The sequence below is a fragment of the Eleutherodactylus coqui genome, chromosome 1 (assembly GCF_035609145.1).
Source record: "Eleutherodactylus coqui strain aEleCoq1 chromosome 1, aEleCoq1.hap1, whole genome shotgun sequence".
In the NCBI taxonomy this organism is placed as follows: domain Eukaryota; kingdom Metazoa; phylum Chordata; class Amphibia; order Anura; family Eleutherodactylidae; genus Eleutherodactylus; species Eleutherodactylus coqui.
Window position 1 is genome coordinate 226171592 of NC_089837.1, and position 72089 is coordinate 226243680.

Here is a 72089-nt window from a genome sequence, read left to right on the forward strand (position 1 = left end):
CTGTGCTTTCCTATACAATTGGAAAAATGGTATGCCAATGCATATCTGCCACACAAAGGCAAAAAGACACACTTTGGGCCTCTGTCTTGTGAATGAGTTACTATGGAAATGCTAACGAAAAAGCCAGGAGCTTTGCCTGAACCTTATGTTAAGCTAGGCACCATAGACAGATTGTGTTATTAGCCAAACATGTAAAAAAAATGCAATCCTCTGATGGATGCCTTGATGAACACTATCCATTACTATCTGTCACATATAGATTCCAATGTTAGAAAAAATACATGTACATTAATGGACATTTTTTATTGGATTGCACAAATTGGCAGTGAATTGGTATTATCATAAATTGTATAACTTAATTAAATTTAATCTAAGCTACCCTATGTCGACATTTGCACTTATGAGTCCACAGTGCACTCAAGCAGCAAAAAAAGCAAGTAGGATGCTTTGCTGCATAGCTACAGGTATTACCAGTAGAAAGAGGGAGATTATGATCCCACTGTAAAGAGCTCTGGTGAGACCATATCTGGAGTACTGTGTTGATTTCTGCAGACCTCATCTTCAAAAAGACATAGATAGAACAGAATAAGTCCGAAGATGGGCTATACAAATGTTGGAAGGTCTCAAGAACAAACTTATCAGGAAAGACTTAACCCTCGTGTGATACAAATTTTAAAGTGCAAGGGTGCAGTGAACAAAGCTTGGGTCAAATAGACCCCATGGTATGATACAAGGGTTTTTAAAGAAGTTAATTTGTAGCCTGGAGGATAGAAGGGAGATGGGGTGCGTGATCGAGTCTTATACATCTGCACATGATCTATAAGTCATTTAAACAGAGAGGCTGGACAGACTTCTGTCTGTGATGATTTAGTGATTCTGCACTGAGCAGGGGGTTGGACCTGATGACCCTGGAGCTCCCTTCCAACTCTACCATTCTATGATTCTGTGATCGAAACCTTTATATATGTTAAAGGTATAAATAAGGTTCAAGAAGGAAGTGTTTTTATTAGGAAGCAAAACACTAGACCAAGGGGCAAAATCTGAGGTTAGTTGGGGGAAGATCAGACACAATGTCAGGAAATATTTTTTTTACTGAAATGGTAGTAGATGCTTGAAACCAACTTTCTGCACATGTGGCTGAAAAATTCACAGTAAGCTGCCTGGGATAAGCATAGATTTATTTTAAGAGAGAAATAAACAGAAAATAATGTAAGATTAGATGAACTATGTGCACTTTTTCTGAGGACAATTTTCTATGTTTCAATTTATTTCCATTGTAACAGAAGTGCTGGATCTAGAACATAGCTAACATGAATAGTGTCCAATGGACCCTATTGTCTATATTGAGATCTGCCAGGCTTCCATGATGCTGTCCAGCATTTTACCAAATGCTGCACTATATTATGTATCAGATCTGTGATTGAGATCCAAATGCAGCCTCTGACACAGATGTGAAGAGAGCTTTAAAGCAAACCCGTCACATTGAAAATGCAGAACCAGAACGAAGCTCATAACATGAGTACAACCCCAGAACCAAGCTTATAATATAAATATAGCACCAGAATAAAGCTCAGTATGTAAACACAGCACTTGAACCAAGCTCAGTAAAATATAGGCAAGAACTAACCTTAGTACATAAATACAGTACCAGAACAAAGCAGTACAGTTGTGCACTGTATCATGTTATAGCAAATCTCCCATCTTTCTGCCACTTTCCCCCAAATTAAAGGTTTTTAGTACAAATACAGTATTAGGACTTAGTCACACGGGCGCATCCAGGCGCATTCCTGCAGGATAAGACGGCCACACTGCAGGTGCGGAGAAAGAACACATGACCCGCTCCCTTGCCGGTCATGTGTTCTTTCTTCCGGCGCTGCGGAGAGACGTCTGCACCTGCAGTGTGGCCGTCTTCTTCATGCAGGAAGACAGGCGCATCGACGCCTGGATGCGCCCGTGTGACTAAGCCCTTAGAAACAAGCTTAATGCAGCAGAACTAAGCTCATAACAAACTGTAAGCCAAGAGATCAATTGTAAAGTTAGTTAGCCCCTGCCATTTAAGTTTGTACTGCATCAAACTACACCTGTGAGTGTGAATCCCCACCCATCATCAGTCTGCAGACCATACAAATGACTATAGTGCTGATAAAATACAGTCAGTGGCAGAATAAACAATAACATTCTATGATTCACATGTGATGTTTCCTCTAATTGGAATTGCTGCCATTTATTTTCTTCTCCATCTGGCCCAGTCCATCCTGTTGACTTCTCCTGGCAATGGCTTGTCTCTGCAGAGTTTGTAGCCGAGATGTCTTCGGCTCCTCATTTTTGCAGGAAATCCTTTACATCCAAAGTACTCAACTCACAAACCAGGAACATCAGTTCTCCAAACTCCTGCTGCCCATACCAGGGGAGTAGAGTAAGTAGCAGTAGAGGATAGATCTGCATTATGGAGACTGGGGAAGAAGTAAGATGGGACTTGCACAGCAATGTCATAACCAATCAACATATTACACACAGATAGATTTATCCACCAGCATACATAAGGTAGGAACTGTCTCTGCCAACCTTGTTTTAGCCTGGATCGAATTTATATTGAGAGTGGCAGCTGTTTTTGTGGCTAGGTTATCTGCAGCAATACAGAAGAGCCTAATTCAGCTCTATAGATGCAAGTAACATTTAGAGGCAAGGAGGAGAAACTGTGTGTGGACAATGGGTGAGTGAACTTTTGCAGTTGAGATGATTGATATCCAGCATTCCTCAGAATGTTTTGCTACGTTGTTTTAACCCCTTAGTGACAAAGCTCAATTTTGGAAATCTGACATGTGTCACTTTAGCATAGAATAACTCCATAAAGGCTTTGCATATCCAAGTGATTCCGGCATTGTTTTTTCGCCACATATTGTACTTCATTTAGGTCATAAAAATAGACCAATAGAATTTGTTTCTATATATGAAAAGCGCCAAAATTCATTTCTGAATGAAAAAAACCTTTTTTTTGTACAGCGCACGTGAATGAAGACTTTCACCCCCCAAAACATATACCCTTGTTTGTCCTGTGTTCAGAAACATACCTGTTATAGCCCTAATGTTATGTCCGTATGCACAACGGGGTACAAACCAAATTAGCAGCCAGTGGCTTTCAGAACAGACATTTTGCTTGAAGATGATTTAGGCCCCATTGCACACTTGTAGAGCCCCTAAGCCTCCAAAACGACAGAGAACCCCCACAAATGACCCCATTTTGAAAACAAGATCCCTTAACAAATTAATCTAGGGTTGTACTGCATATTTTGACCCTACAGTTTTTGAATGAATCTAAGCCAAGCAGAATAAAAAAATTACGATTTTCATTTTTTTGTCAATTATCTGATTTCAAATACTGATTTTTTTTTTTTTTATAAATCACACATATGAATGAAGACTTTCACCCCAAAATGAATACGCCTGTTTGTCTTGCGTTTAGAAACATACCCATTATAGCTCCAACCTTATGTCCATATGCACAACCGGGCCCAAACCGAAAGGAACATTAAACTTCAACTGTTTTTAACTTTTACTCTTTTAACTATTTTAACTGTTTTTAACTATTACATAACCGGGGACCGCTAACCGCAGCCCTCAATCACTGCTCCAGGCTCTCGGCTACCTTTATTAGCCAGGAGCAAGAAGATTTTAAATTTCCTGGGTCCTCCCCAGCTTCTGTGCTTACGTCCGCCATTTTGGCAACTGGCGCAGTTCCGCAGATAAAGATACCCTCAGGGGACATCGCCAGAGGCCTTAAGTAAGTAATTTCACCTTACCTAACGGATCAGATCTATGACGGGAGGAGAAATTTTAACTTTTTAAAACTTTTTTACGTGATCGCCGTTATTCATTGGATAGTAGAGATCATGTGACCAGGGACTGCGTACCGCAGCCCCCGTGAAATGTCCAGGCTCTTGACTATGTTTGGTAGGAGCAGGGAGATTTTAAATTACCCTGGCAATCCGTGGCGCTTGCACATGCGTCCACCATCTTGGCGACGGGCGTGTACGCTGAAGCTGGGGAAAGGTCCGCAGATAAAGATCCCATTGTGGGACATCGCCGGAGTCCTTAGGTAAGTAATTTCACCTCCACTTACTGATTGGATCCGTGACAGGAGGTGACATTTTAAGTTTTTTTACTTTTACATGATCACTGTTATCCATTGGATAGCGGCAATCACGTGACCAGGACGCGGCCCTCCATGAAATCTCCAGGCCTTAAGCTACGTTTGGTAGCCAGGAGCAGCGAGATTTTAAATTACCCACTCAATCCACGGCTTTTGCACATGCGTCCGCCATTTTGGCAATGGGCATTTACACAGTAATTGGGGTAAAGCCTACGGATAAATCCAGGGGCTTTAGGTACGTAATTCCATCTCTCCTCATTAATATAATTTATGAGGGAAGATGAAACTTATTTTACACTTTTCTTTAACTTTACTTGATTGCTGTTATTCATTGGATAACAGCGATCATGTGACCGGGAACCGCATACAGCAGCTCCCGGTGATATCTCTTGCTCTCGGCTACACAAGGTATCCGATCCATGAGGGGAACTGAATCTCTAACTTTATTTAATTCTTTAAACACTTTTATGCGATTGCCGTTATCCAGGGTTGCTCCCCGCGGCCCCCCATGACAGCATGGAGCTGTCATGTCCACAGGCCCTGTGGATTTAATCCTGTGTTTTTACGGCCCTGAGGATTAAAGGTCACTTAGCCAGGACTTATTTCCCAACTTTCAAATAAAAAAGGAACAAGGCAATTTTTTCCCATTAGCCCATGCCCCTTGCATCCTTTTACAATAATATTGCCCATCAGTGACCCCCTCTCAGTAAGTGTGCCTCTTAATGACTAATTCACAATATTGATGTTTCTGAAACCTCCTGTACGTGTAGTGCCTCCCCTCCCCAGATTCCTCACCCACCTTCCTGGCCAGGCTGAGCACGACCTTGCTCCCCATGCCTGCATTATGCTTTTGCTTTGCCCAATCTTACTTACGGCAGTGTCTAGTATCAGAAGCTGAGGTGGGATTGTGTGCTGAACTGGGGGCCACCTCTCCATCCTACTTTAACAGCCGAGGACTCTCAGAGGGTATGTGTCCACTGACATCATCATGGGCACACAAACACTGTAGACTTCAGGGGTTACAACAGAGTTGCTTGTGTTATCTATGGGCAGATTTGAGGCAGTGATGACTTTTGGGTGTAATAACTCTCCTGTCTGAGGACAAGGTAAAGCCCCATTTACACTAATAGATGATCCCTCAAAAGTAGAAGGATACAGCTGTTTTGCATAAAAAAACAGCTGTATTCTTCTCTGCTCTGACTGCCAGTGTCCCCTCTGTGAATTCACAGCAGGACACAGGCATAGAGAATCTTGTCAGCACAGCCGGCTGATAACAGCCTGCTCCGCTGATAACATCTGATCACTCGATTCTAGCAAGCTAGAATTCAACAATCAACGACTCGTGCACGAAAACTGCACGATGTCCCTGCATTTAGACAGAACGAGAATCGCTCAAAAGAAGGCTTTGAGCGATTTTTGAGCGATTCTGGTTGTGTCTAAAAGGGCCTTAAGAAAATATGGCTAGGGCCTTAATAAAAGTGGATGTAGGTATAGCTGCAGATGAGACAAATTTAGCTTGATTGTGATATGGCGCAGACAATTATCTTACCTTAACCCATTTTACGCTATTGTTCTCTTATCGTAACACAACAAAACCCATTGTAAAGTAATCCAAAGTATAAATAAGCCTCCCTGATAGCACAGCACAGTATAATATCACATGGAGTTAAGAGTCAAGCTAAAGAGTAACCCATCTGTATAGGAATGTGAGGAGTATTACTAAATCTATCTGCATTTGTATATAAATACGTATGTCTTATGAACATCTTCAAAATCCCTTTTCTATGTGTTTAAAATGTCAAAATAATACTTTCACTCATAATATTATTCTTGCAAAAATGCCCCGTTCTCCAGATATTTTTCTATGGTGCAGAGGCGGCTTTTACTCCCATTTTTCTCTTCATCTGGGGTCTGGGATCTCAGAAGCACATGCATACTAGCTTCCGGGCCGGGTACCACTAAGACTGTGCTTTGCTATTTCATTCAATAGAAGGCCTTCCTGATAAACAACAAGGACTTGTTCACTCTGCCCAAAAGCCCAGATTGTAGACACTCTGTTGAGGTGATATTTTGTGTTGCATTTTGGTATTTGTCATTGTTGGAGAGACATTTTCTGCTGCCCTGTAGTTGGGGAAGGGTAGGTGAGGCATCTGCCCCAGGCTCAACGCATAGACAGGGTACAGACCAGACAGGTAGGGATGGTGGTGTAGCATTCCAGAGTGCAGCAGAATGCGAGGAGAAAAGTGTGAGAGCATTCTGCTGGGATCTGTTATTCAACAGGTTCTCCCAGCAGCTCAGCTTCACGGGTGGGGTTGATTGGGCTGGCTGAGTGTGGATTTCCCTAGCCAGCCAATCCCCCAGGTCTGCTGCTCATATATACCAGCTCTGCGCTGTGGTTGCTGGTCTTTCCTCTTTTTCTTCAGTATGTTCAGTATGAACACTGTTATGTTCCTGTGTGTCTGGGCAGCTTTCGGTGTGTTCAGTATGAACAGTGTCATGTCCCCACGTGTCTGTGCATGTGGCCAGACATGTGGTGTGAGCAGGCATGTTCAGTGTGTGTTTTGATCAGTGTCATGTTCCTGCGTGTCTGTTCAAGTTTCTGTACATGTGGTGTGAACTGTGTCTTGCTGTGTATCCTTTATCATCTAGGATGAGGTAGGTCCCTAGGTTCCAGCATAGGGTAGTCCCTGTTGGGACAATCGCCCCGCATGCAGGCAGATTTTCCTGGGGTTGGTTGTCTCGTTAGAGTTGGGACCACAAGACGAGGACCCATGAAGTGGACTCGCGAGCTTAAGTATCTTGGCCAAAATACGAACGAATACCTCATACAGTTATTCCATCTGGCTATGTGTGCAGGTATGCAGGTGAGTGTTTTGTGCGCTTGACTGTCTTTGATTTATGACTGTCCGCAAGTATGTAGTCTGTCTCTCTTTCCTGCGGTTCTGTCTGAGTTCGTCTGTCAGCGAGTATGAAATCCACATCTGAATTTGACTGTCGGCAAGTATTAAAGTCTGCCCATGAAGTCCGTTTCACAGTTCCGATGTTCCGTCTGGGTTCGTCTGTCAGTGAGTGTGAAGAGCTCCTGCTGTCTGAGTTCTGTCTGAATTCTCGAGTTTGGACGTTTGAAAGACATAACAGAATGAATGCAAGGGCATGACTTACAGAAGAAGCTACTACACTTCTAGGTTGTCTGATCTTCAGTGGAAGTGAGCAGGCAGATAGTTGTAACTCACTGACACGTCCTCCAGTCCCATAAAACGGAGCCAGTCTAGTGTTTCTCAGCAGGCGGAGAGGGTAACCATGCTTGGCAGCAGTATTATATATTCCCCTCCCATGGGCTATCAGGGCTGAGATGACTCCTGTGCTGCTAGGTCACCCTTTATATTGGGGCTGATTTACAGCTTAGGGCAGCAACTTCAGCAAGGTCAAGTAGAGAGGAGGGGGTGATGACCTTGTGACTATGTGTTCAATCTCTCCCTAGAATATGTATGTGGGTGTATATAAGGTCATAAGGTGTGCATGTGTGTATATATATATATATATATATATATATATATTGTTTATGTGTGTTCCTATGGTATATGTGCGTGTATTATGAGGGAATTAGCTGTAGATTGCTAGTGATTATAGTGATTATATACCACAGGTCACATCTTCAATGTAAACAGCTTGGACATGGATCTTTAAATTTAAAGGAAGGGATGTTTACAGACATCAGCCACTTTAGATACTAACGCAAAATAAAATCTTCTTTTCTGGCTCTAAATGTACATACATTGGCCCTAACTGCTGACTGGTGGACTACTCCCTCCCAACCTAGTCACATAAGCAACACGTTCAGTTATAGTCAGGTACTCATGCAAGTTTTCACAGCATGGCCATTCTTACAGCTTTGGCTACTATGTCTGCAGGCATTCCTCTGCCCTTTTAACACCCACCCACTGGAGCTGGCTATTAATTATCTAGCAGGTAAGCCTGCCCCCTGCTGCTTCACAGAGTGACAGGTGTCAGGGAAAAATATACCTCCCATCCACTACAACTCCTGTCATCCTGTCACAGTATGTACATAATATACTGTACATGTGCAATGTATGTGTTTTGAAGGATATGCACTGACAAACACATACTTCCTACAATCAGATGGGGGAAAAAAAAACATTTTTAAGTCCCGTTGCGTTTAGGCTATCAGGTAAATCAGAGGAATGTATACCTCCAATTAATGCCACTGTATGTTACAGTGCTCTGTCTGCCATACACAGTTTAAAAAAAGTATATTGCACAAAATATTGTTTGGTTTTTACTGTGCTGGCCCACTATATAGCAAAATGCAGTCTGCTGCACTTTGCTGTACAGTAGAAAAAGTTACACAAGTATGACATATGGGGGCCCATTTATATAACCGTGTTTTTGCCCATGGCGAACAATCACAACACAACTTTAATTTTTTTCAAAAGTAAAATACAAATTGAAAGCTTTGCAATGATGGGTTGCCATGGACGACAAAGACAGTTTTTCTATTAGACAATTTTATAAGTATCCCCATGGTTTAGAGAATACTGGTTAAGTGCATACTGGGCGGGACAGTTGCAGAAGTAACCATCCGATGCCCAACACGTATCGTACATGTATCCCATTAAGTAGAACAGAACCCATAGAAAATACTCTGAGCAGTGAATAGTAACCTTTGCAACTATCCCACCCAATGTGTGGTTATGGATCTTCACAGTTAATGTTAGATTGCTGTTCTCTGGAAGGAGGGGCGCAGCAAGCAGCTAAGCTTGTGATGGAAGGAGGGGGCGCAAAGCCAAATCCTTGTCCTGGGTGCAGGAAAACCTAGCTACACCTCTGGATACAGCTATTGGCTAGTAGTATGTGCACTGCAGAATAGATAGATCATGTGGTCTTATTCTGCCTTCAATCTTCTATGTTTCTACTGGGAATTCCACAATTCCAGTTTCACCATCAGCTATACTGCCCAGTCATCTGCTTAAAAAAATACTTGCTCTGCCTTTTATCAACAGCAGAGGGAGTATTTCTTTACGCCTATAACAACGCAGTCCATATAGTCACTACCTCCCCCCTCCCCCGCCATAGCAGCCACAGATCTCTACATTGCTTTTCACTGGCTAAAAATGTATGAGTTTCTAATTGGAGATGTACCGTAAATCTGCAATTCTCAATGGACATTTTTTGCACAAGAATCAATATTACACATGTTATGACTGTATTAATAGAAACTGCTAACTTTCATTTGGGGACCAGATAAACAGATTAGAAAATGAAATCAAAATGTAATACTCAGAACTCCTCAATTCTTCAAAATCAAGTACAGTTGACCCGAAGCACTGTGACCATGTCACTGCATCTGGTCAATTGGGAACAGGCACACTGTGAAGGGGAAAAGCTGTCTGCAGCACAGAACAGCTTCTCCTTACACACCATCAGGGGACAGAGCAGTAGAGGCAGGAGGCAAGTAAAAACAGTGCTGAGGACAGGTCAGGGGGACACAGACCAAGTTTGTTTGAAAATCCCTAAAATACAATACAAGCGGCCTTCATAAATAAAGTGTGATATGAGAACAGCTGCGCCTGCTGTAGAGAAAACAGTGCAAGCACAGCTGGAGTGCCCTCTTCAGCTATGCAGTTAGCTAGCGGAAGACAGATTTCTTAGAATTATTTTTCTACAACAAATGTAGAAAATAGACTAATAAAACATAATGCAAAAATGCTTATAAATGCATGTTTTGTACATTTTTTGTTTACTTTAGGCTAGTTTCATACAAGTGTTTTATCGCAACATTTTTTCCGCAATAAAAGGCCAGACGAAAATCATGACCATCTGAAGCATTGGATTCCACTGCATTTGTTCAGATGGGTGATTTCCCGGTGCGTAAAATCGGCCAGCCAGAAAAGATAGCGCCTACGGAGCTCATTCCAGCCAGACATAAAAGCGTCTGACTTGTCCTTCTTTTTGCTGGAATACGCCGGTCGTCCCCATAGACTACAAAGGGGGCCTATGAGGGCCGTCAGGAAATGGAAGGGGGAGGGAGTTTAGCAGCTGCTCACATTGCTAAAGTCCTTTCCCCTCCCCTTGCCGGCAGCTCCCATATGCTGGAGAGGGAGGGGGAGGGAGTTTAGCACGACTAGCTCTGCTAAGCTCTCGCCCCATCCATTGACCGGCAGCTGGCAAGAGGGGGAAGGAAGAAGGAGGTAGTTTAGCAGAGCTAAATCGTTCATGCAATTTTCGACCGTGACGTGGGCGGCCGAAAATCGCAGTGCCCGTGTGAAAAAGCCTTGAAGTGCAGTTTAGCTCCTTTTACACAGGCTGACAGTCTTTTCAACGTCTGCACGATTGCTGACGACACAGCTTAGGTCTTTATAGCATGTGCAGTGCTTTCAAACTGAAAGGCTTGCAATGCCGCTCACTGGCTTCTCGTCTGCTACTCGCTCCTCACTCAGTGCTTCCTATGTGAAGCGCTATGCAGGGAGCTTTCAGACAGCACAACAAGCCAGCGAGTGCTAATGAGGCTGTTTAAGCTGATAGAAAAGTCAGCTTAAACAACCACCAACAACAAGTGAGTGATAGTTTTGCTTTCACATGTAACTATTATCGCTCACTTCGGCACTTTATTTATAATTAGCATATTGCATATCTGGCATAGTATAGATATGTTTAAAATTATCTCTCTCTCATATCTGTATCTATCTATCTATCTCATATCTATCTATTTATCTCACATCTATCTATCTATCTCATATCTATCTATCTATCTATCTATCTATCAATCTCTCATATTTATCTAACCCATATCTATCTATCTATTTCACATCTATCTATCTATCTCTCTCTCTATCTAACCCATATCTATCTATCCATCTATCTATCTATCTATCTATCTATCTATCTCACATCTATCTCACATCTATCTCTCTCATATCTATCTATCTCATATCTATCTAACCCATATCTATCTATCTATCTATCTATCTATCTATCTATCTATCTATCTATCTATCTATCTATCTATCTATCTATCTATCTATCTCATATCTATCTATCTATCTATCTATCTCATATCTATCTATCTACCTATCTCATATCTATCTATCTAGCTATCTATCTATCTACCTATCTCATATCTATCTATCTCTCTCATATCTATCTCACATCTATCTCTCTCATATCTATCTATTTATCTCATATCTATCTATCCCATATCTATCTCATTATCTATCTATCTATCTATCTATCTATCTATCTATCTATCTATCTATCTATCTATCTATCTCATATCTATCTACCTATCTCATATCTATCTATCTATCTCATATCTATCTAACCCATATCTATCTATCTACCTATCTCATATCTATCTATCTATCTATCTATCTATCTATCTATCTATCTATCTATCTATCTCTTATATTTCTAACTCTATATATGTAGTATACTCAATATTTGATGGTTTATTATTAATAAAGTCTGCATATTACATAAAATAATACAGCACTTTCTGTTTCTTTGGGTAAACAGAGATATAGTGTATATATGTTTGACTATTTGAATGTATAGGTGGGAACATACGTTTTTTATTGATAGAATATAATTTTATATCAATATATAGCTCTGTGTAAATATTCAACAATGACAGAAAACAACTGTGTTAGTATTCCTAGCATTGTTTTGTGTCATAACTTTATTTGTATTTGTGTCTCGTCTTATATTCCTGCTGAAACTGTACACATGCATAATGACCTGACTATTTTGGGAGGGGTATAAGGCTGCTCCTGCAGTGGTCAGTTTGCTTTGAGTCTGACTGTCAGGGGGTTTTGTGTTTCCTTGACTCTGGATAGTCCATGGCTGAGATGTCCCAGGGTGGCATCACAATGAATATGAATAGGGCCTCTTGCTTAATGGGACAGTCAAAGCGTACCGCCCTGAATAATGGCACGTCATCCTAGCAAGACCATTATAGATAGGAGGGCTTCTTTTGTCTGTCTCCTCTGAAGTAGCTCTATAAATGCTCCTGTTTTCAGTCTGTGTGCAGTGTTTTCACAGCTCGCATTGGCTACCTGGAGGCTAGAGGAGAGCACAACAATTAAGGGAGAAAGTCCCTGCCTTTCCCTCATTTTATCCTCATTGCTTGCAGAGAAGAGAGGACTTAAAAGACTTTTGCTCTCACACGTCTTCTAAAAAGTTTTATCAAGGCCTAAGAAAACTTATACTAAGTACGGCATTTAAGAAAATGAATTCTGATTCCAGCTCAATGTCCAGCAGAGCCTCATCTCCAGATATAGATGAAATGTATCTCAGAGACCACCACCATCATTCTCATCATCAGGACAACAGAATGAACTCTGTATCCTCTACCCAGAATGACATCCTGCAGAAGATGTCAGATGAAGTACTTGCAAGACACGGTTCTAAAGCTGAAGGGGAAAGCAGCAAATATAAAATTAAGAAGCAAGTATCAGAACACGATTTGCAGAAGCTGAGACTGAAAATCAATGGCAGAGAGCGCAAAAGGATGCATGACCTGAACCTTGCAATGGACGGACTAAGGGAAGTCATGCCCTATGCTCATGGACCATCAGTGAGAAAACTTTCCAAAATTGCTACTCTTCTGCTTGCAAGAAACTACATTTTGATGCTCACAAGTTCACTGGATGAAATGAAGCGGCTAGTGGGTGAGATCTACGGGGGCCATCATTCTGCATTTCACTGTGGGACTGTGGGACATTCTGCCACTCACCCAATTCACCCACCTAATGGCATCCATCAGGTGCATCCCATCCTGGGCAGTGCAATATCCTCTAATAACACATCCTTACTTACTGGATCATTACCAGGAATTGGTAGTATTAGACCTCCACATTCACTGCTGAAAAGTACATCGACCCCTCCACTCCCACTTGGCAGCAGTTTTCCACATTGGGCAGGCCTCCCTTGTCCTTGTACTATCTGTCAGATGCCACCACCACCTCAGCTGTCTACGCTATCAGGCAGTCTGAACAGAATCACAGCAGAAGGGAAAGATTTACTAAAATAATCATTCCAATCACAGCAGACAGATAGATTGATGAACTGCATATACTTATGTAAATGTACAATATATTTGTGGTATATTGGGTATTCGGGAAGACTCAGACATGAAATCCTGTTTGCATGCATGCTGCTTTAATTTTCTATACCTTTTGTACTGTCTTCATGAGAAACATTTCAGCAAGGTAAAGTTTAGATGGATACAATGTTTTATATGTAAATGTTTATATTCAGAGATTAGGATTATACTCTTATAACCAACTACTCACTATATCTGTTAAAATTTGTACCATAGCTATATATGTCATTTTTACGAGAGAATTGAAAAGAGCCATGCATGTTGGGAGTGAGTCTTATGGGAACATTTACCTGGCTACCAAAATTATTTCCTTGTAACAAGGATTTTCTTAATGTGACTGTTCACACGTATAGAGACCTGCTTGATGTATTTATCATTGCAGTGACAAGGTAAAAAAAAACATACAAAAATGAAAAATGAACATTCCTATCAATTTCGTATTGTATACAATTTTGAATTGTAATGTTGCATTTTTGTTCATTTTTCTGTTTATTGCTCATGTAAATCTGATGCATTTTATGTAATCTATTTTGTTAGGCCTCAGAGTGTGTTTTTTTAATTTTTTTATATAATCTCAAAATGTATGGATATATTTATTATGAATCTGATGTGTTTCAAATAAAACATTATTTGCACTAGATCTTTGTGACTTTATTCTTCTTCTTAAGTCAAACAAAATTAAAGTAATAACATTTTAATACTTTTTAATATTTTAATAGATTTTATAATCTATGCTTAATATTTTTTTTTGCTACAAGTTGTTAAAATAATACTGAAGAACCCATGTCATATCTCATATATATATATGTGTGTGTGTGTGTGTAACTTCAGTAGTGAGTAATTTTCTCTTGATCCTGCGCACAGCTGTAAAATTATTGTACTTTAGCAACACTATACACAGTAAAACAGTTGAAAAGCTATGATTGAAAAGATCTAAAAATTTTTAGAAACAGAGATTTAATGAACTCATTATTCTCACAATAAAGTGTCACCTCGCATTTGCCGAAGCTGCCTGTGATAAGTGTATATAAATGTTTAAATCAGACAGTACAGCTGGAGACAGATGGATGCACAGAAGAAATGTTTTGATCACACTAAAAAAGAGGTTAATCAAAAGATAATGATGCTTATCTTCTAACAGTAAATAATGAGATAAAAATACTTATAAAAAAAGTTAGGAAATTCATGTGTGCAAAAAACGCACAACACAAGAAGCAAATACTAATAAAAACTTTACAATGAATGAAATCCGTAAGGAGATTTTTAAAAAAAAATTAGATACATTTCTTTGTGGGATTCAGCATCAAGAACAAATCTGAGCAACAGATTTTAAACTTCTATGTATTTATCTATCTATCTCATATCTATCTATCTATCTATCTATCTATCTCATATCTATCTATCTATCTATATCTATTTATTTATCTATCGATCTATATCTATCTATCTCCTATCTATCTATCTATCTATCTATCTATCTATCTATCTATCTATCTATCTATCTCATATCTATCTATCTATCTCATATCTATCTATCTATCTCATATCTATCTATCTATCTCATATCTATCTATCTATCTATCTATCTATCTATCTATCTATCTATCTCATATCTATCTATCTATCTATCTCATATCTATCTATCTATCTCATATCTATCTATCTATCTCATATCTATCTATCTATCTATCTATCTATCTATCTATCTATCTATCTATCTATCTATCTATCTATCAGAATCTACCTGACATGCAGGCGTCCTTCTATGCATGTTATGCAACCTATAAGAAATAGCAAATACAGTTTTACAATGCAACAAAGATTTTTACAAACAATACCTCCCATACATAATCCACACTGTAATATGTTGTACAACTATTGCTTGCAGTTCTCAGGGCTCTAGCACTAACATGAATAGTAGTTCAAAGTAATACATACTATGAAATTTCAATTTTTGTTTATTTATTTTTTTGTGGCCAAAAGTTTTCAAATTGGAGTTGACGTCTTATTTGTGACCAACATGTGGAAAATGTATAAACGTGCATTTTCTATTCCGAAAAACGTTTGGCCAGTCTACACCAGGTCATACTATGTGATACATCACATACATCCTTTCAAATGTCACAATTCTTTCAGTTGAACTTTTAATTAAATCAGTTGATATTACTATTGAAGGGAAAATACAATATTGTGAGGAACCCTTTGATTTTACAGATACTACACACTACAGTCCTCCAAAGCAGAGAGCTGAGCCAACGCCGCAAGAGTAGTGTAGTATCACGTGTGGGATAGTCGAATTATGTAATACTGTACATGGCGGGTCCAGGCCTGCCATGGCAAAAGATGCTCATTGTTAGCGAATCTTTGATCTGTTTGAAGTCCTGATTTTAGACAATACAAGAGGGTCCTGATTAAGGCACCCCCTCATTTATCTATCTATCTATCTATCTATCTATCTATCTATCTATCTATCTATCTATCTGTGTGTATGTATATATATATATATATATATATATAATTTTTATATATATATATATATATATATATATATATATATATATATATATATACACACACACAAAAGTTGGATAGATAGATAGATAGATAGATATAGATGGGTAAGGGGTGCCCTAACCAGGAATCTTTTTGTATTGTCTAAAATTATATATAGTGATTGGTTTGTTTCACTGGACACCTTCCAGCCATAATACAAATTATACCATTTAGGTCAATTCATGATATGTACATGCACATTTAATATGTACATTTGTTTCATACCACAATCGTTAATATCTACGGCATGCTATGTAACTTTGGAGAATATATTCTTACTTTCTTGTGCTTGACTCTCTTCCATTCTTGGCAAGGAAAATTAATAGAAAGTGAATTTTACGTATAGCATGTGGATAGGTAAATGTAATCTAAATCTTGCTGCTATTGATCAGAATCCTCTTGTTGTCAGACACTTAATTTTTTACTACTTTATTGGGATTTCTCAGCAAGAAGGAACAATTCCAACAGTTTCCAAACATTTGTGAAGATATTAATGATTAAGACTTTGTGGAAATTATAAATTACAATCTTAACATGAATCAAGTTAAATTATTTATACGCTTTATGCAAAATGAAATCTAGAGTACATTAGTGTTCATGTAAAAAAAGAAACTTTACGTACTTTTCTTAAACTTTAACCCAACTATATGCAAATTTTGATTGGCACTCCACATGGAATCCAGTACCATCACACTATCTGGTAATCACTGGCATGTAACAGTGATAGAAGAAGGCTTTATACCACAAATCTATAGGTCTGGTAGCCTCCAGATACATGAACATATGTATGTGTGATCTATATTTGCAGCTCTTTATAAAAGCTGTATTTTTTAAAAGTTTGTGCTTTAAGCTTAATAGCCATTAACAAACACTAAAATTCAATAATTTCTTAACTCTTAATACTTTATTAGTTCTTCATTTATAGAATACATTGTATCACTCTGAATCATGCAGTGATAAAGCAGCCAAATAATGTCCCACGTCCTCCTACAGTAAGGAATCTAACCCTCTCTGACTGCTCTGTCTCCCGGTATTGTACCGTGGGCTGCAGCTTGCACATTCCACAAACTATTTTCAGGCGATCAGGCGTGATGAACATATAAAGTCTGTGATAGGAAGAAGATTACCTCTTCAAAATCCTAGTCCTACCAAAGATTTCTTTGAAATGTGTTGTTTCTGAGCAAACTGACAAAGCATGTTTATTTAAAGTGGGAAATGGAAAGAATTGGAATTAGAAAGTATGAAGAATCAATTGTTGCTGCTTAACTCAGCCAATACATTATAGCTGCTGCTTGTGTTAAACTTCTTCTACATTTTTGTTTAATTAATTTTAATACTTCAAGCAAACAGTTTATCTTCTGAGATCGATTATTTATAAATAAACACACATACTGTACTCACATAATACAAGTATTTCGCCATACTGTACATTAGAATATTCCCAAACGTCAGTAATACTTTACATACATTTTTTTAACCAATTACTAAAATATTTTGAGTTGCCTGGAAAAGAGCATTATACTGAAAATAATACATCTATTATATAAGTGTTCCTTTAAGGTCTAATGCAATTGAATGTTTTTGACATAATTAGGTATTAAAAGTTACATTACAAGCATATAACTGAAACGATGGCTATGAATGTATCAGAAACTATTATACTACAGGCCTTGTCTGTACTGTCTCTAATATGTGTCGGCATACTGTGAGCAATAGCGTACTGGGATATCATTTCCCCTCCTTTACACACAATCACTTTAAGATTTTTTATTTGCTCATAATTTTATATTAACAGACAAAATATAAGATGTATATTCATATTTTGCATTGGGTGTCAAGTTCCACACACAGTTACAATTTTTTTACTTTTGTAATTGGTTATTGAAATTCCATGCATATAAATTAGTGCATGTTTAGTTCTTCTAAACGGTGATAGTTGTAAGCTGTATATCTGCTTGATTTAAAAAAAAAAACAAACTATAAATGTGTTATAAATAATATATATAAAGATTATTGCATAGATATTTTATAGGAATGTATATACTGTATGCATAATAGGCTGTTTTTAGAAGGAAGTGGTGAAGGTCAGCTCATACAGTTGTCAGTGTGTTGTTAGTCTGTCACTCACAGGGTTTTGTGTTTCCCTGACCAAGATGTCCCAGGGTGGCATCACAATGAATATGAATAGGGCTTCTTGCTTAATGGGACAGTCAAACGCACCGCCCTGAATAATGGCACGTCATCCTAGCAAGACCATTATAGATAGGAGGGTTTCTTTTGTGTATCTCCTGTGAAGAAGCTCTATAAATGCTTTAGTCCACAATCTGTGTGCAGTGCATTCACAGCTCGGATTGGGTACCTGGAGGAAAGAGGAGCTTGCAAGTGCTAAGGGAGAAAGTCTCTTTCTCTTTCTTCTCTCTCTATCTATAGCTTAGAGAAAACAAATAACTTTTACCCACACCTGAGTAACTGTTCTACACGTAAAATATCTGTAAAATGAATTCTGATTCCAGCTCAATGTCAAGCAGAGCCTCATCTCCAGAAATGGATGAGATATATCTCAGAGGCCACCAGCACCATCACCATCATCATCACCAAGATAACAGAATGAACTCTGTATCCTCTACCCAGAATGACATCCTGCAGAAGATGTCAGATGAAGTACTCGCAAGGCATATTTCTAAAGCTGAAGCAGAAAGCAGCAAATATAAAATTAAGAAGCAACTGTCAGAGAACGATTTGCAGAAACTGAGGCTGAAAATCAATGGCAGAGAGCGCAAAAGGATGCATGACCTGAACCTTGCAATGGATGGACTGAGGGAAGTCATGCCCTATGCTCATGGACCATCAGTGAGAAAACTTTCCAAAATTGCTACTCTTCTGCTTGCAAGAAACTACATCTTGATGCTCACAAGTTCACTGGATGAAATGAAGCGGCTAGTGGGTGAGATCTACGGGGGCCATCATTCTGCATTTCACTGTGGGACTGTGGGACATTCTGCCACTCACCCAATTCACCCACCTAATGGCATCCATCAGGTGCATCCCATCCTGGGCAGTGCAATATCCTCTAATAACACATCCTTACTTACTGGATCATTACCAGGAATTGGCAGTATTAGACCTCCACATTCACTGCTGAAAAGTACATCGACCCCTCCACTCCCACTTGGCAGCAGTTTTCCACATTGGGCAGGCCTCCCTTGTCCTTGTACTATCTGTCAGATGCCACCACCACCTCAGCTGTCTACGCTATCAGGCAGTCTGAACAGGATCGCAGCAGAAACTAAGGACTTACTAAAATAATAATATTCATTATATATGTAACATAAGAGACTTCAGAGTTGAATGTTGCTTTTCATCTATTGGTATTAATTGCATATATATAAATATCTATTTGTGGAGATGCAGGAAAAAGCAGACAAATATCCTGTTTGCATGCATGCTTCTTTTATTTTTCTATGCCATTGTTTTAGTTTCCCCATCATCTCTTTTAATTTGTAAAGATTAAGTAGGTCAACAAAGTAAAAATTAGGTGGACTCTTGTGATATGTTATATGTAATTTTGTTGTCATAATGTGAATATATGCAGGGAAATAACTGGTTAACTAAGTTGCTATTGCAAGTTATCTAGCAAATCTGTGGAAGACCGTCCAATACCTGTCTATGTCATTTGCACCAGAAAACTAGAAAGAACCATGCATGCTAGGAGTGAGTTGTCTTGTGGAAACATTTGCCTGACAACCATACAATTTTCCTTGTAACAAGGATATTATTTGTGAATTCTTTGAAATCTGATATTTTTGGTGTCAATGTGATTGTACATTATAGAAGAAAATAAGGGTTTCTTCCCAGGTCTAGATCCAATTCTATACTGGTGTCCAGTTTAAAACTAGCACTATGGACCTCTCAAACTTTTCATTTGTGCAAAGACCTGGTCTATATATTAAATTGTGCCAGTTTTATGAAAAGATTACCATTCAGAATCATTTTATTTGCATATGTTACATTTTGTTTTTTTTCTGTTATTGTCTCTTTGGTTTCTGAGCATTTGCTTGAAATTATTTTGTTAGGCCTCAAAAAGAGCACGTGTCTTTATTTTTTTATATTCTTGATAAGTACAAATCTATTTATTATGAACTTGCTCTCTTTCAAATAAAAAAAAATATTTGAACATAACTTGTCTTTATTTCTTGCTCTAAATTGAGGTAAACCCTTACATTAAATTGTGAACATACAATAAAAAAAAACGTTTCACAGATCCGATAGGTAACGGGTATTCATTTTAGTGATTTCCTGCTATATGCTATGCCACAAGGTAATCTAGTAATTAACTCAATATCTTTCCCCTAGAGTGGTAATTAATTGCTGGATGATGATTATGTTCACAGTAAAAGATTAGAGTGCACCAATTAAATCGTTCCCCTGCAATATAATGCAATTTTGTGAAGCTCTGTTTTCCAATTAGAATATATGCATTTTAACTTATTAGCCATCCTAAATCTAATCATCAATTTCAAATACATATAAAGATGTTGAAAAAATACTATATTACAAGTATACTCCTGAGAACTTAAAATGTCTTGTACTCCTCATTTCTTACACTTATCTGAATGACAGAAATAATATTGTAATAGAATAAGAAATACTTGTCTAGTCATCTTGAGTGAAGTTTGATGAAAGTTTATGGACTGACTGACTTCACACATTCATGCTGAATCATATTTGCTGTACACTGCTTCACATAATGGGGATATATGTTCTGAAACATTATAGCTGTGGACATATTTGATGAACTCAACACCAATGGTGGTAAATATAGTGGATTCGTGATCGCTTCAGACCACTAAACTATCCTTAAAATGTCAGGTATCTGCATACAGAAAACTCTTGGAATATCACTGACTTGTGCACCACCTGCTGTAGTACAGATCTTTCTCATCATCACATATTACAAAGGTTTATCCACATCAGCATTTTATGATCTGTCATCAATTTAAGGAGCACAGCCTGAATATCCATTTCTCTTTGGGAGCATAATGACCAGCGATTGAAAACAGGGTGATCTCACCTAAACTGCCAGAAGGCACAAAGTAATCTTAGCTCTTTCCCACCATTAGAAGGAGTCCTCTACACTTGTGTAAATGAGCAGAGACGTTCTCCATTTTATAGGAAGCAGAGGGCTGGCTACTTTCTGTTAATGTTATAACTGACACATTGATAGATGGTGTGAAAAATCACTGAAATTAAACTTGTACTCCAGGGAGTGGTTCACACAGGTTCACTTATAATTGACCTAAAGTAATCAGCAATTTGATGTCTAAGTTTTGTTCAAAATCATTGTGAAAAACATTCTGAAGTCATAGAAAGAAATCTAAAGTCGACTGACGTGTGTGAACTGTTTTTACAGTGTAAGCAATCAAATACACTACACAGTGTGGTGTAACTTAACATCAATATGCAATCTTACAACAAATACATTATGGAACGTATTGTATATGCATGTTTTCTGAAGGTAATCGGGATGTCATTACGATAAAAAAATAAACCGGTAATGTCATTATTTAAAATAGTGTTTTATTATTTACTTGATTATTTGCATGAGTTTTTATCTTTTCATTCAATACAATTGAAGTTATACAGTATCATGCACAATTGTTCAAAAAAAAACTTAGAAAGTAAAGCTAACTTTCTTAAAGTTAGGAAGGAACTGGTGAACTTGAATTCCTTGTGTTCAAACAACCTTTTATGTCTGATGATAGAACATAATCATTCATCAGGTCTTTAGGAGAACACAGAAATTAATAGTAAGAAATGTTACTACAAAACTGATTCTTCTACATGGAAGAAAAATCTATTTTTAATCAAAAATAAATAAAGGCATGATGTACGCTTCTGCATTTAACAAATAATATTTGGTTACCCTTATTTGAAATATAATTTTATTAGTGTTATTAGTTCACATGAAATCAATAGTTTTTCGAAGAAACCACATATTTTAAGACTAATCTAACATATTCCTTGCTGCAAAAATTTTATTATATATATATATATATATGTATTTTTATATATTTACTATATATATATATGTATGTATTATATATATTTTTATATATATATTTAGTTTTGCGTGTGTGAATATATATGAATATATATATGTATATATTCATATATATATATATATATATATATATATATATTTAACAAGCTTAATTATTTCATTAAGAAGTATTTTAAAATTACAGAACAGTAAATACAATTTACACAATTATATAAGGTTTTTCTTCCTTGAATAGATATAATACATTTTTTACAAACATGTTTTAATAAGGTCTCAACATCTATATTTTTTTAAATCACATCATCTTGTATGAACGAATAAATTGTATAAGAGAATTCCGATCTGTCTTATTTGGCTGAGAAGTTAATTATACATTATCCTTATACATTTCGCACGCACAAAGTAGAGCACTAAACTATCTACCATTGACAGCCATTTATGTAACAATTCACCCGACCATCACAACATTATTGTATACATGATTTAAGCAAATAAAAGAAGGTACTGAATACTTAAAGAATTAGTGCTCACATACTATATTGTTGGTAATTGAATTTGTCGGAAGCATATACCTGAGTCATTAACTATTTTTCTCTAATATTTACAGAGCATTTAGCATTTGAAAAGTAAAAGCATTGACAGCCCTCAGCAATCATGTTTGTTCACCGCATACCACTCCAGCCAAACTATCACTTGGTTCTACGTACATGAGAAAGTGTTACATTGATGACAAATTTTTAACTTATTCTATGAAGCAATTTTTTTGGCCATTTATTTAATGAATTCTTAAGAATACTATGTGAGAACTTACTATTATAATGCATAAAGATTTTTTTCCCTTTTAATTTGCACTTTAATGTTAGAACATAAGGAAATAAATGAGCGTATGAACTGAAAAGTCCATCAAAAGTTTTTCATGCTAAGACAAATATTGTTATCTTCCTTGCATAATAATGTCACACATTTTGCACCAAGATTAGAGCGTTACCATTGTTGTGATATTTCCATTGCTCAGTAATTCAGCAGACACAAGCAATAGGAGACTTTATTGTGCCAACTTCATATACAAACACCTTGCTCTTCAATGATCCAACAGTTTTACGAAGAGATAATTAGTTTGCCTCATTGACTATTACTTATAGCTGCTTATATCTTTACCAAGGAGGGCTATATATATATATATATATATATATATATATATATATATATAATTTATTTTTTGGCCAGTATGTGTGACATATACTTTAAAACAACAGCCGATCACTGTGACACGGGAATGATTATTTGGCATATGTCTTACAGACTTTTACAACTGGATACCGTTTTTTATAGTACTGGATAGTAACGACATATTACCGTTATTTTTCTTCTGTTTATACAATATACAGCTACTCAATGATCAGTCTTGTTTAAATATACAGCATCATTTTGCACAGTAGATGATTCAATCTATTCAAAAGAAAAAAAAGTATATTAAACATGATTTATACAGTATAATACATCAAAAGTCTAAAAAGTACGGTAAACATACGTTTATGTGTACATAATATATATATATATATATATATATATATATATATATATATATATATATATATATATATATATGTGGAATTTAACCTGCCATCAATCTCTACCAGAAAAAGGACAGATCTCCTTAACTGTGGTATAGCCCCTATCAAATTTACCTGAAAAACTGGGAAGGCCCTGTTCACAAAGTGCAGTTTTGATGCAGTTTGGTATGTTTTTATCAGCCCCAAACTGCCATGTGTTCTAAAAAAAAGAGAGTATTTGCACAAAAGCTAAAAAAAAATGTCAAAAGCAAAAAGAGAAAACATAATTTGCCATAACTGAAGAGGAATACAATTTTTAAAAAGTCTGAAAAATAGAACATTTGCAATAGGCACACATAAGAAATATTGTCTGATTGGATACCGGATACAGTTTTTTTTTCTATTAAAAAAATCCCAAGAAAGAATGTCACTAAATCTCAATGAATGAACTTGACTTAATTGTCAAATTAGTTGTTAAGGAGATGGGGAAAGCTAGATAACAAACCCATCTGACAGCTAGTATGATTGTCACTTTTGGGAAACATAAATGCTCAATCTCTGCTCTGAGGGATTATATACCAAAGTAAATTGAAATCTGAACAACTATTAAAGGAATATTTTGAGTGAAGTCTCAGGAATGGGACTTCTTGGATGTTTCCCTTTTCTGCTTATCCAGGAATGGGACTGTAACAGTCTCACCTACTTTCTTAGCTAAAGAGAGGCTGTTAAAATGAAAAAGCTATAAATGGTGTAAAGCACGGTCAATCTCAACATATAATTTAAATGTGCTGCTAAATTACCATACAGTTATGGGATTATGTATGTGTACATGATTACCCTTTACAGTTTTCATGTTCTGAATCTTTTCAATCCCCAAAATGGCACTGAGAGTTTAAACGATACAGCAAACTACTGAACTACATCAGGTACTACCCAAAGGACTTCAATCAACACCATCATTGTGCATGGTTAAGATCAGAAAAGCATTTGCAAAGCAGTTGCATACATTGTGATGAAGTGCCACCTTTTTTTCAATAAGAAACTGGCATCATTGCATTAATATATATGTTTCTGTTGCTTTTACCAACTTAAAGGGGTTATTTGGGGACTGAAAACTTTTTCACCTGCTCACCACGCTGAAAAAATAATAAAAGAAGTAATACTCACTCATTTACTTTCCTATTTCCAGTGCCTGGTCTTCACTTCCAGAGGAGCAATGATGTCCCGACACAGGTAAAGGTAAGTGCTGTAGTAAATCAGTGGCCAAAGTGACCCAGGGATTGGCTGCAGTGATCACATGTTCCTTCTCTTCCTGAAAGGGCTGTGTCTGATTGGTGGAGCGTTCAACCAATCACTGGCAGCGCTCAGTCATTCATTGAATGATAGCTGAGTGCTGCCTGTGATTGGTCACAGTGCTCAGCCATTTATTGTACAGTGGCGGAGAGGTGATGTATTTTTTTTTACAGCAGCTAGGGCTGATTTTCAAAAATCACTGCGGGGTTCCATTGAAAGCAATAGGATGGCATCGTGGTCCTTTTCCACAACTGTGGCAGGGGATTTCTTCATCCATGAATCATGAATTCATGAATGGGTGTGAGTGAGACCTGCCTCTGATTGGCTCAGCGCTGAGCCAATCAGGGGGCAGGTCTGACTCACACCCCCTTCACACCCACTGCAGGCCGGCCGCGCTGAACTCCGGCTGCCGGGACAAGGTGAGTATATATATATTTTTTATTTTAACACATTTCTGGATGAATTACAGTGAAGGGCTTATATATTTAAGCCCTTCCCGACAATTAATCCCACACTCGCCCGCAGCGCATTGCTTTCAATGGAGCCGGCTGTATTGCCGGCTCCATTGAATGCAATGCGCTGGACAACTCCAGCCCGTTTCTAATGAAGCGCGGCTAGGTGCAGATTTTCGGGCGATTTTCGGGCCCCGGTCACACGATTTGCGGATGCGCATCCGTCATGCGATCCGCAAATCGCACGAAAAACCGCCGTCTGACTAAGGCCTGACAGTATCAGCCATCATGTCCTTTGGCGGTCAGGTCTTCTTTTGCCACTGATCTGTCCAAGCATTATAGATTTTTCTAGCTACCCATATACACACTCTATTTCAAATGCAAACACAGTTCCAACTATTCTCCCAACATGGAAATGGCTGGGTTCACGCTTACCCTATATTTTATGGATTTTAACACTGAAAGATTACAGGACACTAAAAGTGTCACTTTAACTTCTGTGGTGCTCCTGGCCAAACACTGAGTAGAATACACTGACTTTATTGATGTTTCAAGGATTGCATTTTAATAGTCCTGTGGTCCTATAATCTGTTTCTATACATTGACATAAGCATAGGCAAGCGTTACAGAGGTATTATGTTTCACAGGAGGCGGATGGAAACACAAGCAGACCCAGTGGTCCTCATAAATCAGCATAAATAAGAATACAAATGTAGATACTTATTGACTTTGCCCTATAGTTTAGTTGAAAAATGTCTGCGTGTCCTCAAAGGACACACCTGTTATCTGGAACAGCCCTTAACCAGCTTGTTAAGCGGATATGTCAGATCAAAGACCACATACAATGGGTACTAACTTTCACAATAGTTTAGCCCTGAGCCAAAGCTTCTGTGAAAGCCAGGCATGTGCCAGTGGTATTAGGGGTTGCAATTGAAAATAAATTTCTCTTGAATAAGTACCTCTGTCCAATCGGAGGCACAACCTCGTCCCAGACAAAAGCAGTTGAGGATAAGTTATTGACTTCAGTGACAGCTTGAATGAACTTCATTATGCTGCCCCACTCCTAGAAACTGTCAGGTTTTAGACTGAATTAGGTGGCAGGTGCATAAGCTGTTATCCTGTCCCCCTCGAGACAAGTACAACCCAATCATCACCTGATTCTATACACAAATGTTTATGTTTATTTTAATGAATCCCAGCAATACTGAAAACCATATTTAAATCATACGGCTGATCCTATTATACTGGTTGGTTACAGATTGTTAGGCAAAGCCCACAATACGTATTACTCTTCCATTACCTTGCATTATGCCTACATTTATTGTGTGCCAGCGTTCCTCTGCTTCAATGAATAGTTTTATTACTTTTCAAATTAAAGAGGAGTTTTACGGAATATATTACATTGGTGTGGATATTTAATAATTTTTCCTCTAACTTGTCTTCCGTTTTTAAAGATATTAGTGTACTCTTACTCTTATATAAATTTCTGGGGTAGTAACCCTGTACAGGACTAGCGCTCAGAAGTGAATACAACTCTACCCAATCTAGGAAATGCTCAGTGAGACTACAGATTCAGGGTTTAGTCACACAAACGTATATTGGCTACGTTTTCACAGCCAGCCAAAATACGCAACCATCTGATGTATTGCATTCCAATGTATCATTTCAGATAGACGATTTTTGGGTGCATAAAAATGGGTAGCCGGAAAAGAGAGCGCCTACCGTTTTGAAACTATCCTCTGTCTGGAATACGGCAGCCAGTCCAATAGACTCCTATGGGAGCCCATGGGAGCTGTCAAAAAAAGGAGGTGGGAGGGAGTTTAGCAGAGGCTCTGCTAAACTCCCTCCCCCTTTCCTCCCCTTGCCGGCTGTTGGCAAAGGGAGGGGGCAGGACAGGAGATTAGCACACTAGCTCCCACCCTATCCAACCCCCTTGCTTTGCTTGACAGCTGTCAAGGGGCAGAGAGAGGGCTAAACTCTTTCCCCCCACCCAAAGGTTTCCTGGGCTCGGTGTATACACACCGCACCCGGGCCATCTGAACAGGTGTATAAGTGGGAAATGCAGCCGTGACTTGGTCATGGCTGCTTCTCGCTCATGCGATTTTTGGCTTCGCTCCAGCCATGACGCGGATGGCCAAAAGTCGTAGCGCCCATGTGAAGGATCCTTAATACAGTGTAGCAAACTAGTAGACACTTGTACAGCTGTTTAACTCACAGAGCACTGAGTAAGCTGGACACAGTTGTATTCACTTCTCAGCTACGTGTAAGGGCTAGTTATGTATAGGTTTCTAGCCTCTGACTATGAACAAGACTGTTCTCATTAATCGACAGCAAACAAATATTTTGCAAATTAAGGCTGGCTTAGACGCAACCCTTCTCGCTCAAAAATCCCTCAAAGCTATCTTTCGAATGAGAATCGTTGGGTCTAACTGCACTGACATCGTGCAGACTTGTCAATGAATCGCTGATCGTTCTATTTCAGCATGCTGAAAGAGAATGATCAACCTTATCAGGAGTTCACAGCGGAATACAGCTGATACTATTGTTTCAGCTGCTATCCCGTTCCGTAAATACAGCCGGGGTATGAAGAACACAGCGGTCCAGCTGTGTTCTGCATACCCCGCTCAAAGTGCTCAGCTGTAAACAAGCTGAGCGCTCCAAGAAGAGAACAGCTGGATGCAGAAGACAAGCGGCCCCGCTTGTCTTCTGCATACCCCGCACAGAGCGCACAGCTGTATAACATCTGTGTGCTCCATGAACACAGCAGGAGAATACAGAAGACAGCGCTCCAGCTGTCTTCTGTATACCCCACTCAGAGCTCAATAAACAGCAAGAGAATATCAGCAGCACTCACCAAAACCCATATGATTGGTAGGAGTTTTGTAAAATGACACTGGTGCATGCCTAGGGGAACTGGATCCTTGGTTCCAAGCGTAGTCCAATAATAGCGTATAAAGGCAGCACCCTTTGTGTCGAAACGTCGCTGTTTGGCTTATGCCATGGGCTAAAATAAAAGTCTGTTGACTATTTTCCACGCGGAGCGCAAAGTGATCGCTCAAAACTGTCAATCACACTGCCGTTTGAACGATCACCTTGCCCTCTAAATGCACACACTGATTAGCACTCAAAAGATGTCTTTTGAGCGACTTTTGAGCGAGACTTGTTGTGTCCAAACCAGGCATTATGCAAAACTAAAGCAAAAAGTATATTAGAAATTGTGTGAGTTTTCATTTATATTTAATTAGGCTTATTTACATTAAAATTGGAAAGCCTCTTTAACGTAATTTACTTTTATAATAAAGAGGGTAGATACATTTTTTGTTAAAGCCTTTGCAATGATTTTTCAAACTTTTATGTGACACTCAGTGAAGATGAAATATCTATAGTATTAACTGATTCTGAGCGTGAACTTCAGTTTTCACCCATTTTTGCCTGCTTCTGCGTTCACGGCTGAGGTTGGTCTGTGGGTGACGTTGTACCAGCTGTTTTGTCTTAATTAGGGTATGTAGATACTCTAATTTTAGAGATTTGTCTCCATATATATATATATATATATATATACATACATATATGTAAAAGTTGCTTGCAATCAACTTCATTAGTATTCTAGAAAGAACTACTAGAAGAAGTGCAAATTCAGCTGAAAGACCTGCTCACCAATGACAATTCTCATCACTTAATTATGAGAGGTTGTTCATCTAAGCTCCATACTATTAAAGTATGGTTTCAACTGTGGAGGCAATTTTGGCACAAGGCCTTGGCTCTGTGCCACATTTAATTTAATGAGGAGCATTTTCTTTTCTAGAACAGATTGGAGGTTATTTTCCTGCAACTTAATGTGTAACTCTCAAATTATTCTTACATAGAAAGTTATTTTCATAGTGTCACAGCAAGCTAATATTGTAAAGTAGTGCCGATATCTGGTAAGTAATGCAAGTGATAGAAGTTCCAATACTCTCTTTTCATGGGCTTTATCTGTGATCTATGCAATATCCTTAGATCTACTGAACATAACTACTACTAGCAGAACTAATAATCCCATTATGTATGTTGTTGGATTTACAACTGGGAGCATGAAACACAATCCTTACTCCCTGTTATAAGCTAAAGACAAAGAGGAGCTACGACAGTCAGGATTCAGTCAGATGGGAATATTTCTCATCTGTGTGCTGTCCATATGTGTGACTGACTATACACGGACCCATTATAGTCATTAGTGACATTTAGACATAAATTTTTTTAGACATATCAATGGGCCGTGTAAAAAAGTAACATCAAGTCCTTTTCTGGTCCGATTTATTGGATGACAGTAGCTCATTCAGGTCAATGGGGAGGCAAAAAAAATGGATGACATGCCTTGTGCGTTCCATTTTCCATGGATTCTTTCCAAGTGAAGCTAGAAAAGAATGAGCCTCCTTCCATTTTATTTGTGTGTGAGAAAAACACCTAAGTCCATGAAAGTGTAAAAGCTGACACACGTAACACATACAGAGGAAAACACATGGATTACCAACAGACCATTTTTTGCAGATTGAAATCAGAAATGCTCATTTGAATAAGCATCAGAAAATGGTCAATCTTCACAAGCAGAATTCACAGGCATAAGAGACAATTTAAGTAAGGCTTGTGTGGTAGGCCTGCACATCAACCAGAAGGATCCTTTCCTACCTATCTCAAACCCCTGAACTGACTTGCTTTCCATGGTTTCAGTATGAAACAATAGTCATCCCCAGAGGCGTAACTTGAAGCTTTTAAGCCCCAATGCAAAATCTGTAACAGGACCCCCACCTATAATCCTTTATTCATACTACTAGGCTTACTATATGAAGAAGATACCATTTATGGGCCCCTTAAGGGTGCTGGGCCCAGGAGCAACCGCATCCTCTATAGTTACGCCCCTGGTCATCCCTTGATACCTGTCCTGACTATGGGTACTCCTGACTTTACTACAGCCTTGCATGTCTACTTGTACTGTTACTTTGATCTAACTACATTTCACTTTACTATTTGTTTTTGCAGGATTATGGATGCTTTGAATAACCCCCCATTATGGAACAATACCTGCCCCTCTTTCCCTTTATTCATAGTTTCTGTTAGTAACTGTTCCTTTCATTATATAACTCTATGCTGTACATGCATATTTTATTGACATACTGTATTATTGATCTGTTAAAGAAGGAGAAAGCAAAAGGGTGTCTGCTCACCTGGATAAGTACTGCAATAGGATATTGGTGCAAGGAACCAGGTTGCCTCTATAGATCTATATACTTGAAGAGAAATCAGCACGTCAAGAATCACATGAAAAAGCACAAAAGGAGTAAAAAGCATACAGAGGTCTAAAAAATGTCCTACAAACTTTGAATGATTCTCTTATTCATGGCATTATACCATACATTATACAGTATACAGTGGCACTCTCATGCTAAAGTTCATATTGAACAACATATGGCCACGATAAGATAAAATATGTATTTTAGAGAAAAAAATGGTTTAAAAAGCCCTATTTCAAGTTGCCCATTATGGTATTTTTAGTTATTAGAGAGAATCCCTTATTTATCCTTGTTACCTATAAAAAGCATTTCTCTGTTCAGAGAGTCCAGTACATCTATATGTTACAACAGTGGCCTATTAATTGGGCAGTAGGTAATATTACATATCTCTTGGTGGTGCTCAGAGGAAATTAAAGAGTTGCTACTAGGTTCCCCAACAGATTAGAAATGATCACTGGGTATCCCAGCAGCAAGATAATCTGTGATTAATTTAATTTTAGGGGGCTTTTTAACAATGGTAACATTGCATGCCATTGCAGTTTTTTCACAGGAATGTACTGTACTTACCTTAGAAAACAAACAGTTCTGTGCATGCTATGTCCATGAAGTGTAATGGCCTTTTTACATGGGCCTACGGTTGTTTAAACGACTGCACGAGTGCGGACATCACTGCTAAGGTCGTCACCGTTCGTGTAGAGCATTTACACTCACAGACTTATCACTGGATCGCTGGGCTCTTGCCGGCTTGTCGCTCAGCGCTTCACCTTCTATGTGAAACGCTGAGTGGGGAACATTTACATTTAATGTAAGCCAGTGATCCAGTGATTAGCTTTTATGCTTACTGAAAGTCAGTGATAACGACAAGTGAATGAATAGTGAGCGATTTTTTTTGCATTTAGACTGAGCAATTTTTACTCAAATTTACTTGTTTGAGCAAATGTTGAGTGATAATTGTTACATGTAAATGGGCCATTACAAAGTTGTACAAGATTAGAAAAACTCTTCTTCCAGAGACAGCACCGAACCAGTCCATTGATTGTGTCTGCTATTGCAGCTCAGCTTGAATGGGATTGAACTGCAATGTCGCACACAACCTGTGAACAAGTGTCCAAAGAGAAAAAAATATCCAAAATAGCGCTTCACGGGATGAAGAAAAATAATGTGCATATATATATATTCTTTCACCACAGGGTGCTTGAAAAAGGCCCCCCAGCGGGCAGAAACGCGTTGCAAATAAAATTTCACCCTGTGGTGAAAGAATATATATACACATTATTTTACTTCATCCCGTGAAGCGCTATTTTGGATATTTTTTTCTCTTTGGATTCTTATCTACACTGGGTTCCCTATCATTAGGGACCCCAAACATCCAAGCAGCTCTCCAACCAGGATTGGGAAGAAGGATCTATTAACTTACAGGCTATCCAGGATTTGGAGGTACTAGTGAGTCATCCCACAGTTTGGGATCCTCACTTAGTGCCGGGTAAGTCCCATATTTTATTTTATTCATTTCCATAATTCCATTTTATACTGAAGGGGCGCTATTCTGATCCCGGCATTATTGTCATTTTCTGTGAACAAGTGTGGCACTGTTTTTGGAGGAAAGCAGTTGGGTTTCAAATCCTGTATAAACCCTCCAATTCTAGTTGCTATCAATTAGATGTGATAAAATGGACCTTATATTATAACAGTTTAACTGTAAACAGCTATATATATATATATATATATGTTTTATATTTATATACAGCTGTTTGCAGCTAAATATATAAATATCCCATAGTTGTTGAGTTGGTTGTTGTTACTAAAGTTATGTAGCCATCTTGTAAACTCATTAACTCTATAATGTTAAGCATCAGAATTTATGCACAGCTATGCGACCCAGTGAAAATTGCTGTCCTCTACCCTGGCAACATTTTAGTGGTGTCTCTAGACTGTTCACATCTAGCTCCTGTATTGCTTGAAAGGGATGTTCATTTGCTCCCAAATTGCAGCAGATGGTGTTTCATAGTTGGTCACAAATGGCTGTCAGTGAGTGTTTGTCTCTATGCCAGTAACCTAGAGTTTGGGGACTCCCTACGAGAGTGTACCAGCTCTGACTCTGCTGATAGCAGCATCTGAGAAAATGATCTTTTCTTCCTGTTGCAAAATTAGCCAACTCACTTTTGTACTACTGACAAGGGATTATGAATGTAAAGTGTTTTTTGGTTGATTATAATACACTGAATAGAGGACAGGAAAAAAACTAATTACAAAACAGAAATCTTTACTGCGTTATTTATGTTACATTTTAACAAACGTGAGCGTGATAAAGTATTAACATATATGTGCTATAAGTTATCCTCAAGTAGCATATCCCAGACCAATACATACAATCCTGGTCACTGACTTGTCACTTAACATGACTTTAGAAGCTTTGTCAACATTTACTAATGAGAATGTATTGGACTTTTCCCTGTCAATAGGGAAATGGTTGGCAAACTTCAAATTTTTCCTACCAGGGTTTGGCCTCTTTTACATTACTTATGGAAGATCTATATATTGTCTAGATCTAATGGAGGATCATACTACAGCATAAGGGAAAAGGAAAATGTTCTCTAATATGAAAATGTCTCTTACCTCTTTGCAGCAATTTGATCTCCATTTGTTCTAAAAACACATATGAGCTAGAAAATGTGCCGAACACGGCACAAGGGTATATTCTTTTTGTGTACACAGCTGATAAAAAGTTTGTCCAATGTCCATTGCTGCCGATCTTTTTCCTGATGCAGGCAAGGAAATGTTGTAAAACATATTTTTCTGCTTCCTTCAGGAAAATGATTGGCAGCAACAATCCAGTAAACATTAAAACTAACCCCATAGAGTCTCTACTCCAGCTGCTTACTACCAGAAAGATAAAATGTGAGGACCAGACATATGTGAACAGGCCGTAAATAGTACCTTAAGATCTGCAATGGTTAGATTGGGAAATCCATGTTGATAAGGTTGAAGACTGTTTGAGGGTGCGCTCACACGTTGCAGATCTGCAGCAGATTTCACCCCTTCATTTTCAATTCAATTGAATGGGTGAAATCTGCTACAGATCTGCATGAAAATCTGCAACACAATCCACAGCAAATCAGCTATGGGATAGAATTAGTTTGCACAGACATTTCTGCATCACAATGTTATCCCTATAGGGCTTGAATTCTGCACCCGCTAAAATTCGCACATCTTGACTTCCAAACCGCAAGATTAAATTCTGCAGTTAACAGGCTTAATGCTGTGCAAGTAAAGATATCTTGCGAAAATGTTGTTGCAGATTTCTAACATATAGGAGATGTAATTCTGCAATTAAAGTCTGCATAAAAAAAAATCGCAAGACATTCCACAGAGCATATTTTGCAGTTAAAAATGCAACAAGGTCCACACTAATTGACAAAATCCGCACTTGTGCTGCATCCTGCGGACAATTCTGTCCCATGTGAAAGGTCCCTAAGGCCTCATGTCCACGGGCACGCATGGATTCCCAGTGCAGAATCCCATATCGGTTTCTAGCCGTGCCCGCAGCCATGAGGCCAAAAATGACATTTTTTTCACCTGTCCAGACGCGGCACAGGTCTCCTCCGTCGCGGACAGATCTTCTTTCTTCTGCACGGCGAATGCGTCCAGGTGTTTTCTTTTTTATTAATCTCCCGCTTTCCCGTGGATCCATAGCACAGCCACAGTGTTATCCATGGCTGTGCCGCGTATCGGACAGCTTCCATTGACTTCAATGGAAGCCGTCCGTACAGGAAACTGCAGAAAATGGAGCATGCTGCGATTTTTATCCCGTGCAAGCCACACTACGGGATAAAATGACATCCACAGGTATTTAATTACTGCGTATGCCCCATGAATGTCTATTGAACTGCATGGTACTATTGTATCTTGTCACCACCCGAAGCTAGGGGTTTGACAGGGCTTGCATGAAGGAATGCCCCTGTCACCCCCCTAGCTCCCGATCGGCTGTGGACTGTAGCTCATGTTCCCCGCAGCATGTGAGGGGATACAGGTGGACCCAGAGGCATCGGGCATCTTAAGCGTTGCTACGGGAGCAGTGCAACACAGCAGTAAGTGTTTCTACCACTGTGCCATGCTCTTGCCTCCGGCATGTAGCACTGTACTTGCCCTGCTCCTTCATCCCACCTCCGCCGTCCTCTGCCAATTGTTCCCATTAGTGCTCCACTGGTGTCCGCTCACCGCTGTCACTCTCGGCGGCTCCCTCACATAAGCGCTGGATCATCTTGTTTGTTACCCCACAAGTTCATATGTCAGCGCTGATTGTGAGGTTGGTGCTGGGGAACGGAACAGCGGCGGAGCAGAGGGGGAGAAGCCACAGCGGCCGAGAAGTCCAAACAGCAGTCATGGAGACGGAGAGCGGCAGAACGGGGAGGCAGGGAGACTGACAACAGCGAGGAGGTTAGATGAGGCCAGGGGAAAGGGAGACGGAGAGCACCACCACAAGAAGCCCTGTCAAACCCCTAGCTTCCAGTGGTGACAAGGTAGAATAGTACCGAACTGGGGTTTATTCCACAATTCAGTTTTGCCTAGGGACATGAGGCCTAAAGGTCTCTAAAGAAGTTGATGTTACATACCTGCACCTTCACTTTTTTAGCTAATTTTAGACAATATTAGGGAATACATATTTTGCTACTTTCTTTTGCCCAAGTCTTTATAAAGAAAATACTTTGTGTGATGTTTGTATGTTATAATGTAAATGATCATAAAGTTTGCAAAAATACACAAATTTTTCATCTGTCAGAATAATTTTGACAACTTAGGTAAATAATACATCTGTGTAAATACACATTTATATTCAAACTGATCACAATTACCATTCATGTGATATTGCTAGTTTCAGCCAACATCTAACACTTTGCTCAATGAGCATTTCTTTGTGTCTTCACAGGTTATGCAAGATAATTTGGGATTTGACGTTATTTATTGTTTGCAGCTATTTGCTTTCACATTCCATATTCACACCTGGCACCTGAGTCTTCTCTCAGGTATTATATGAATGCCAGGAATAAAAATTACAACTTTACTATATTGGATTTCATTTTTTTTCAAAAACTGTAGTATTAATTTTCATATTTATGCGTTTGTCCAAGATATCATATTATGAATTTTCCACTGCGCTGAAGTATGGATCACAGTCTAGCTATTTCTTCGATCTATAGTACATGGTTCCTCAATTCCAAATTAAACTTTTCAGTAAGTGTCCCTTAAGAGTCAGGTGATCATAGACTGTGTATGTGAATAGTGTATATGCCTAGGGAGATCATTGCAGCTTGATATGAAAGATGATATCACAGATTAGTTAACCGTATGGGCACAGCCTCAGGGGAGGTATGTGGAATGAATCAGATTAAACAAAATTGATACAGTGAATACTTAATCAAACAGACAAAGGTAGTCTGCACAGCTAATTAGGGGCAAATAGAGTGTCCCTCTTGTACCTCATTTAACTGACAAATTGTGCAGACAGTTTTAATGGGAGTCTGTTTAGCAGAGAGAAAGCTGTATAGTTGACAGCTTGGCAAAATGTGGTTTCTGTAACACCACATGATGCTTATGGAAATAAGTCTGCTGCAGCTGAGCTCGACATAGGGAGAGACACTCAACTGAAGGGGCCAACAGGAATCTAGTTTCCGGACTTGATACCTAAAGTGGCAGAAGGTGCTGACAAAACTGCAGATTACCTGCCGTAAATACACATATTATATATATATATAACAGTTGTTTGAAGCAACTGTTGGATTGATACTAAACAACTTGGTTTGATAATACTAATATACAGGTTAAATACCCTCTTAACACTACCATACTTGATAATAGTAAACAGTTGCAGTGATGGCTTATATTGTACCTTCCATTTTCGAAAGTGGGCAACAGAACAGTAATACAGTACTCATAAAACAATGCAAAAAATACATTTGTGTACCCCCAGAAGAAGTTCCATGGTGAAACTTAAATTGGGTTTGGAAGTGGTGGTCGAACTTTGGTTCATTACAATGTTTCATTCCGGTTAATTCATTCTCTCACTTGGCTGTTTGTTAGATAATGCTGTCATATACTTTTTTGAATTGATGCTTTTGAATTACTAATAAAGATATCTATCAAAATTGGCTGTATGCCAACTCTAGTTCAATTTATTTTTAGGATAGGTCCTCAATAGTTAATTCCCGGGGATCTTCTGCTCTGGATTCTCGACGATGAGATGAGTGCCTGGTCCACTGTCAGTAGAACTGCCCAGACATGCGTTATAGACGTCAGGAGAGGAAGTGCCCTAGCTGGCTTCCCTCCTATTGAAATCAATGGGAGCTGGAGCCAGCTACATTACTTCGGGCACTTCCGTTTCCAACACCAGGGATGGCTGTAGAAGTGTAGTAACCGCTTTAGCTCCCACTGATTTTAATGGGAGTGAAGCTAGCTAGGGCACTTCCACGGCCAACCCCTATGACACATGTTTTGTCCGCTGAACTGACAGCTCATCATCGGGTCCCCAGTGATTGACTATTGATGACCTATTTTGAGCATAGGGTCATCAATAGTTTTTTCTCAAAAAACTCTTTAAATTGAATAAACATATGTTTTATTTTACTGTATATATTTTGTCTCTATATTTGTGTTGGTGTGCTTCTAATTATATATCAGGTGTTCTGCTTATATACTATATGTGTTGATCCACGGTGTGGTGATATAATTATGGAAACTTGACTTTTGTAGATTAAAAAAACTATGGTTGCATGTACGTATTTTGGTAGCTTGGTTAAATATTATAGCTTGATAGCTATGTTGCATGGGCAGTGAATAAAGAGTGAAGATGTAGCTGAGCTGAAGTTGCCAATACCTCAGAGCTCAGTTTGTCATTTGATTTATTCTGTGATGTCATGATTTTACATAGTTACATAATCAATAACACCTAAAGATACACAGAACGTAACACAGAGAAAACCAAGATTCATCTTTGTTCAAATCAGAGGTGTAACTTGAAGCTTCTGGGCCCCAATGCAAAACCTGTAACAGGGCCCCATCTATAATGCTTTATTCATAGTACTGGGCTCCCTATATGGACAAGATAGACCTTATGGGCCCCCTAAGGCACCTGGGTCCGGGTCAACCGCATCCCCTATAGTTACACCAGTGGTTCATATCATATAGAACTATAAAAAGCAGTTAAAAAGGCCGATGCATGCTTATGACTGAGTAGGATAAGTTACATAGTAAGGTTAAAAAACAATTCTGTCATGTTTAACCTTTTATCTTGATATTGTGATACAGAGAAAGGCACAAATGTATGCCTAGTTCAAATTGTTGTCATGTAAGTGGAAACATTTGTTCCTGTCTACAAATATGGCACCTCATAGATCAGTTCTCTATTGGAAGCCATCTAAGACGGATAACTTATGTATTTCAGGTAAATACTGAGTGAATAATGATGGTGCATGAAAGATACAGGTCAATGACAAATTCTGCAGCACCACAACTGTTTGTTTACCATACTAAACATATACCAATAATTTTAGTCTACAGAAACTTAACGTAAACTAACTAATTAGTTTGTTTTCACCAAATCTATAATTTCAGTTAGGCATCCAATGTTTGCTCATCTTCTTTCTTTAACTTTGAAAAGTCTATGCTAATGCCAGGCTCACACATTGAGTAAAATTCACTTCTTTTCTCAAAGCACAGAATTGTTTTTAAAGGTCATTCTATACAGGACAAGGTCATTCTATACAGGACAGGGGTGTAGCTAACGGCTCAGGGGCCCAAATGCATAAATTCCGCTCCCCCCCCCCCTCACACACACACCTGTACCTGTACCTGTACCCCTACCTTTACTGTGCTGCATATAGCTACAAAGCAAATTTACATACATGATCTAGCCTCTTGGCATAGGCCTTACAAACATGACCCATTTCCTGAACTACATGGATACAGCCTCTTAGGGCTCAGTCGGACGAGCGTTGTTTTTTGCTTTGTGCGCAAAAAATAACAAAACAATCCACACATGTTAAAAATGCACGTGACTGAAGCTCCATGCCCATTGAAAGCAATGGGATGCAGGCAACCCACACAGTGATTTTCGGGGAAGGGCTTGAAATATAAGCCTTTCCATGAATATCATCCCTAGCTGCTTTAAAAAAATATATATATACATCACCTTCCGCCGCTGCATGTCTTGTCACTTGGTCTGTGCCAGTGTTCTGAAGCACTTTCTGCTTAGATTACTTTAGTACAGATTTCTTAAAATTGTGGTACACATCATTAGTACATTTTGATTGAGTTTATGAAGCCACTAAACCACACCACCTTTTTAGACACTTTAGGCCAGGCTCATACAAGTGGGTCAGATTTCGCATGCGAGAGGCCTGCAGTGGATTCCGGCTTACTGAATAGGTCGTGATTAGAGATGAGCGAGTATACTCGCTAAGGCTAACTACTCGAGCGAGTAGTGCCTTAGTCGAGTATCTGCCCGCTCGTCTCTAAAGATTCAACTGCTGGCGGCGGGAGGGGAGCGGCGGGGGAGAGCGGGAAGGAACAGAGGGGAGATCCCTCTCTCCCTCTCTCCCCCCCCCCGCTCCCTCCTGCTCACTGCCGCAACTCACCGGTCACCCGCGCCGGCAGCCGAATCTTTAGACACTAGTGGGCAGATACTCGAATAAGGCACTACTCGCTCGAGTAGTTAGCCTTAGCGAGTATACTCGCTCATCTCTAGTTGTGATCCCCTCTATCATAACTGTGTGGCAGGAACTGTGTAAACTTCATCAGTAACTGTGACAGGAGTGTCAGTGTCCCCATTCAACTGTAATTGGCCCTACAGAAATCAATGAGCTTTTAGAACGGCGTATTACGTGTCTAAAAAATACGCGCGCTATACATGGCTGACATATACCTGTGTGAGTGAGCCCTAGCCAGAAAGCTACCAGTATTTTCTAGGTTTAATGAAAAGACAGCAGAGATAGAGGAAATTTAACAAAACCAGTAGGGAATATTTAAACACAACTTAAAACAAATGCTTATTTATTACTTTACACACATTGGGTTATAACTATGGATAGGCATGGCCTCTTGCTCAAAATGTACGTTTTGTTACTCATAAATCTAGAAAAAAACACTCAATAGGTATTTCTAATTTTTTTCCTAATATTAATAGATACATTTTTGTAAATGATTGGTTCTACAGTGTAATTGAAATGTAAAATGTTCCCCACAGTGTGTCGGGAATGCTGATGGAGGTAATTGATAAATCTCTTCATTTATTGCTAGCTCCTGCCTCTCAGTTAGAAGCACACAAGCAACTGCCCTTACAGAGCAATGAGATTCCCATCAGAGACCCCAGCAGATATTGGCAATTGAAATGGCAAATTAGCTGTGGCCACAAAACAGAAGTGACAGCCCAAGTAGCCAGATATAAGGGGTGTAACAATTTAACACTGGTAGCAACTGGCCAGACTTATCATATGGGCTAATCACAACAGAACCTGGGAAATAATAGTCTCCAGATGTTGTTGCTTTGTTAATGCCTTCCCCATGGAGTCAAAAAGCTGAATGAAAGCAGTTAGCAAACAAGGGAATAGTACTGTAGTAATATAAAATGACAAGTAGAAGTGAGGGTTACTTTTATAATGATAATCAACACACAGCTTAAAGGGAAGCTGTCACATTCCCACAGCACCATAAAATAAGTTATGTACTGTTAGGAATGTGACAAAGAGCCAGGCCATGTATTTTTTATACTCACTCGCTCCCGCGATCCAGCGCTGTCACTCATGGAATTAGGCATACAGCTAGAAAACCAGATTCTTTTCAGAGTCCTGTGCTGTCCCATAGACTTCTATAGCAGAGAGCGCTTGGGACTCTGAAAAGAGTCAGATGCTCTTTCCGCGTGAGAAGCCCGACCTGAGTTTTGCCGAAAATCACAAGAAAATTTGAATTTACTAAAATGCCTGATACAGAGGTCAGGGTGCAGCCAATCAGCAGCCATGATGCCTTGATGATGTCAAAAATATATGCCCTCCATTTTGCATATGGGCAGCAATTTCATTAGATGCCTGCATCACATGACCTAGCCATATATAACATAGACACAGTGTAACAAGTGGCCATTTTATATCTGAGCACAGGTCAAAGGAACTGCATCATGTTTATATATTTATATGAAATGTGGCCTGTTCTTAGGAAGAGAAATTCTACAGAGTATATATTGCTGCTGGTACGAAAGCTTACGTGCCAGCAGAGAAGTGAAATGGGGTTATATTGGAGTGGCCAGAGAATGAAGCTGCATCACTTTTATAAGCCTATCAGAGATGAGCGAGCATCCAAATGCTCGGGTCTGCGTTATTCGAGTCGAGCTTTTCATAAAATTCGAGAGATCTACTCGAGTGACGAACCCCATTGACTACAATGGGAGACTCGAGCATTTTTGTATGTGGGACGCCGGGTCCCAAACTTTTTTTTTTCCTTGGTTCGTGTTCTCTCTCTCTCTCTCCCTCCTCCTGCCTTGCAGACAAAAAATTTGCCATTGACGCGCGCTGCGTCGCGGCAGGGAGGGACCAAAACAGGCACGTCACAGTGGGGAGGAGCCAAAAACTGGGACGGGGTCGAACACGACTTGATGCTTGTTCGAGTAACGAGAACCATCGAGTACGCTAATACTCGAAGGAGCATCAAGCTCAGCAGAGTATGTTCACTCAACTCTAATGCCTATACAAAATGTGGTCTGTACATTGGAAGAAAGTATATTTCTGCTGGGAAAAAGAAAATAGAGAAGCTCACCTGTGCTTAGGAGCCCGCACTCAGCTGCCGCAGAGAACACTCCCTATGTCAAATCCACCCGCCCAGTCCTGGCGGCTTCCAGCAGGAAAATCCTCAGTAAAAAAGACTTTGATGTGACACTTGGGAAAAAGTGTATTACTGCTTTATTGAAAAGTGCCTTATTTATTGAAAAGCAGACAGACATACTGTTTAGGTATGGGGAATATTGCAGCTATCGGTTTGTGGCCTCAAAGACAAGTGACCGGCGACTATAAATTACTTCCAGGTCTTATGCAGCTACCTGTGGGGTGAGGGAAATTACACTAAGCTGCGCAAAACAGGTACAGTTCATAAACATACAAGCTATTCTCCGTGGCCTTCTATTCTCATATATTGAGTTGCCCAGGGACTGGGGCCCAGTTAGTTGGTGGTGGTTTTTGGTTAATATAAACTAAAAAGAATCCTAAACAGGGAAACAGCAAATACACATAATGTGTGTCAGCAGTCTCAGGCATTGCTCAAAGTTGGAAATACAGAGTTACAGCTCTCATGTCTCTATGAGGTGCACAGTCTGCTGTTGCTGGTGATGGTTGGGGAATGTCTCCTGCTCTACTTTTCATGCTTCCACCATGTTTACTTCATAATTTTTCCCCCAATAAAAAATATATCCATATCAAAATACAGAGCTACAGTTCTCGTTTTTCCATGAGGAGCACAATCTGCCTTCAAGGTGCTGTTGCTCGTGGTACTGGTGGTGCTGCTGCCGCTCTCCTGCTTTCTCCATGTTTCCTCCTCCTCCTCATTCTCCCAAAATGAAAATTTTCTAAAGCACAAGAAACACCTATAGCTCTACAGCTTTTCCTTGGAGAAGGTCTATGCTTGAGTTTTCTGTTCACCTGGTAGAGTTTGTCAGAATGTGCAAAGGTTTAAATGAATAAAATAAAAGTTATGCTGAATCTTTCTCCATACAACTATGGTATATAGCAATTTGCTCAGCTCCTCCTGCTCTATAACATGATGTCTGCAGTTTGGACAGCACGTTCAAGCTGACAGACGTCCATTAATGCAAATAACATACAAAAATACAGCTCCGTAAAAAGGGATTCTTCCTTATTTCACAACATATAAAAGGTTACATAAAAAGGTAAGTGCAAACACAAAACCCAAGCATACACATTTTGGGACAAAGTGTGATTGTTCTCAGTAAGAGAAGCCAAGTAATCTTGTAGATATGATATCTTTTAATGGCTAACAAAAATACATGATGTTATAGCAAACTTTTGGATTTTCTATGGACCTTCCTCAAGGCTTAATGAAACTGATTTGGATGGGAAATTCTGAGTTGGTTGGGTGCAAAAAAAATTGGGGGAAAGCAATTTTTGCTACTGGGTAAACACAGTTTACTTACAATTCAGCTTTTTTCCTAAAAGTCAACTATTTTTTAATTATAAAATCTGTGTGTGGCCCCCACGCAAGAGATCCGCAGCTCTAGAAGCCCATAGGGTTGCATTAGCATCCGTACGGCAACTTAAAGGGGTTGTCCCGCAAAATGAAGTAAAGGTAAACACTTCTGTAAGGCCATATACATGCACTTTGTAATATACATCGTGCATTAAATATTGGCCTTTCAACGGGACAGAAGAGGCAGACTGCGCAAGCGCGTATAATCGAGCCGGGAGAAGGATTCGGTCGGCGCCATGGAGACGGGGACGCCAACACAGGGGGGTAAGTATATAACTTCTGTATGGCCAATATTTAATGCACGATGTATTTTACAAAGTGCATGTATATGGCCATACAGAAGTGTTTACCTTTACTTCATTTTGCCGGACAACCCCTTTAATGCATGCGGTTGTGATTTTTTCCCGGCGTGTGGTTCGCACGCATGGGAAGAAATCACAGCATGCTCCAACTTACTGCAGATCCCGCAGGAACAGCTTCCATTGAAATCAACAGAAGCTGTCCCCGCCGCGGCACACCTGCAGCTGTCATTGTGGCTGTGCCGCGGATCTGCAGGAGATTAAAAAAAAAAAAAAGCACAGTGCATGCACACGGCAACCTGACGGAGGAGAGTCCCGCATTTTTGGCCTCATGGCTGCGGGCATGGGTGGAAACCGCTGCAGGATTCCACTGTATGTGCCCATAGACATGAGGCTAAAGGGGTTAAATAACTTGAAAATTAGATGTGCTAGCTATTATTCAGTTTTACCAGTGTAATCAGTGTGTTTTAATTTTACAGAAACATAGCAATTACTTTTGGTTATGAAAAATTTTAAAAAATTTGTTGCACAGTGCTATCGCTTATTTGCAGTTGTTTAAATAAATTTTGAGTTACAATAGTTGCGTGTAACAGCTGAGAACCCGACCTGCTTCTGCTTGATTGCATCGTACTTTGCTATCAGTGGGGATTAAAACCCAGGACCAAGTGCAGTAAATATACTATCCTATCCTTAAGGAGTGAATAAAAAAGGATCAGTTAAAAATGGAATCCAAAATGCTGAAGTGACTGAGCGCTACATAATGCAATGTATGCACACAGTTACTCTACCAGAATAGTGAGTGCAGCTCTGGAGTATGATACAAGATGTAACTCAGGTTAAGTAATATCAAATTCAAACGATCCAGCAGATGTAAAAGCATCCTTAGTAAATGTGGGCCATTATTTGCTGATACTGGTCAATGCTAAGTGGCGCTCCCTGCCATGTTTTATCTGGTCACAAAGGCTACTTTTTGCACCCCCGTGAACCACACCTCCTTAGGCCTCATGTCCACGGGGAAAATCAGATCCGCTGCAGATTCTACATGTAGAATCTGCAGCGGGTCCCTCCTGCCCCGCGGACATGAGGGCTGAAAATGCAAATAAATGAGAATAAACTTACCTCCGATCCGCTCCGTTTCTTCTCTTCGCGGCGGCGTCATCTTCTCTCGTCGCGGCCGGATCTTCATTCTTCGGCTCGGCGGATGTGCACGATGACGTCGGTGACGTGCCCCGCGCATGCGCCGGCCCGAAGCAAAATGATCCGGCCGCGGCTGAGAGAAGATGGCGCCGCGGAGAAGAGAAGAACCGGAGCGGGTGAGTAAAATATGATTTTTGTGTCCCGCGGATCCGGACGGCTTCCATAGGCTTCAATAGAAGCCCGCGGGAGCCGTCCCCGCGGGAGACCCGCATGAAAATGGAGCATGGTCCAGATTTTTTCATGCTCCATTTTTTTTTAAATCACTTTTATTGACGATCTGCGGGTATTTATGTACCCGCGGGTGGTCAATGCATCCCTATGGGGTGCGGATCCGCGCGCGGGAGATCCGCTGCGGATCCTAAATCCTATTTTCCCCGTGGACATGAGCCCTTAGTCTGTGTCCTATTTTTACACAAGACTCCCTTTGTCTTCTATTCTCGGTTGCTCTTCTTGTCATAGTCTCACTCAGCCTTTTTCAGGTAGTGTGTTGTGTAGACATGAGGACACAGACAACGTTATCGCCCCCATCAGAGACTGAACCCCATAAAACTGGAGATAGGAGCTGAAAATATGACATCACTAAATGTGGAGTTATATGTTCGCTGATCTCTATATGGAGCCCCTATAGTTCCTGCCCTGCTGCAGATCTCACCATGTCTTTGGAAGATGATACGCTTTATTATATGTAGGAACAGTCTACTTCTGGAATATTACGCAGCCGTGATTATTCTCATCATGACAAACACCACAATGTATATGTATAGAATTTAGAGATGAGCGAACGTACTCGTCCGAGCTTGATACTCGTTCCAGTATAAAAAAAAAATCAAATCAAATCATGGTATTTGTATAGCGCCAACTTATTCCACAGCGCTTTCAGGTAATTATTACTTATTACCCCCCACCAAGCTGGGTTCTCATTTTACCGACCTCGGAAGGATGGAAGGCTGAGTCAACCACCTGATTCATGCGGGGATCGAACTTGCAACCTCCAGGTCGTAGGCGTGTGGTACACTCTGCACCACACGAGGCTCTGTATTAGACGAGCATTAGCGTGTTTGAGATGCTCGTTACTCGTGACAAGTACCACGCGATGTTCGGGTTACTTTCACTTTCATCTCTGAGACGTTAGCGCGCATTTCTGGCCAATAGAAAGACAGGGAAGGCATTACAACTTCCCCCTGCGACGTTCAAGCCCAATACCACCCCCCTGCAGTGAGTGGCTGGCGAGATCAGGTGTCACCCGAGTATATAAATCGGCCCCTCCCGCGGCTCACCACAGATTTGTTCTGACATAGAGGAGGGAAAGTGCTGTTGGTGCTGGAGCTGCTATAGGGAAAGTGTTAGGAGTATTTTAGGCTTCAAGGACCCCAATGGTCCTTCTTAGGGCCACATCTAACCGTGTGCAGTAGTGTGGAGGCTGCTTTTTGCAGTGTTGCACATTTTTTTTTTTTTTTGTATATCGGCCGTGCAGAGCATTGCGCCCTGCAGTAATTATACATAGTGCAGGGCCAGTAGTGGTGAGGCAGGGACAGAAGACATATATTGTGAGGCAGGGACAGAAGACATATATTGTGAGGCAGGGACAGAAGACATATATTGTGAGGCAGGGACAGAAGACATATATTGTGAGGCAGGGACAGAAGACATATATTTATTGAATATAGCCAGTGGGCCTTTCCAAAAACATTTGGGGAAAAAAATCTATTTGGGCTGCCTGTGACTGTCCTCAGTGTTCTGGGTCTGTGCTGGGTGTAGTTGTCCTCCTAATTCATATGCAGCCAGCTAAGTGTTACAGCAGGCTTGTGCAAAATTATTTCCTGGCTCTGTGTTGCCTCTTACATCACCGCTGTATTCCTGTCCACAGTGCAACAGTCTGCAGTTATTTTACATACTCCAGGGCCAGTAGTGGTGACGCAGAGAGAGAAGACATATTTATTGAATATAGGCAGTGGGCCTTTCCAAAAACATTTGGGGAAAAAAATCTATTTGGGCTGCCTGTGACTGTCCTCAGTGTTCTGGGTCTGTGCTGGGTGTAGTTGTCCTCCTAATTCATACGCAGCCAGCTAAGTGTTACAGCAGGCTTGCGCAAAATTATTTCCTGGCGTTACGTAAGCGAAGTCAGCCTCCAACCACAGGCCAATAAGCGGCACATTTAATTACAGCTTTCTGTTTCTGCACTACTGGTAATACACCATGCTGAGGGGTAGGGGTAGGCCTAGAGGACGTGGACGCGGGTGAGGACACGGAGGCCCAAGTCAGGGTGTGGGCACAGGCTGAGCCAGTGCGGTGGCCAGGGGTAGAGGCAGGGCCAGACCGAATAATCCACCAACTGTTTCCCAAAGCGCCCCCTTGCGCCATGCCACCCTGCAGAGGTCAAGGTCCTCTACGGTGTGGCAGTTTTTCACAGAGACGCCTGACGACCGACGAACAGTGGTGTGCAACCTTTGTCGCGCCAAGATCAGCTGGGGAGCCACCACCACCAGCATGCGCAGGCATATGATGGCCAAGCACCCCACAAGGTGGGACGAAGGCCGTTCACCGCCTCCGGTTTGCACCACTACCTCTCCCCCTGTGCCCCAACCTGCCACTGAGATCCAACCCTCCTCTGAGGACACAGGCACTACCGTCTCCTGGCCTGCACCCACACCCTCACCTCCGCTGTCCTCGGCCCCATCCAGCAATGTCTCTCAGCGCAGCGTCCAGACGTCGCTAGCGCCACTGTTTGAGCGCAAGCGCAAGTACGCCGCCACGCACCCGCACGCTCAAGCGTTAAACGTGCACATTGCCAAATTGATCAGCCTGGAGATGCTGCCGTATAGGCTTGTGGAAACGGAGGCTTTCAAAAGCATGATGGCGGTGGCGGCCCCGCGCTACTCGGTTCCCAGTTGCCACTACTTTTCCGGATGTGCCGTCCCAGGCCTGCACGACCACGTCTCCCGCAACATTGTACGCGCCCTCACCAACGCGGTTACTGCCAAGGTCCACTTAACAACAGACACGTGGACAAGCACAGGCGGGCAGGGCCACTATATCTCCCTGACGGCACATTGGGTGAATTTAGTGGAGGCTGGGACAGAGTCAGAGCCTGGGACCGCTCACATCCTACCCACCCCCAGAATCGCGGGCCCCAGCTCGGTGGTGGTATCTGCGGCTGTGTATGCTTCCTCCACTAAACCACCCTCCTCCTCCTCCTCCTATGTAACCTCTGTCTCGCAATCAAGATGTGTCAGCAGCAGCACGTCGCCAGCAGTCGGTGTCGCGCGACACGGCAGCACAGCGGTGGGCAAGCGTCAGCAGGCCGTGCTGAAACTACTCAGCTTAGGAGAGAAGAGGCACATGGCCCACGAACTGCTGCAGGGTCTGACAGAGCAGACCGACCGCTGGCTTGCGCCGCTGAGCCTCCAACTGGGCATGGTCGTGTGTGACAACGGCCGTAACCTGGTGGAGGCTCGGCAGCTCGGCAGCCTCACGCACGTGCCATGCCTGGCCCATGTCTTTAATTTGGTGGTTCAGCGCTTTCTGAAAAGCTACCCACACTTGTCATACCTGCTCGGAAAGGTGCGCCGGGTTAGCGCACATTTCCGCAACTCCAAGACGGCCGCTGCCACCCTGCGGACCCTGCAACATCGGTTTAATCTGCCAGTGCACCGATTGCTGTGCGACGTGCCCACACGGTGGAACTCTACGCTCCACATGTTGGCCAGGCTCTATGAGCAGCATAGAGCTATTGTGGAATACCAACTCCAACATGGGCGGCGTAGTGGGAGTCAGCCTCCTCAATTCTTTACAGAAGAGTGGGCCTGGTTGGCAGACGTCTGCCAGGTCCTTGGAAACTTTGAGGAGTCTACCCAGATGGTGAGCGGGGATGCTGCAATCATTAGTGTCACCATTCCTCTGCTATGCCTCTTGAGAAGTTCCCTGCAAAGCATAAAGGCAGACGCTTTGCACTCGGAAACGGAGGCGTGGGAAGACAGTATGTCGCTGGATAGTCAGAGCACCCTCATGTCTATATCTCAGCGCGTTGAGGAGGAGGAGGAGGGGGAGGAGCATGAGGAGGAGGGGGAAGAGACAGCTTGGCCCACTGCTGAGGGTACACATGCTGCTTGCCTGTCATCCTTTCAGCGTGTATGGCCAGAGGAGGAGGAGGAGGAGGATCCTGAAAGTGATCTTCCTAGCGAGGACAGCCATGTGTTGCGAACAGGTACCCTGGCACACATGGCTGACTTCATGTTAGGATGCCTTTCTCGTGACCCTCGCGTTACATGCATTCTGGCCACTACGGATTACTGGGTGTACACACTGCTCGACCCACGGTATAAGGAGAACCTTTCCACTCTCATACCCAAAGAGGAAAGGGGTTCCAGAATGATGCTATACCACAGGGCGGTGGTGGACAAACTGATGGTAAAATTCCCATCCGACAGCGCTAGTGGCAGAAGGCGCAGTTCCGAGGGCCAGGTAGCAGGGGAGGCGCAGAGATCAGGCAGCATGTACAGCGCAGGCAGGGGACCATTCTCCAAGGCCTTTGCCAGCTTTATGGCTCCCCAGCAAGACTGTGTCACCGGTCCCCAGTCAAGGCTGAGTTGGCGGGAGCACTGTAAAAGGATGGTGAGGGAGTACGTAGCCGATCGCACGACCGTCCTCGGTGACGCCTCTGCCCCCTACAACTACTGGGTGTCGAAGCTGGACACGTGGCCTGAACTCGCGCTGTATGCCCTGGAGGTGCTTGCTTGTCCTGCGGCTAGCGTCTTGTCAGAGAGGGTGTTTAGTGCGGCTGGGGGAATCATCACGGATAAGCGTACCCGCCTGTCAATCGACAGTGCCGACAGGCTTACACTCATCAAGATGAACAAAGCCTGGATTTTCCCAGACTTCTCTTCTTCACCAGCGGACAGCAGCGATACCTAAGCAATACGTAGGCTGCACCCGCGGATGGAAGCATCGTTCTCTATCACCATCAAAAACGGGGACATTTTTGCTTCATCAATCTGTGTATAATATTCCTCCTCCTCCTCCTGCTCCTCCTCCTGAAACCTCACATAATCACGCCGAACGGGCAATTTTTCTTAGGCCCACAAGGCTCAGTCATATAATTTTTCTAAACAATTTTTATACGTTTCAATGCTCATTAAAGCGTTGAAACTTTCACCTGAACCAATTTTTATTTTAACTGGGCTGCCTCCAGGCCTAGTTACCAATTAAGCCACATTAACCAAAGCGATTAATGGGTTTCACCTGCCCTCTTGGTTGGGCATGGGCAATTTTTCTGAGGTACATTAGTACTGCTGGTACACCAATTTTTGGGGGCCCTCGCCTACAGTGTAATTCAATTAATTTTTAGCCCACCTGCATTACAGCTGACGTTACATCAGCTGTGTTGGGCACTGCAATGGGATATATTTATGTACCGCCGGTGGGTTCCAGGGAGCCACCCATGCCGTGGGTCCACATGGAGTTGTAACTGCATGTGTCCACTTCTAAAGAACCCCAGTCTGACTGGGGCATGCAGTGTGGGGAAAAAGCCCACTTGCATTAAACATGACATTACCTCAGCTGTGATGGGCACTGCAATGGGATACATTAATGTACAGCCGGTGGGTTCCAGGGAGCCACCCATGCTGTGGGTGCACACAGAATTCCCATTGTGGAGTTGTACCTGCCTGTGACTATTTATAAAAAAACGCAGTCTGACTGGGGCATGCAGACACCTTGACAGAATGAATAGTGTGTGGCACATAGGTTCCCCATTGCTATGCCCACGTGTGCAGCTCCTGATGGCGGTGGCACAGGATTATATTTCTCATTGCTTCTGTACAGCATTGTGGGCTATCGCCCCGCCCCTTTTAAAGAGGGTCGCTGCCTAGCCGTGCCAACCCTCTGCAGTGTGTGCCTGCGGTTCCTCCTCATGGCAGACGCACTTATAAATAGACATGAGTGTGGCGTGGCATGAGTGCAGCTGAAGGCTGCGCAGGGACAATTTGGTATGCGCTGTGGACACTGGGTCGTGCAGGGGGGGGGGGGGGGGGGGTTGGGCAGCATGTAACCCAGGAGAAGTGGCAGCGGAGTGTCATGCAGGCAGTGATTGTGCTTTGTTGGAGGTAGTGTGGTGCTTAGCTAAGGTCTGCATTGCTAATGAGGGCTTTTCAGAAGTAAAAGTTGTTGGGGGGGGGGGCCCACTCTTGCCGCTATTGTCGCTTAATAGTGGGACCTGGGAACTTGAGATGCAGCCCAACATGTAGCCCCTCGCCTGCCCTATCTGTTGCTGTGTCGTTCCCATCACTTTCTTGAATTGCCCCGATTTTCACAAATGGAAACCTTAGCGAGCATCGGCGATATACAAAAATGCTCGAGTCACTCATTGACTTCAATGGGGTTCGTTACTCGAAACGAACCCTCGAGCATCGCGATAATTTCATCCCGAGTAATGAGCACCCGAGCAGTTTGGTGCTCGCTCATCTCTAATAGAATTCTATTTTATTAGAATAGCAATAAGCAACATTGTAATTAAATATTACCGTCCCTTTAATAAATTATACAACGAACACAGTGACTCTCAGGTTAGGACCGGTGGAGACCACACAACTTGCTGCAGTCCTTCTGACCAGTACACCAATATCCTAAGATGAGAGCGGCTGCACTCAAAGATCCAGAGGAAGGTAAGGCTTCCCCGAGGAGAGTTCTACCTCAGGGGCCAAAAAATCCTTCCTGACCCCAGATTTGGTGATCGGCTATCATCCTTGTTCTAATCTTTCCAGCTGCATATTGTAGTATATATAAATGTAACTGTAGACTCAGAAGGGCTAACACTGTACAGAAATAGACATATACAACCAGCTCCCAAGAGCTTACAATCTAGTATACAATAGAAACTCTGCTGCTACGAGCTTACAATCTAATAGAATATTAGATATTCTGCTAATAAGGTATATGAGCACCGTAAGATAGCTGAGGGTCAAGCACTCATCCAGCTCAAAGCTATTCCTCCCAACTGTCTCAGGCCGTCAGGGCATGGGCTTCAGGCTTCTGCTCTAAACCGACAGATCTCAACTACAGGCCTCCACCTTATACCCTCAGGCTCCAGCTTCAGGCATCCACCCTACACCATCAGATCCCAGCTTCAGACCACTGCCTTCAGGCTCTGGTTTCAAACTTCCGCCTTACACCCTCAAGGCCTGGCTTCAGGTTTCTGCCCTACACCCTCAGGCTCTGGGTTCAGACTTCCGTCCTACATCCTCAGGCCCTAGTTTTAGGCTTCTTCTTTACACCCTCAGGCCCTGGCTTCAGGCTTCCACCTTATATACCCTCAGACCCTGGCTTCAGGCTCCGCCTTACACCCTAGGGCCTTGGTCCTTTAACCTCAGGCCACAGCTTCAGTCTTCTTCCCTATACTCACAGGCCCTGGCTTCAGGCTTCTGCCTTACACCCTAAGGCCCTGGCTTCAGGCTTCCACCTAAAATCCTCAGACCTTGGTCCTTTACCTTCAGGCCTGGGTTCAGCCTTTTTCATTACACTCGGAGGCCCCAGCTTCAGGCTTCTGCCTTGTACTCCCGGACCCTCACTTCGGGCTTCAACCTTATACCCTCGGGCCTTGGTCCTTCACCCTCAGGCCCTGCCTTCAGGCTTCCTCCCGACACGGTCAGGCCCCGGCTTCAGGCTTCTGCCTAACATCCTCAGGCCCCAGCATCAGGCCACCAGCTTCTGCCTTTAGGCTCCAGCTTCCGACCTTTCTCCTACACTCTGAGGCCCCAGCTCCACCCTAAATCCCCAGGCCCCAGCTTCAGGCCTTTGTCCTACACTCTCAGGCTACAGCTTCAGTCCACAGCTTCAGGCTTCCACCCTACGCCCTCAGGCCCTGGGTTCAGAATTCTGCTTTACACGCTCAGGCCCTGGGTTCAGACTTCCGTCTTACATCCTCAGGCCATAGTTCTAGGCTTCTTCTTTACACCCTCAGGCCCCAGCTTCAGGCTTCCACCCTATACCCTCAGACCCTGGCTTCAGGCTCCGCCTTACACCCTAGGGCCTTGATCCTTTAACCTCAGGCCACGGCTTCAGTCTTCTTCCCTATACTCACAGGCCCTGGCTTCAGGCTTCTGCCTTACACCCTAAGGCCCTGGCTTCAGGCTTCCACCTAAAATCCTCAGGTCTGGGTTCAGTCCTTTTCACTACACTCGGAGGCACCGGCTTCAGGCTTCTGCCTTGTACTCACGGACCCTCACTTCAGGCTTCAACCTTACACCCTTGGCCCTTGGTCCTTCACCCTCAGGCCCTGCCTTCAGGCTTCCTCCCTATACTGTCAGGCCCCGGCTTCAGGCTTCTGCCTTACATCCTCAGGCCTCAGCAGCAGATCACCATCTTCTGCCTTTAGGCCACCAGCTTCTACCTTTGTCCTACACTCTGAGGCCCCAGCTTCCACCCTACATCCCAGGCCCCAGCTTCAGGCCTTTGGCCTACACTCTCAGGCTACAGCTTCAGACCGCAGCTTCAGGCTTCCACCCTACCCCCTCAAGCTCTGGGTTCAGAATTCTGCTTTACACCCTCAGGCCCTGGCTTCAGGCTTTCACCCTACATCCTCAGACCCCAGCCTCAGGCCTCCACTCTACACCCTGAAGCCTTGAGTTCAGACTTCCACCCTACACCCTCAAGGCCCAGGTTCAGACTACTGCCCTACACCCTCAGGCCCAGGCTTCAACTTTACACCCTCAGACCCTGGCTTCAGGCCTGCGTCCTACACACTCAGGCCCCAGCTTCAGGCTTCTTCGCTGCACCCTTGGGCCATAGCTTCAGGCCTCAGCCCTACATCCTTAGGCCCCAGTTTCAAGCTTCCACCCTACACCCTCAGGCCCCAGCTTCAGCCTTTTACCCTACACCCTCAGGGTCTGGGTTCAGACTTCTGCCCTCACACTCAGGCTCTTGTTTTAGACTTCTGCCTTACACCCTCAGGCCCCAGTTTCAGGCTTCTACCTTACACACGCAGGCCCTGGCTTCGGACCTAAGCACTCCACCATCAGGCCCAAGCTTCAGGCCTTCGCCCTACCCGCACTAGCCTGGCCACCGCTCTCACTCCCTTGCCTCTGTATACAATAGCTTGATAGGAAACCCCTCTAATAGTGTATTTTGTACTTTTTGGATAGGCAAAACACACAGCGCCCCAATGCGCACAATCTCCATAAAATTTAGATCGAGGATCATTTCTTTGAAATATCTTTTTTTGCACATTTGCAGACGCAAAATCTCCAGGCAGAATAGGCAGCAAAAAGACCCCATTAATTTAATTGAGCTCCTTCACACGTTGCTTTTACCCACGCGCATTTTGATTCCAGGGAAAAAAATGCGACATGCTCTATTTTGGTGCACAATTGCACACTAAAGCCCCCTTCGGCAGGAAACTTCGCACTGAAATGTGCGATGTTTTGTGGAAAATCAACAACAGCTGGAAATAAGTAGGCTGGCCCACCTACCTAGTCAGCAGGCTTGCCTATCTAGTCGGCTGGTCTGCCTACTCAAGCATAGCATGCTGGGGCAAAAAAGTAAAGTAAAAAGTGTCAATACAGCCATAATAGCACGCAGCCACACGCCCTACATAGTGCATATACATTATGCAATAGGAAGTGTAAATACGCTTATCCCCATGTGTAGCCACCTGTAAAGTTTTGTTCTGACAATCACAGCAAGTAACACATCATATTGGTGTGTTTGCAGAGATTTTTGGGGGGAAAAATTGTGAAGTTCTGAACTTCACCACCTGTCCCAAGATACAAGATGGGTGAGCAAGGCCTCAGCACTGAGTGAGGAGCTACATACCTTGACGTGTCCTCTTCATGCTGAAGTAACACAATATGGTTCTTGTTCAGAACTTTCATAAATTCTACTGCGGTTTTATTCTTAAGAATTCATAAACTAATATACAGTACACTCCCTGGCCCTAAGGCCACTCTCACACATAGCATCGGCAAAATGCCACGAATTTGATCACAGCGTCTTGCCACGATTTTACCGCCATTTTTGGACGCAGGTTACTGCGTCCAACAGTGGCTTTTAACGCACCAAATCATTGTGATAAATGATGATGTGCATTAAGGCCTCCTTCCCACGAGCGTGACGGGCTCCGCCGTGTAATATTACGCAGTGAAGCCCGTCACGGCGCCCCCCAGAGCCCCTATACTTACCTGCGGGAGATAGCTTGAAAACGCTTCCCCGCCCACCGCCGTCGCATCGTGTGACACGCCCACCGCGTCACGTGACGCGGCCGGCCGCGTCAAATGACGCTGCGGAGGTAGGTGGGGAAGCGTTTTTTCACGCTATCTCCCGCTGGTTACAGCGGGAGATAGCGTGAACAGACGGCTTCCATTGACTGCAATGGAAGCCGTTAGCGCGTACAGCCCGTCCTCACCCGCAGCAAATAGAGCATGCTGCGGCTGAGGACGGGAGAAATCGCGGTGCGTATTTCCGCGGTGGAATTACGCATCGTGAGCATTGTGCTATTAGGTTCAATAGAACCTAATAGCAGGGGGCCACGCAGCGGATTTTTGCCGTGAATTTACGCGGCGTAAATCCGTTCGTGGGAAGGAAGCCTTTTATTACTACTTTTGGGTGGGAAGGGTGTATTATTATTATTTACACCTTAAAGCAATAATAACAACTCACTTTGTGTTTCAACACAATATAAAAATTCTCACCTTTTATTATTATCACCATTATTATTAACTAGAGGGCACAAAGTGGGCATTTTTACTTTGTACGGAACACAATAGCAGGCATTATTACTATGTGAGGAAACAAAATAGGCATTATTACTGTGTAGGGAACATAAAGACAGACATTGTTACTGTGTGGGGTACTAAAAAATGCACTATTACAGTTTATGAGCACTGAGAAAAGCACTGCCACTGTGTGTGGGCATTACTGTTATGTTGAGTGTAAAAAGTGGCAGTATTACTTTGTGGGCATAGACTAATGTTTCTATTTCTAATATCCTTCAGGGAACTAACTAGCACTACTGTCAGGACTCGAACCTGGGACTTCGTAAGCTCCACTCAGCAGATCTCCCCTGGGCTTTCCAGGATTTGGTCAATTCCTTGCTGAAACACAGCCTTGTTCTGTGTTTCCTTGCTTCAACTAAGTCCACTTCCTGTCTCCATGTCCTGACTCCACCCTGCTGTTAATTAGGACTTCCAATAAAAGCTGGATTCAGATTCTGTATATAGTGGTGTCATTTGTATTTTCAATATTAGTGTCAGTGGTAAATATACATACATTATACAGTATATTATATATATTGGGGTGGAATGCAACCAGAAAGATAGAGAGGAAGACAGTATAGACAGTGACCTGGGGCTAAGCATTGAAAATGAGGGTGGAACAGTGGGAGGAGTTAGTACAATTGGAATTGGCAGAACAGTCCATTTAGGTACAATTAAAAAATAAAAATTTTCCAAAACTGTGTGGTGACTAGGATGCTAGGATTCTGACCAATAAGTTTGACAACCAAGACGTAATAATGTCTGAGGAAAACTATGACATAGTGGGAATAACTAAGGCCTGGGTTGATGAAAGCTGTGACTGGGCGGTGAACTTACAGGTTTACAGTCTGTACAGAAGGTATCTTAAAAACAAGAAAGGGGGAATGGTTTGTCTTTATGTAAAATCCTGTTTAAAGCCCACACTAAAGGAAGATATATTTAAGGGAGACGAACATGTGGAGTCTCTATGGTTAGAAATACATAGAGGGGAGAACAATAATTAAATCCTCATAGGGTTTTTCCATAGACCACCACATATAACAGGAGACATTAAAAATCTATTATTGAAGCAAATAGATGAAGCAGCAAATCACAATGAGATAATTATTACGGAAGGTTTTAACCTGTGGATCTCATAAATGTAACAAATTTCTGTCAACAACTAAAGATAATTATCTTTCTTAACTTGCGCAGGACCCATCTAAGGGGATGGTCACTGTGGACTTAATATTAATCAACAGACCTGACAGAATAACAGGGGTGAAGGTTGTGGCACACTTGGGAAATAGTAACCATAATATAATATATTTCCACTTGTTCTTCATTAGGGTGTTTTATCGGGGTGCTACAAATATACTACTTTAGGAAGGCAAAGTTTGATTGGCATAGAGATCCCCTTAACCTTATTGACTGGGACAATGTCCCCAAAAATAAGAGTCCCCAATAAATGAAAAATGTTTTAAAACATCTAAAAATACTCACTGTGAGCAGTTAATACCATACAGGAATAAAGGAATTAGGATGGGAGAAAGCCAATGTAGCTCAATTAAGATGTAAAGAGGGCAATTAACAACAAAAAAAAAATATTTAAACAACTAAAACAAAAAGGCAGTAAAGAAGCACTAAAAACCTATAGGAAAAAAAATAAGTTATGTAGAAAGCACATAAAAGCAGAAAAGATGGAGACAGAGAGACATATTGCCAAAGAGAGAAAAACTAACCCTAAACTGTTCTTCAACTATATAAATAGTAAAAAGATTGATATTGAAAATATTGACCCTTTAATAAATAATGTAGGAAAAAGTGTAGAGGGTAATGAGGAACAAGCAAATCTATTAAATAGTTTTTTCCTCCAGTGTAAAGCATTGTTCAAACGAAAAGCGCACAGTGCCTATGTTTACATATAACAATTATCACTCATTTTCGTCTGTTTGGATGAATTTTGAGCGATAAGCATTGCGTGTAAAAGGGCCTTTAGTCTTACTTCTATTGTGGGTAAAATGTTTGAAGGATTTCTAAGAGATACTATCCTGGAGTACCTCAATAAAAATAGCTGTATAACTCCATATCATATGAGGGGTCACTCCAAACCAATCTGATCAGCTTTTATGGGGAAGTAAGTTCTAGACTGGACCAGGGAGAGTCATTGGATTTTGTATATCTTTACTTTCCCAAAGCGTTTGATACTGTGCTCCATAAAAGGTTGGTTTATAAAATGAGAATGCTTGGTCTGTGCGAGAATATGTGTATGTGGGTAAATAACTGGCCCTGTAATAGAAAGCAGAGGGTGGTTATTAATGGTACATACTCTATTTGGGCGACTGTTACTAGTGGGGTACCAATGGGGTAATTTTTGGCCCATTTATTTTATATATTCATTAATAACCTGGTAGAAGGATTGTACAGTAAAATATCAATATTTGCAGATGATACAAAACTAGTAATTAATACAAGATTAGACAGAATGTGGTTGCAAATGGATCTAGATAACTTGGCGGTCTGGGCAGAAAAGTGGCAAATGAGGTTCAACATTGATAAATGTACGGTTATGCACATGGGCTGGGAAATACGTTACCATTACACGCTAAATGGGAAACCACTGGGTAACACTAACATGGAAAAAGACTTGGAGATTTTAGTTAACTGTAAACTTAACTGGGGCAACCAGTGTCAGGCAACTGCTGCCAAGGGAAATAGGATAATGGGGTACATCAAAAGAGGTCTATGGGCACATGACGAGAACATTAAGCACTGACATCAAACAGAAAATAATTGAAATCCAACAAAATAAGCTCAATCAGACGTCACCATTAACATATTCACACAGCATACATAGACCAGAGGGGGTTCATAAGGAAAATAGAGTGATTTTTGTTGCAGGCATTTGCCATCACGCTGTACCTCCTGAGTCAGAAGTGGCCAACACATGATGCATCGCCCTTGCAGGAGAACAGCATAGGATGGCCCCCACTAATTTGATAATGTTGTTATCCATAGCAAAGGGTGAAATGGCTAAACAGAGCTGAATTCACCTTATCATGCACTCCATAGTGGTGACTTACTTTGCCTCTGTGAATTGTATTGTATGCAACTCTGAGGATAAAGAATGCATAGAGTACTTCACAATACATTATATACATATGAAGTATATTAACTCCTAACCACATCACAAAAAGCATGCACATTTAACAGTAATGTCAACTGCACTATACCTTTAGCATATTCAGATACATTGCATGATGTTAGTCTGATATCCAAAGTCCAAAAAATGATCACATGTTGATTATTCATTTAATATCGCATTCGATATGTATCTCTACATATGACAACTATTTTAATGTGTAATGTTAATTTTACCTCCTTCATTAGTTGAAGTGAATACAAAAAGAGGACGGTTGTGGTTCAAAAATGTAATTGGTTCACATTCTCCCACGGTGCATTTCTGCCAACCATTGACATCTGCTGGCCTAAGGCAAACATTTATCATGTCCCCCACTTAACACTGTCCTCAGTGGATGCAGCCCCAGGGTGGGCTTTTGTAAATTCATGTAATGGCTGCAAGCAGACATTCAGTATGGAGAACAGACAGCTGTCAGGGTTCTAGCATACTCTGCTCAGAGGGGTGGCCATAGCTGGAATGGGAAAGCACCAAGTACAATAATTGTTAAAAATGCCTGATGGCGAAAGTGAAATATGTTAACAAGGTGTGATGGATTACACAGGACAGAACTGATGTTTCCTCATCTTTCCCCCACTGTGCCTTTGCCATAGATGCTCATAGTAATGCTTTGCCTGATTACTTTCAAGAACATTAATTGGATGAAAATGTAGACAGATCTGATGTGACAAGTGTACACTTTATTTATGGCTGTCAGAAGCTGAAGTTCTAGATTTCCAAAGCTTCATGAGATTATATTATACATTGCTTTCATGTTGAGTACACTATTATAAGCTGTGAGAAATGGCTGCACAGAGCTCTATTAAACTAGCCTAAATCAGTGCAATCAACATTTAGCCCAAGTTTGTACTGAGTCACTAATGTTGTAGTTCAGTGCTGGTGACCCAGGACCTGGGCATGTAATCCACACCGACTCAGGATCTGGGTACATGAAAGTAATGGAGAGGGACATCTGTAAACTCACATTTGATTGCTAATGGGTCTACCCACCAGCAAGCACTCGGTAGTGTTCTATGACAGTATAAAATTGGATACCAGTCAGCTGCTTGGTCCAACAAGATCAAATGAAGCTTTCAGATGAGAAATAAAGGCTGTTTGCGCAGGGTTTAAGCAATGATACACCAACAATAGTGGTCTTCTGTCTCTGGCTAGTTCCTGATCGGGCCTTCCTTTATTAACTGATTATGTCCTGATGACAATTGGAAAGGTGTAGAAAAAAAAAGTCTCACTGTTGAAGCCACTATGGCAACATATTAATTGAGTGCATTATGAGAAATTAAAGGGGTTGTCCAGTATTCATGGTCTATCCTCAGGATAACTCAGCAGTAGTAGATTGGCGGGGGTCAGTTGTCAGGAATCCCTGTCAATCAACTGTTTGCAAGGCTGGCATGCTTGTGCACTAAGCTGATTTGGGCAGGAATCAGACAGCTCTGTTCTTACTGTAGTGGCTTGACTTGGTATTGCATGCAAAGTTCCCATTCATTTAAATGGGAACCTACTAGAGATGAGCGAGCACGCTCGGTAAAGGCAGATACTCGAGCGAGCATCACTCTTCTTGAGTAACTGCATACTCGTCCGAGCAAATGCGGGGGGGGGGGGGGGGGGGGAGTGAGAGAGAGCTGTCTGAGTCCTGCAGAATTTAGTTCAGTACTGAAGTTCAATGGGCCAGCAATCAGCTGACCAGCAAGGGGCCTAGGCACTGCGGTTAGTTTAAATGTTTTTGGTATAGATGTTGATATTGTTTCTATAATAGAGGGTTAGGATGGTTGGAAGGTAGGGGAGGGGGGTAATGGGTAGAAATATAAAATGGAAGGCATATGTATGGGCAAGGTAACACTTTATGCACAAAAAATATTAAGCTGTAAAGCTTAAGTGGATATCTAATATTGTAACTAAAATATATATTATGTGACCAAAAGCTTTGTGTGACTGATATGACCTGCTCACTTATGTGCTTTCTTTTAAATGCCAATTAAAAAGAGTTTAAAATAAAATTCTAAGTGAAGTGAAATTAAAAAAACCCGAAATTCCCCCATGTTATGGTGCATCTTGTTTCTACAGCGCACAAACTGTAACAAGCATGACATAATAACTTTATTCTATGGATCAGTGCAATTACTTTGATACCAAACTTATACAGTTTTTTTTTTTGCTGTAGTACTTGTATTTTTTTTTTTCAAGGATACTTAATTTTTTAAAATTATTTTCTGCTGCCATCTTCTGAGCACAATAACTTTTTTGCTTTTTTTTTACATAGTGTGAGGGCTCAAGGGATGTCCTGTAGTTTGTGGTGGTACCATTTTCTAATAGATACGACTTTTGATCGCTTTTTATTGCATTTTTTCCTGTAGTTAGGTGTTTATTTTATTTTTCTGACAACGTTCATTGCGCAGGGTCAATAATGTGTTACTTTGATAGATCGGACTTTTACGTACCAAATTTAGATTATTTTATTATAAATATGGCAAAAGGTTTTTTTTTAATTTTATTACGTTTGAATTATTGGACATTCATTCAAAAATATACAAAACTGGCAGAGTCCTAAACCAATATTAATGTGATTGTAAAGTTGCCTTCACACGTGGCGGAAATGCTGGAATCGGTGTGGAAATTCCACAACATTTACGCTATAAGTCATGTGGAGGAGATTTCTAAAATCTGCAGCATTTTTGGAAACTGCTGTGGGTTCTAAATCTGCAGTGTGTCTATTAATGCTGTGCATGTATGTTGTGGAATTGAAATACAAGGGTGAAATCCCACAGCAGATCCAGCACCTTTGTGTGCCTTCTGAGAAATGTACGCCAGGTCTAACAGTTAACATAACTGGCATAATATACACCAGCTTCTGGCATAAATTACACATAAATTTGTCAATATAGGGTGGCGATGACTCCTCTAGACAAATCCTCTTCGGAAAAGTGGCAGGGCTTGCGCAGTTGGAATGAAAGATGCAAAATTTCGCACAAACTCCGCTTGCGCAAACATTTATGTCTATTCAGCGCCACTACTCTGGCATAAAGTACATAGCAAATGTCCCCCATGGTGCTAGCAGTACTACAGGAAGAAGGTGTATCAATACAGCAGGATGGATCTTCTGGGCCCATTACTCACATTTTGGCAGTTAGTCACTGAAGCTGCACAAGCTGTCAGTCATGATGAGATGCCCACAAAGAAGGTGACAATAAATTGTCACAGAGCATTACAGATTAGCTGTCTGTTGCATGCTGTTCAGCCCACCCCCATCTAAGTGGAGTTTCATATGACAGTGGGTTTGAGAAGGTCACTTTTAGGAAAGGAAAGGGTTAACAACAGTAGGAATTACTATTTTTTAGCTTTTCTATATGAATAAAATACAAAAAAACAACAGATTTTTGCGCGTGTAGGTCCCTGTGGGAAAGAGGACTGATGTACGGACAGATCTAGATGACTGCTTGGACCTCTGAAGCCATTGAACAGCCTATGTGCTTTGTCATCAACTCTCATCTATAACTTTTTTCTTGCTGGCCTAAATGTAGTGGTTCAGGCATTACAGGTGTTGCCGTCACTGTCTTCAGCAAGTTTATCATATAAATATACTTGGCCAAGCTCTTGAATGATGGGCACTGTAAGCTCAGTGGATAACTTGTACAATACAGAGGAATAGGTTGAAGGTCCTTCGCCTTGAAGGAATATCTCTAAATGCCCCCCCTTCATAAATCATAATGTGTCGTACATATATTAATGCTCTTTTTGTGGCAGAGGGGGCTTTGAGCTATCGTAGGGACTAGGGTATGGCCATAACAGTAACCTCTGTACTGCAGCTAGCTATGTCATTGCCAAGATAGGACATGTACCTCAACAATGGGAAACTTCCATTGTGACGTTACATTCCAGACATAGATATGGCCTCGATGGACCTGTCTCCCACGCATTTGTGATATTACTTCTTCTTTTGTCAGAGAGATGGTCTGTTTCTAGCCTTCTAGTTTGTGGCTTCTTTCATATATATTTTCATTTATGTTACACATGTAGATATTAGACTTCAACTATTCAATTCTCCATTTATGATAGGGAGGAGGATTTGGGAAGAACCCAAATGAACTCTATACCATTGGTACCACAAATAATGATTCCTAGATATAAAAGTATGGATTTAATTAGGAATATGGCTGGAATAAAAAACTGGTGGATGAACATCATAGTAGAGCACAAAAAAGCCAAGATAATGAGGTAACAATAACTGTTTTTGATAAACAGGATGAAATATTTATTGTGGAGATACCAACCCATGAGAAATATCACATAATAGATATAAGGATTTATTAAATGAGTCCCTAGAGGAAGTAAGCTCAACAGAAGAAGAGCAGACAGATGTGCAAGAGAATAATAATGAGCAAGCGCCACCAAAAATACTTGATCAGAAAATATTATTAACTTAGTGGACCATAAGAGTAGGGACCCCAACAAAGAAAATGACCAAGCAAATGAATCTGAATTGCCCCAATTCTCCGCGGTCAGCCTATCTATTAGATAGGGCTGACCGGCGGAGATTCGGCAGCAGCTCCTGCTCCCGGGCGGCGGCTTCCTCGGCGGAGCTTCACTGCGGGATACCGCATCGCCCATGGACAGCCGGCCTTAGGGCGTGTTCACATGGTGTTGATTTGCTGCAGATTTCACAATCTGTTACAGATCTGCACTAAAATGCACTACAAAATCTGCAGCAAATCAGCAACGTGTGAAAGTACCCGTAGCCCCTTAATGCTATAGCACATACATTTATGTCTTGGCTGCCTGGTACTGAAGGCAACTGCACATAATCTTATGTCCTGTACATGGCATGGTCTTAGAAGCTGAGTCCGTGCCATCTGCAGCATGAGCCCTCTGTGACTGGCAGCACAAACTGCACTAACTTTTAACCCCTTACGTGCTGCGATTAATGTTGACCCCACCATGTAAAGGGTTCACAGAGTGTGTTTACTCTGTGATGTCATCAACTTTCCGAAATGTCATCACGGAGGGCTGATGGGTTGCCATCACATATGATCACTAGGTGTAGTAATTATACGATTGAGGATTCAAGCCCCCTACAGGGACATAAAAAATGTGTTAATAAAAATAATTTAAAAAAATATTACTTAAAAAGCCTTTTTTCCCACTTTTTAAACCATAAATAAATAAAAATGTACATTTTTTGGAATCACCACATCTGTACCAACCTATACAATAAATTGAACACACTATTTATCCTGAATAGCAAAAACCATATAAAAGAAGCAAAAAAACTGAGCTAAAATGCTTATTTTGTTAATTGTGCCTCCCAAAAATGCTATAAAAGTGATTAAAAATGCTGTATGTACCTTAAACAACCAAGCCCTCATAGAGCTTCATTGATGGCAAAATAAAAGAGTTATGGGACTTAAAAAGTCAAGAAACCTGAAAAAATATTTTGGCATTGTCATAATCATACCAACAAGCAGAAAAAATTATACCGATAAAAATAATATTTTGTCACGCGAAATACAAACCCTCATTTGGCCATGGCAATGGAAAAATTAAAAAAGTTAAGGCTTTTTAAAAGCTCACTTGAATATCCCCCCAAATTGTCATATCCTAAGGGCGAGCACCCACTGGCGTTTGCGTTTCCCGCGGGAAAAAAACGCAGCGTTTTCGCCGCGTGTCCCGCGTTTTTTCCGCGCGTTTTCCGCGGCGTTTTTCGCGGCGTTTTCGCGGCTTTGCCATTAATTTCCATGGAGAAAAATAAGGACACATATGCAACTGACAGTTCCTATGTTAAAAACGCAAACGCAATGCAAAAAAAACGCCAGTGGACAGGAACACATGTTATCTCTATGCCTGTGCAGGAAAAACGCAAAACGCAGGTAAAAAAACGCCAGTGGGTGCTCGCCCTTAAGCCCAAAATCGACTGTGTCCTTAAGAAGTTAAAGAAAAAAAGGGGTTTTAAAAAAAAGCAAGAGTGAAAGTGAGAAGTATATTATACATGAAAAATCCATGGAGAGTGTAGAGAATGATAACTGGTAAAAAAACGCCAGTGGGTGCTCGCCCTTAAGCCCAAAATCGACTGTGTCCTTAAGAAGTTAAAGAAAAAAAGGGGTTTTAAAAAAAAGCAAGAGTGAAAGTGAGAAGTATATTATACATGAAAAATCCATGGAGAGTGTAGAGAATGATAACTTTACATACCACTAATTGGGTTAAAATTAGAGGAAGTCTCTTTTTAATCCAATTAGTGAATATTCAAGTATATTTAACGCCTTCCAGATATTAGTGATTTCTGATGTATGGAGAATAAAGAAAAAAGCCTAATACTCCTTTTACACATGACGAGTCTCGTTTGAACAAGTGCACGAGTGAGTGACGCCACCGCTAATTCATCCACAGTTGTTCATGCTCTTGCAGAATGTTTAGACAGGAAGATCACTGATGGGTATCGCTCACTTGTTGCTCAGCACTTCATATGTGGAACATTGAGTGGGGAGTATTTAGACGTTACGAAAATTGATCGAGCTGCTGATGAGTTTTATGCAGGCTGCAACTGAGCAACAAACAAAAAGCCAAAGAAAAGTGTACATTGGCCCGCGTTTAGATGTAACGATTATCGTGCACTCTCATTTGTTTGAGCCAATTCTGAGCGATAATTGTTACATCTAAATGGGCCTTAAAGGGGTTGTCCCGCGAAACAAAGTTGGGGTATACACTTCTGTATGGCCATATTAATGCACTTTGTAATGTACATTGTGCATTAATTATGATCCATACAGAAGTTATTCACTTACCTGTTCCGTTGCTGGCGTCCCCGTCTCCATGCTGCCGTCTAATTTTCAGCGTCTAATCGCCCGATTAGACGCGCTTGCGCAGTCCGGTCTTCTTTCTTCTGAATGGGGCTGCTCGTGCTGGAGAGCTGCTCCTCGTAGCTCCGCCCAGTCACATGTGCCGATTCCAGCCAATCAGGAGGCTGGAATCGGCAATGGACCGCACAGAAGACCTGCGGTCCACCGAGGGTGAAGATCCCGGCGGCCATCTTCGCAAGGTAAGTAAGAAGTCACCGGAGCGCGGGGATTCGGGTAAGTACTATCTGGTTTTTTTTTTAACCCCTGCATCGGGTTTGTCTCGCGCCGAATGGGGGGGCTATTGAAAAAAAAACAACCCATTTCGGCGCGGGACAACCCCTTTAAGTTTGCAAAAGCTATTTGACCCCAAAAGAATGACAATCAATCATCAGCCTCGAGGATAATGATGACATTATAACTCATCCTGTAGGCAAACTGGGAGGAGTTGTGATTATGAATGGGTTGGCGTATCATAAAGCTATGAGAATTTTAGGGACTAGTCAATTTTATAGCAATCTACAGAATACGCCAAACATCAAAGTTTATAAGAAAATTGGAAGTTTTCATTGAAAAGGTCTGAACATGGGGATATTGACTAAAAGTGAATATACATGGCCAAGAATTACAGGTTTTTAGCACATTTCCAAACTGCACAAGGATAGGAACAAACCCTTCCTCCCCACCCAGGGAGGTCTATTGTATCAGACATTGATTGTCTGACCTCTATCCTAATGCAGTATATTGATACACACTTACAATTATGTTTTAATTGCTGTCGACATCTGTGAAATATATAAGCCATATACTCCAAATGTTAGAAAATGTGAAATGGGATTATCATACATTTTAGGTACTCTTGATTTGACATCTTTTCATACCATTATTGAAAATGAGAAAGGTTGTTGTACAGCAAAATTCTTTTTGAAATATTTTTCTAATTACATTACCGCATATGGCTGGTATGGCACTGCGCACGCCCGCATATCACACACAGCATATCATACGTAGCCCATACAAGCGTAAGAGAAATAAAGCATGTTGCGATTTATTTCTATTGTATATTGATACACAGTGTCTACACACCAGTATGCATGGAGCAATGAAAGTCCATTGACTTTCATTGACTACATTCACTGCGTATCACGCACCAATGCAACTCACGCATGTTAGGTGTTGACAGTAGTGGTCATTACATTAGCCCTTAATAAGATTAATAATGATGAATACTTTTTTAAATGAATTCCCCACTCTTAGGCCTCATTCACACAAGTGTTTTTGCGTGGCTAAGTTCGCCGAGCAATAAAATTGCAACCATTAGAGCCAATGGTTTCCTATGGATTCATTCAGATGAATGATTTTTAGCTGCGCAAAAAAATCAGACCGAAAAATATAGCAGATAAGCGACTGAATTCATTGATCGAAATTTCCTGCTGACGAAAAATATAGGCTTTGACCTATCTTTGGACCAAAAAACGCTTGAGCCTCCATAGACTCCTATGGGAGCTAGAAAAAAAAGGATGGGTAGTTTAGCTGTGTGCAATACTGGGAAAAGAAGACAAGTGCCTGTATTTAAGTCATTAGAAAGTCATTTAGGAGGATTTCTGCCAACCTAGAAAATTCTGATCATAAGCGCATTTTTTCCTCAAAACGTTGCACCCGGCCATGTGAATGGCTAAAAAAGACGCTATTTAAGTTCGGGGCTAGTTTGCATAAAACCGTCCATTCACAGAATTTTCGGCAGCTATGGTCATGATTTTATTGCGCGGCTAACTTCGGCGCGATATTCACGCTCGTGTGAAAGAGGCCTTAGCAAAAACAATCTGCATTTTTTGGACATCATGGTTTACCTTTCAGAAAGCAGACTATTAACTAAGAGCCTCTGAAAGGAAGTTGAATCGAATGGCCTAATTTTATAGTTGAGGAAAATACCTCTAATGAGTAATGCGTATTACTTAAAGGGAACCTATCACCTGCCTAAAGCACCATAAAATAACCTATGGGGCTATTAGGGCAGGTGACAAGAAGCTAGATAAGGTATTTTTTATATTCGCTTCCTGGTTCTTGCAGTGCCCGCCTGTAAAGTCTGCGTGCTGGCTGAAAATCATACTCTTTTCCATCATGTGCACATGCTCTCCCATAGACTTGTATAAAAGAGCACATGCACTGAACTCTGAAAAGAATCAGATTTTTAGCACAGACTTTACAGCCGGGCACCACAGGAACCAGGAAGAAATTGTGTATGAAAAATACCTCACCCGGCTCCCTGTTATCTACATTAACAGCACTATAGGTTACTTTATGGTGCTTTAGGCAGGTGATGGGTTTATTTTCAATGCCACAGAGTATAGGATCAATGTCACAGGGGTAGATAGTTATAATTGTGGAGGCTATGGTGTATCATAACTATACATTTTGAAACTTATGGTTAAAATATAGCTTGTACTATTTATGCTTAACTAGCTTGTTACCTGCAGCTTCGTCCGCGTGGAATTTATATTTTTTTAATCTAATCTCTGTTTTGCTGTATATTGAAACATAAAAAGTTGAAATAGTGAAAGGAATGTACCTGCGATTTGCTGTCAGCACAGTTCTGTGCACTACATTTTTGGTCTTGTCATCTTTTGCAAGGATATAAAGGTTTTTGTGGGCTGTATACACGTAAGTGTGCCACATACAGCTGCTCATGAGAAAAACATGCTTTTTCTAAATGTACACCTGCTACCTGAAGTGTTTGCCCTTGAGCCTAATTGATTGTCATCGCAAATGCTATTTTTAGGGTTCATTCACATGACTGTAAAATTCTGCGCTTCTAGCAGCCCACAGACCATACTTCTAATTGGAACCAATAGGTTCCCATGGAAGCGTTCACTTGGAGACTGTTAGGTGCACAAAACTCCACGCACCTAACAAAAGATAGCACATACAAGCGAAAAACTCATATGTCAGCTCTGAGGTGCGGGAATGATAGGACATGTCCTATCTTTCCAGCGTTCTTCCCAGTGGCTCCTGCGGGAGCCTTAAAAACATGTAGCCCACACCTCGTAGCATGTGAATGGGTTGCTAAGGGAGCTTGAAGCTGCCTGTTCACACGATCCTCAAAGCGCTACTTACAGCACAGAATTTACGTTCATGTGAACACGCCCTTAGTGTGAATTGCAGCCTTTTGAATTGAAAAGGCAAATCTGTCAGTATCAGAATGATGATCTGTCTGTTTGTGTCGTACAGCCCAGCTTTTATTTGTTATACTGCTGAGGTAAAATCAAAGCTGCACTGTGATTGGTTGCTGTGGGCAATACAGATTTTCTTTAAAATCTCAATCCATGTTAATGTGTCTTTCATTCAATTTTTAATCCCGGGCAACGCTGGGTATCCCTGCTAGCTTAATAATCACATACGTGCGGCAAAGACATCTGCCCTCACGTGTCTGCCCGTTTGTGTAGGCATAGCTTATGATGTGCACCCCCTTCCTCTCTGCTCCGTCGCACTTAATAATCACATATGTGCGGCAACGACATCTGCCCTCATGTGTCTGCCTGTGTGTAGGCATAGCTTATGATGAGTAACCCTTTCCCCTCTAATTTGCCGAGCTGGGCCGGCGGCGGAGCAGAGGTGCGCCTGGGCATCACCAATTAACCCAGTATTGCTGTGTTCCCGAGGAAACTCTATATTTTCGGGATAAAATGTAGCCTATGTTCTTCCTCAAGATGCAAGCTATCTCCCTACCAAATGTCATCAAAATCGCTTCAGTGGTTTAGCCGTGAAATGGTAACAGACAGACAGAGTTATTTCTGCATTAATAATATTAGTATAGATTGTGCAGCCATTGCATACGGGCAGCGTCTCAACACGCAAAAAGAAATAAATCACACAGTGCATGCCAATGACGTCATATTCCCGGGCATGCGCAGTGCCAATCGCAGCTCATATGCTGTCTCTGCCGGCAGAGTGTATGGGCTGTAATGTATACAACGCTGCAGGAGACTCGCAGCGCTGCACACATACATATCTCTACCTTTAATCAGTGTACAATTGGGCCATATTTGATCATATAAATGAAAGCATATACAGTCATTATTATATGCCTTTATATAGAATCTAGAATCATAAGGCCTCACTAATCAAACAAAAGACAGAGAAGAATTTTATATGTCCTTTAAAAAGCCTTAGGAATGGAAACAGTTTCTTTTGGTAAAAATATTAGTGTGAGGATTGGCTTTACTGCACACATATTACATTCTGCAGGCAGGGGGCATCTGAATGAATGGAACGTCATTCTGTGTGACATGTTGCTAGGGGGAAGGAACAAATTTGTGAGGGGCAGTGTCCAATACGACAGCCGTTTGGGCACCAAGTCGATATTTTCAAATAGGAAGGGTTCATATGACATATGTACCTCCTAGAAAATTTGATGAGGAATCCAAATCTTAAATATGACATATCTTTACTCCTGCCAAAGTTATTAGCAGTTTTCTCTTTGTTACAGACACAGATATGGCTGTGAGATCAACACGCAAGGAGAGGACAGAGATTGTGCTGATCCCTGGGGGGCATAGTACATGAATCATTGCAGCAGATTTCAACGGTCGGCAGCCTAATAGACCATCCATCCGCTATTGCATAGTTGACAAATTTCTTCCAAGTATGTTCTGTGTTAAATATGTCCAAAAGTGGACATAACAAGACTGCCACAGATGAAGCAACAATGACTATCCTGGCGTTCTTTTGGAAGATCCCACATTGTAGCACCTGGCATCTGTCAGAGGAGAGTGGGGTGAGTCGAATTATCATGGGGTGGATACTGGTTATGTACAAATGACACCTGTATAAAATCCAGTTGGTGCATCATCTCAATGAGGACAATCCCAATCGTTGCTGTGCAACATGCCCCACACAGGAATGCCCAGACACCCAGCACGTGAAAACATATGGGTTATCACTAAGGGGTTAATGTAGAAAAGAAATAGCATTAGAACATGTGGGCATTCATTGTCAAAAAAACCAAGCATCTAGGAGCTGTCAGAATGGAATGAAACTTTCTCTGTGTGATTGTAACATTGAAGTGAGTGATTACAATATCAGGGCAAAAGGGTAATTTATTGCGGAAAACTGAACACTTGAAGCAAGGCTCTAGTACATTGTCCCTTGTACCACTTTTAGGGGTGACTGACTATTATATATGATGCCCCCCCCCCCCCCCCGACCAACACACCAGCTCCAAAGCAAAGGCAGGATTGAAGCGCTCACCCCTACGTCTCCAGACACGAACACGACCATCGTCGGTGCCTAAACTAAACCTAGATTATTCATCACTGCAGACAACCCAGTTCTACTCCACAGCAGGTCATTTTCTTCGTTCATGAGACCACTGCAAACGGAGGTGACGGTGGGTGGGTATCAAAGGCCGTACATGTCATGGGTGCTGTGAGACCAAATGTTCTTCAGCCAAGTGCCTGGAAATGGTTCCAATAGATACAGGGCCTGTAATGATGGTGCCACCTGTCTCTGGATGGTGGATAACAAAACAGTTGGAGCTACTCGTCCTTGTTGGACAATCAGATGATCCTCTCTACTGGTGGTCTGTTGAGGCTGTCCTAAGCTCGGTTGCCTTGTGCGCATGCTTTCACACATGTACAAGTCCCAGCATTTCCTAATAGTCTAGTCAGAATGGCCAAGGTGGCGGGCAATTAATGTCAATACGAAAATCCAGCTTCTCGCATTCCAATAATGCTCCCCTCTCTCCAACTCTGTCAACTGGGTGAAATGTCTTCAATTGTGTCATAGAGGCGTCTAGTGGTGAACAAGCTCTACAGAAGCAGAAAAAGAGGTCACTACACACAAGTAGCCTCCTGGAGCCTTTTTATAGGCCAATAGTAGAAATACTTTTAGGTCCTCAGGTGGTAAGACCATTCATCTAAACACACCACAGCTCTAATCACTTGCATATCTGCCCGAACTGCATGCCGAATTTTGCAACAAAATGACAACTCCTTCTATGTGCTTGATCTTTTTTTTGAAAGAGTGTACTTTTACATTTCCGTGCTATTACGCTTGGTTGAAATTAATGTACATTTTTTATTCTGACATGTTGTGTGTCAAGGTGATCTATCAGTGCCAATCTGTTATTTGCACAGTGAGAGGGCTATTGGTATTGTGGCATTTCACTAATCCTTTCACCTCCCATTACATGCTTGCATTTATACTTGCAATAAGCCACTAGGTTTTGCAATACAAATTACTTGCTCAGGAAAGACTGCCTGTAAAGAGAATAAGTATACTAATGAAGAAAGAAAAGAGGAGTCCAGAAGATGTCTGTGGGCTCCTGTCAAGACCTATCAACATCAGGCCCAAAGTTTTACATTTCCTGACAAGCAGCTTTCCAATCTTTGTTGGAGTAATTATCAGTTCTATAGCCTACCTCTATCAGTCTTCAGTCCTAGCATTCTGGCTGAGGAAAGAAAATTATTTTCACATTAGCAGCTCACTAATAGCCAGACATTTTCTACCTGGGACACTGCTGGAGTCAAATGCATTGTTTTACCACTAACCTGAAGGTATTGTTAGAAGGACAGCTTCAGCCAGCAGATCCTTCTGTGATGCACATGGAGAAGTGGGCTGGGTGGAGAGTTGTCACAGTCATTCATCATCCTCCATCAATGCCATCAACATCTCATGCCGAGAACCCAACAGGAGTGAATCTGTCACTCAAGTCTTCTGACAACTTGACAGCAGTTTACTGTACTGATGTTTATATATGATGTATATAGGGAACATGGTAAACAGCTCTCACACACTGACAACATCCTTCAATAGAAAATTCAACCAAAGCTACATATGTTCTTTTATTTTTCGACTATTGTTTTATAGTTACTGTGGTAAAGAAACCAATGGTTCCATTATTAGTGCAGGAAGTGTGCCTATATAGTAATCAATGTCCAGTTCAGGAGAAGCACAGAGGTCCAGTTATTGTGGCCATTGTAGGGACATTAAAATGCCATCAGAAAGCAGCCTGAATGAGTAGAATGGGCTGTCAAGAAAACAACATCAAGCACTGTCAAATGTGCTATAGATACAACATACATCTCACTTATACGACTGAACGAGCAAACATTGTATACTCGTTGAAATGATAAATTGTTCGGTGTAAACCAGAGGTTCC

General features: G+C 41.4%; 2 protein-coding genes across 2 annotated transcripts; both read left to right on the top strand.

The window, feature by feature from the left end:
- Nucleotides 1-12216: 12216 nt before the first annotated feature.
- Nucleotides 12217-13315, top strand: LOC136611455 (oligodendrocyte transcription factor 3-like). Its single transcript, XM_066591100.1, has one exon. It carries the CDS (start codon nucleotides 12396-12398, stop codon nucleotides 13197-13199), a length of 804 nt encoding a protein of 267 aa, XP_066447197.1. The 5' UTR covers nucleotides 12217-12395; the 3' UTR covers nucleotides 13200-13315.
- A 5005-nt stretch (nucleotides 13316-18320) lies between these two features.
- On the top strand, nucleotides 18321-19130 carry LOC136611466 (oligodendrocyte transcription factor 3-like). Its single transcript, XM_066591108.1, has one exon. It carries the CDS (start codon nucleotides 18321-18323, stop codon nucleotides 19128-19130), a length of 810 nt encoding a protein of 269 aa, XP_066447205.1.
- Nucleotides 19131-72089: the final 52959 nt, after the last annotated feature.

Excerpts from the sequence above, each read along its gene's own strand:
- LOC136611455 (XM_066591100.1), top strand. The coding sequence starts at position 12,396 with ATGAATTCTGATTCCAGCTCAATGTCCAGCAGAGCCTCATCTCCAGAT.
- LOC136611466 (XM_066591108.1), top strand. The coding sequence starts at position 18,321 with ATGAATTCTGATTCCAGCTCAATGTCAAGCAGAGCCTCATCTCCAGAA.